Source organism: Melospiza melodia, chromosome 13 (genome assembly GCF_035770615.1).
Source record: "Melospiza melodia melodia isolate bMelMel2 chromosome 13, bMelMel2.pri, whole genome shotgun sequence".
Lineage (NCBI taxonomy): Eukaryota > Metazoa > Chordata > Aves > Passeriformes > Passerellidae > Melospiza > Melospiza melodia.
Window position 1 is genome coordinate 13,389,785 of NC_086206.1, and position 51,122 is coordinate 13,440,906.

Sequence of the window (51,122 nt, forward strand, 5' to 3'; positions counted from 1 at the left end):
GTTTTATCTTTATGTACAGTCAGCTCCCTAATTAATGCTTTAAATAGGGTAAACTTTACTGAGGCTCCTGGGTTCAGTTCAAAGGAAAAAAACCCCAACCAGTAATTTTATATCTAATTCTCACACAAATCACTGGAGTCTCTCTTTTTCTTGTAAATCTACTTTTTTCTTTTTGTTTTCAGGTGAGTTCAATAATCAGGGAAGGTGCCAGTTTGAGAGCACTGGGAGCTGGAGATGTCCTATCATCAGCTGAGAGCTTTCCTTTCCCAGAGGAACAGAAGAGAAATTCTTGTCAAGTTGTCTAGTTGTGCAGCCAGCTCAGGTGAGGAAGGAGCAATCTCCAGGGGTACATACCCAGTGGACTCCTTGAGATAATACCACCTCCATTTTCACTCAGCATCAGCAAGAGTCAATGCTGTTTTTCCCTAAATTGTTATCAGAGCTGGCTCAGCAATCTATCTGCCTGTCTAGGACCAAAAATCCAGCCAAGTCCTGCCTACTCCACTGAGAATAACACCACACAAGCTGAGCATCTACTCAAGTGTCTCCCTTTGCAGAGGTCAGTATGAGGAATTATTTGCCAAATGAAGTGATTAGGTTCTTGTCTCTTATTTATTTGCCTTATTAAGCATTGCAAAGATAAGGGAATTCAGCAGAAGAAGCTTCAGGAAACTTTCAGCATGAAGTTTTCCTCTTTGGTGCAGCACACTAGGACTCCTTTACCTGCACTTATGGGCTGGCATGGATAACACACTGGGGACAGCAACATCCCTGTGACAAAAACAGCTAAAAAATCTCTCAAATTGAACAAAGCATTTGAAAACTTACCAAGCAAACACTGTGAATCCTATGTGTATCAATATAAGGAATATAAGACAAATGCAGAAAGTCTAACATTTAGGGAAGAAGGGACAGAGGCAGAGAGACAAATGTCTGTAAGAGAAAACATCTAGGAATACCCAAGAGAAAGATTAGCTTAAGGGGTGCTTCAATTCTATTTAACATTAAATGAAAACTCCAAGATACATCTACCTCAGCACCTGCCTGAGAAGTCATGAAAAGGTATGTCTGGGTTTGTGTACACATGCATGCCCCCATGTGTGCATGCAAGCAAGTCAGCACCTCATCCACTCCCCAAGTACCTGAGCACTGGGAAATGAACAGTCCGGAACTGCTTTCCTTGCTTGAAGTCTCACTAAACCAGTGAATTCTCCTGAGGGATGTGCAGAGCTGGATTCCCAGGAGACTGAAGCTGATTGACAGAACCCTAAGGACTTTCACAGCCTGTGTTATCCAGCCTGCCACAGTGCCATTTACACGGCATGAGGCTGAGGTTGTATGGTGCCCAAAGGCCTTTGAGTACAGGATACCAGGATAACCCTGAAGACTGTCCCAGGTGGAGAAAGACAAACTCCATGTGACTTGTGTCCCACTTTTTGGCTGTCCTGCTTGCTGCAGAGACCATGCTGTCAGCTGGGCACAGACAGCATGTAGAAGGTGTTGGTGGGCATTCTTCCAGGAAGGGGGCACAAACTCAACCAGCACTAGGGCACCATGGCCTAGACAGCAAGCAAGAAAGCAAGGGAGAAAGCAAGCCAGAAAGCCAGAAAACAAGAAAGAAAGCAAGCAAGCAATCAAGCAAGAAGTTGTTGAATTGAGAACAGAAACACATGGCCATCTACTGCTGCATTCATATACATTTCTCAAAAGTAGTTCACACCTAGTACCACAGAAAGAAACTGGAAAATCAGAATGGCACTTTGCATGAAGAAGTTTTTAGCTAGTCCTTGAGAGGAGTTGTTTTCCTCACAAGCAGTGAACAGATGCTCCCCAACTGCTGTGTGCAGCAGTGCTACATGGCCAGGCCAGGAGATGGCAGATTTTTGTCAGACAACAGCAGGGAGCAGGTCAAACATGAGCAGGTTTTCAATTTCTGTATCAAAAATGTCTTTGTACACGTGTTATTTCAAGGTAAAACAGCAGCCTCAAAAGAATTAGACAAATGTTAAAAAGGGATCCTCCTTTTAGCCTCTGGTTCAGATTAGGAATTACTGACAGAAGAGTTTAAAAAAATGTCTGCAAATATTTCATATTCTTAGCATATGCTTTTGCCTATCACACATTTTATGATAAGAAGATAAGTTAGGGTACATTTTTACAAAAATGAAGAAGAGAGTAAACTGTCCCAAAGGCAGCTACAATAAGGCAGATATCTTAGTTCATTTTAGACTGTATATATACAATTTATATTAAAAACTATAAAGCTGCACACACTTTAAAAAAAAAGAGCTGTTTGTTTATGAGAGAAAAAAATTCCTGTTTTACACTATGGAAATATTTACTGGGTTTTCATGTATCACTAATATGATTCATTTGGATTGTATACAGAAGCTACACCTGCTCCAGAGCCACTTTTAGTTTCTAGACAGAATCAAGGTATAGGGTAAGCTTCTCAGGAAAAACACACACTGTCCTAGTGACCTGCAGAATTAAAGCTGTAGTTTCAACCAAGAAAAATAATGAGTAACAAGCTAATGCTACTTATTCCACCGATGTCCATCTTTAGCACCATATAAACCTTTTGGTGAAAGATTCCAGATACCAGTTTTGCTAAAGCTTGGTGGTATTTTATGTTAGCAGTCCAATTGATCAAGATTCAATTTACCATAGATTCATAGACAATAAAGAAATTATTATTCAAAAGAGATGCTAACTCTAGTTTAGCCAAATAATTAAATTTCTTTAATTCTTTGGCTAAAGTAGGGTTAATTTCTCACATGTTCTGAACAATAAAGGTTTTTCTGCACTGTGCTTCCATTTTGGTACTTGTGATGTTAAGCCCTTCAAATGGTGCTATAGCTAATCAGCCTTAGAAGAGTAGAAATTTTATAATTAATATTATAGTTTTTCATAAATGTACAAGTCACCAGAAGCACTAATCTAGATATGAATAGCATCATGTCTGCAAGGCCACAGTGTGAGTCACAGGATCAGGCCAGTGGTAAAAAAAAGTTCTAAAAATAAAAGCAGATACTATTATATAGTGATATAATAATATAATTTGTCAGACACAAATTAATCCTGCCCACCAAGTTGCACTGGTCAGGCCTCCCAGTAGTAGCATTTCCTGTTTGGGTACCTCAAGAAAGATGTGGATTTATTGGAGAAAAGCCAGAGGAAAGCTTTCAGAATGCTCAGAAATGTAGAAATGAGCACCTGGGAGGGAAAATCTGAAAACATGAGTCTGGTTGAAAGCATAAGAGAATTATAACACTACACAAGTGTACAAAAACTAGCTGCAGAGAGGAAAGGGACCAGTTCTTGCATCCACTGAGGGTGGATAGCATCTGCAATGAGAGAGATTCTTCTCAGATACAGAAAAAAATCATTTCAAGACATTACCAGAGAAGTGCTGGAATGGATCCGCTAGGGAAGTCATGAGCTTTTAAAAAGAGCTTATAAAATCATCTGCCAAGAGTGATGGAGGTAGAACTGATCTTTCTCCTCTGCAGTTCCCCCCAGCCTTACTTTCTGTGACAATTGTGCTGATCCAGTTCACTCACAGCTCTCAGCTTTTTCAGAAGACCATGCTGGTTTCAAGGACTGGCAACCACAGGGAAAGCCTGGAAACCAGCCAAGGGAAATCCTACACTCATCAAGCTTCCATTATAGGCAGGCTTCAGTTAGCCCAAATACGTCATTATGACTACTCCTTAAGCACCTGCAGTTGCAAAACACAAATAATTATTTTATAATAATAAAGCTTTGTGAATGCTGATGGTATCTTTGTGGAAGCAGAGACGTCAAAGTGGGAAAGGAACCATGAGATGTTTATAATTAGTTTCGTTACAGCGACATGAACAGTCTGGCAACATACAGACAACTGCTGTGCCAGGAAAGTACCAATATACTCATGTGAAGGAGAAATTGGAAAAGCACCATGGCAAAACGAAGTGTTTGAACCAATGTCACGCAAGAGGCCAGCGGCCTGAGCCCAGTGTGCACTGCACAGACAGACTGGCGGCTCAGCCCCACCACTGGAATGAAGGATTCCTGTGAGAACCAAATAAGCCTGCTTCCTAAATGTGGTCAGCGTGGAACTTCCTCTGGGGTGAGGCCAGCAGCCGGCGGGCAGGTGGTGCCGCAGGACGTTGTGGTACCGCACCGCACCGCCGGGCCTGCCCGGCCGCTCCTGGCGCATCCCTCAGGGCACATCCGCGGGAAGCGATCCCACGGGCATCCGGCAGCAGCGAAAGGCTGCAGCGGATCTGCGGACCTCACGTGCTCCAGAACCAGAATCACTGTACCAGCCTCAGCAGCGCTGAAAATGCACCTAGAATTGCACCTAAAACTGCCCTAGAAGCGACCTCTGCCGTGTGCCACGACCGCGCCGGCCCCTGTCCTCTCCCATCCCAGCTAATGGCCCGCGTTACTCCCAGTGCTTGCGGACATCGCCCTGCGATCGCACCCGGCCAACGCGGCTCAGCTGCGGAGCCTGCAGCGTGCATGGCGCGGAGCAGGGCACGGCAGGGCACGGCTGCGGGGACACGGACCCCGGCACGGGGCAGGGCACGGGTAGCACTGTGGGCACACGGACCCCGGCACGGGGCAGGGCACGGGCAGGGGCACGGGTAGCACTGTGGGCACACGGACCCCGGCACGGGCAGGGCACGCGTAGCGCTGTGGGCACTCGGACCCTGGCGCGAGGCAGGGCACGCGTAACGCTGCGGGCACATGGAACCCGACACCGCTACCGTCCGTCCTCGGCTGCGGCCCAGCAGCGGCAGCCCGCCCTCACCTGCCCGAGGCGGGGCTCCCGCGATGGGCTGGGCCGGCCGGAGCCTCTGGCCCCGGGCTCCGCCGCCGGCTCATGCGCAGCCGCCGGGGATGGCGATGGAGATGGCGCCGCGAGTGCTGCCGCTGCCCAGGCAGCAGTCCTTCAGCCCGCCCATCGTCCTCAACCCCTTCATGCACCCGGGCTCCCTCAGCACCGGCGACAAGCTGCGGGTAAGGCTGGGGGCGGGTGGGGAGGCCGCCGGGGCCGGGCCGCGCTGCCCGGGCTGGGATGCGCTTGGCAGCGCGGCGGGCACGGCACCCCCGGGCACGGCTCAGCCCGGGCGCGGCTCCGAACCAGCGCTCCGTGCCGTGGCCGGGCCTCCGCGGGACTGTCAGCGTTGAGGGCTGGGGGCACCGGCCGCTTTCGAGCCCCCTTGCCAGGGCAGAGCGCGGTGTGAGCGATCGAGGTTTGAAAGTGCCGCCGGCAGCCGGGGCTGCGGGGCCTGGCCTGCCCTGCCCTGCACCGCCCGTGCCCAGCGCCGCCCGTGCCCAGCGCCGCCCGTGCCCAGCACCGCGCCCGCCGCGGAGCGGAGCAGCCCCGGCTCTGGTCACATCCACTGCTCCCGGCTTGGCTGGGAACGGGCTGCTAGTGACAACATTTCCTTCCCTGTACGGCACAGTTTGCTTCCTGATCTAACCTAGACATACGCGGGGAAGTTATGTAAACGGTCAAAGATGCAATGGGTGATCAGCATAAAAAAGTCACTGTTTTTGAAATTAAGTTCTTCAGCCTTTCAGAGTCCTCAAGCTGCTTACTCAATGCATACACAGATGCTTACTGACTTCAAACTTAAAACTTTAAACACAAGATTCAAAACAAGCTTTTGGAAATATTTGTGCAATCATTGCTGATAACACATCATGCCTAGAGAAAACAGCGGTCCTGTTTCAATAATTAAGTACTACTCATCAGTCAGTCATGCCAGATGCCTCAGCTTTAGAGTTGAGATGTCAATTTCTCTCTGATATGAAAAGCTAAAACAGAAGAGAACTTTTTCAGTCATGCTGTTTCAGATGCTTAACTGACATTAGGCTGATCTTAAGCCTGGGATGGGGGCACTGAATCTCTTGGCTCCATATTGCAGGGTGTACAACAAGAAACAGTACCCCATATTCCACTGTGTCACTGACTGGTGTCACTGGGTGAATGGAATCAGGCCTCTGAGCTGAGTGCTATCCCAATATGACTTGTGTACAAGCACACACTAGACTTACAGGATACTCGTACAACTAAAAAAGCTTTGATTCTTGAAAACATTCTTTAAAAATCAGCTGATGAACTAAACATGAATATATGATTGAGGACAAGACATCAGTGTGTAGGTGAAATTACAGCATTTTCTGCTGATGTTTATAAATATCTGAAGCTGACATACAACTAAATATTTTGTGTTTCATATAGATCTTTGTCAAGTTACAAACAGTGTTTGCCCTGAAGATAGCTGGGTAGAGGAAATGTGAGAAAGCTGGAAAACAATTTCAAATCCTTTTATCCCCTATGTTTTACTAGCAGCCTGGAACACATTTCAAGTGCATCTGGATCAGTAGCTTTAGGTATGAACCCTGAAGAAACCAGTTTCTTAATGAGGTTCCATAAATTGACAGCTTTCTGTGCTGCCTGTCTTTTCTGGAGGGTGCACAGACTACTTTCAAAAGCTTGCATTTTTAAGTTACTCCATAAAGCAACTGGAAGGAAAAGCACCCATCTGGGTTAGGGCCTGGCACTGGCAAGCTGAGGAGCAAAACAGTCACAGAATTGTAAAGCAGAAAAACACACAAGAGAACCTTTTTTGTATTGTGTTTTGCTCCCTTCTGTTCTTTTCCCCCTTGGTCATAAGGACTGGAATACTTCCTACTGATTGCTTTGTCCTGTGAGCCTCTGCTCCTCTCTTGCTCAGCACTGCCAGTCAGACCTGCTGGGAATCAAGGCCTTAGCAGACACTGTTACTATAAACTTCAGAAAAGGGAAGTCTCCCTTCCTGTTCACATCAAGTGCAATGTTTCTCCATTCTTGCATGTTAAAGATAGTCTTGTTATGCCTCCCAATTCTGTACTATTCCTTTAACATACACCAATACAGATACACAATTTCAAAACCCTCTTTCTTTGGGAGTCCGCAGCAGATTTCCATGTGCTGGTGACCTTGCATGGGCTGTGTCCCTGATGAATGGAGGTTGAAATGAGACAGGGTAGCTGTTTGTGTTTCATGCAGTTTCAAATATAAAAACAGCCACACTGAAAAGTGAGTGAGAAGATTTTACAATTTCTTGCCAGTCCTTTTTAAAACTTTACAAGCCACCCTTTATTTGTCATTCTTTAGAATGTGCAAAGCAAGGATCAGTTTGGCTGTGCTAAACATCTTCATGTGCCAAATGATTTTAAACCAGTTGTCAAATATTTCTGTTTTCCATCCACTGACTGAAGTGCTTCAATTCCTCGTTGAGATTTTTACTGGGTTTTAGTTCTTTTACTCCTGATTGCTCCCTTGCTGTCCTAACTTCTGAACTGCAAATCTAAAGCAGAAATTCTAGTTAAGTCATTACTGGATTCCAGTATATTCAGAAGAGATGCTCAGTGGACTTCTGCAGTGGTGAACTACGTAATACCACAACCAGCATGCGAAAAGCAGTAATTTTGGAAGCAAGCAGCTGAGTTGCTTGGCAGAGCTGTGACATCCTCTGGATGCTCATGGAGCACTGCCTTGCCCTGTGTGTGGTGCTGGGGACAGTCCATCTGATCACAGCTTCAGATGTCAGAGTATTGCAGTGGGAGCTGGGCTTCACTCTGGCCCCCAGCCTGCTCTGCTGCTGTTTCTGAGATAACTTGACAGCAGCTACAGTTGAACAAAAATTTTATATGGAATTCTGTGGCTTTCGGATAGACCTGCTTTTCCACTTGTAAGGTTCCTACCATCAGTGGAGGTATAATCCCATGTATTGATCAAAGATCAATCAGCTGTGGGAGCAGGACCTGGACTGCCAGCACTGCTGCAGTGACAGGATGTGCAGTTATTGCAGACACAGTAAACAGAAAGTACATGGGTGATTCAGTATGTGGGAAAAGGTTCTTTGGATGACTCAGATTACTTCTATCTTGGTGATTACTGCACAGAAGCTGCAGTGGCTCTGATCCTACTGAGTAGTAACTACACTTTGTATTTTTCTCTGTATGTTTTTATCCTATGCTTTCCCTTTTCTAGTCTAGCTTGACCTTCCTCTTTTCTGTCCTTTTCTTACCCTGCTCTGCAGCTGATGGAGCAGAAACCAACTCTGCCTCATTACACAGTGACCTAGAAAGCCAATAGCTTGCATCAGCAAATCAGTACCACCTGTGCATCTGCCTAAACTAGACTAATGAATTTATTAAAGTTTTGAAGAAGGGATTGTTTTGCTTTTGCTATTGCATCCTTTATCTTTCGTTTTAGGTCAGTACATATGTATTCTTTTTTTCATTAAGAAAAACATTATTTTAAGTCAAACCACACTGACTTATGCTCATGCTGCCCATTTTGGTTAACTGAATGCAGCTGAAATGTTGAACTGGACTATAGATCATAGTAAAAGAGGATGCATATAGAGAAAAAAAACCCAAATCTAATTTTGGGAGACAAGCAAGGAGTCTTTGCGGGTTTATCTTCCTAGCTGACTTTTTCAGCTTTGCCACAACTGGCACCAGAGTGAGTGGGAGCAATAGATCTCTAGGGTCAAACCTGTCATGCTCATTTCTGTGATCCAGAGCAGTCCTTTGCCTGTTGTCCATAAAGTTATGGTTAAAATCCCATAGCTACCTACTTACACAGAAATGTTAAAGAAAAAAAAGGTGTAATCAGACCTAAATGTTCAGATCTCTCCTGGAAACACACTGTGTGGCAGTGCTTGCAGAACATAAACATCAACACAGTGTACCTGCTTATCGTGCTCATCTTAATTTACTCTGTGTATCCCCTGTCATGTTTGGACTGTTGCCACTGTGCCTGTGGTAACACAGAAGTGAGTCCTGAAGGCCCCAAATTCATCTTAATCCTCATCAGTGTCAGAGGGTTTAGAGCCAGATGGCAGAGCCTCTCCTGAACAGTGACAAGGGGAGGGTAAGAGGACGTTACATGAAAATGGAAGGGATTTGGTGAGAGGAAAATTAGAAACAACTGACTATCAAAAATTTGGATAAAGTACACACTAAGGTGCTTATTTTCAAATATACCACACTTGTTCCTTTTTAAAGAAAAGAGGTAAATTAAAATCCACTGTGATGTTAATAATCACAGCTCTAGGAGGTTACAAACTATTTTGTAAAGCTGTCTCACAAAAAGCCTTGCTTTTTCTGTACAGTAAGAGGCCATTGTTAGAGTTGACTAGAAAGGTTGATTTTGAGAGAGGAACACTGTTGTTCCACTGTAGATTTTCTTAAAAACCAGTAAAGCATGAAACATAGTAAGCTCACAAGAATAAGTTAAACTCTCTTAACTCTCCTTCAGTAACTTATCCCATGCACTTGAACTGGTGGAGCTGTCAGTGTGTGACACACTCTCAGATAAGTTTTGGGGGACTGGAAGAAACAGCCCAAATAAATTTTTAAAAATCACTATTACAGTTTTTTTGGGTGTGTTTTGTTTTGTGCATAGGTTTGCACACAAACTGGTCCTCATCAGTGAGTGGCAGCAGAGCTGGGTTAGTGCCAAAGGGAGTTGAACCCCTCACTGGTTTCCCAGCAGTGCTGGGTCTGAGCTGCTCACACAGCTCACCTGCCTCCCAGCCCCACCTTGCTCAATCTGCACTGTTGCACCATAAAACCAACCTTCAGGACACAGTTTCTAACCTAATGTGCTGGGGTAAAACAATTAAGAATTTCTTCCTGCCCTGTACCAAAGCTGCCTGTGGTACAACATGGTGCCAACACACCTGTTTCCCGGAGCTATGCATGAAAACAAGCAAGCTAAATATTCCTGTGGGAGGGCTGGACATGATGTTTGAGGATTATTTGCAGTCAGGGCATCTAAAACCTTGGTTTTGTTAAAGTCCCAGCTGGGGGAAATGACGTGTTGTGTGTGCACAGCTCCCTGGAGCAGCAGTGAGGACAACTTGCAGCAATATTGTGACTCAACACAGGATTTGTCATTTGAAAGGGCAAGACTGCAATTAGTCATCTTAAGGATCCCTCTTGACTTCTAGATAGGCAGCTAGTGATAGAAAAGCCTGGAGTGGAGATATGTGTCAACTGGGCAAACTCATCTGAGCTGGTTTGTGCTGCAGACCAGGACCAAATATAAACTGGAGCCAGCAAACTTAGTTTACCTTCTGTGTCTAGCTACATCCAAGCCAAAAACATAAATACTCAGATACTCCAGTTCTTCCTGAAATGGGAACTCAGAAGAGAAAATGAAACCATTAATTATTTCCCATAAGAGCACTGGAATAATTAAAGCTTTCCTTAAATCACAAAGCAATAGTGGTAGTACTTTAAAATCATTGTAAAGTAACTATACAGATAGCAGAGTCCTTTCTGTTGATACCATTTCTTAAGATTTTTCATCTCTTTTTTTCCAGACTGTTCTCCAGGGGGTTATTTTGCTTCCCCTCCGTCTCGTTTTCATCACATTCCTTTTACTGCTAGCTTGGCTGTCTGCATCAATTGCAACTTTCTGTCAGCCTGGAAGAGGAGTTCTGCCACTGCAAGGATGGAGAAGGTGAAAAACTGACCAATATTTGTGAAAACTAAGCTTTTTTTTTCCTAATAACACAAAGCCAGGGTCAAAAGCTATTTTTCCTTTCACTCCTCCTTTTGATTAAAGAGGATTCCTCAGTTTTACCCATTTATATGAAGCAAATTTTTAATAGGTGTATTTTACAAGAACAGGGGACCTTTTTAAATAGGTATATTTTCAGTTGTCTTGAGGCTAAAAAAATGTATAAAACATTTGTAGACTATCTGTAAGCCAGGACTTATTTCAGTAATAATCCTTACAGGAATATTTGAAAAAATAAATTCATTAAGCAAGTATTTTGTAAGGTGTCATAGGCTGAGCTCCTGTGTAGCCTTTGTCCTTTCTGCTAAGCTATGATTCTATTACAAAATTAGCTTTGACAGCTCCTCAGCTGCATTGCCCTTGAAGTGGTATTTCACAGCTGCTTCTGTGGGTTCTGGGTTTTAGTCCCTCACTTCTGACCTCAAAGTACTGAAGTTCCCTTCTAGCCACCATGCACTGCAGCTGCAGGAGGAGGAGGAGACACAGGAGGCGAATTCTAGACCAGAAGTTTAGGGGGAGTCCCATGAAAGGAATGTGTCCTCTCCAGTGGGAACATGTTCCAGTAAAGAAACATTGTTATTTAATCTTATTTAAAACTGACAGTAAAAAAACAGTATCAGTTACATCACTTCTTTTGGAAAGGACACTAAATCTGCTAATTACCCCACTCAAAATAGTTTTAAGGTACAATGCCATGAAATATGCCATGAGAAATAGTGTACCTGGGAAGAGGCTGTACCCTGCCTTATCTTCCATCAGGAAAGGTGATGTCCCCTTCCCCACTTCCCTTCAGCCCTGCATTCTGGTGATGTCCCCTTCCCCACTTCCCTTTAGCCCTGCATTCTGGTGATGTCCCCTTCCCCACTTCCCTTCAGCCCTGCATTCTGGTGATGTCCCCTTCCCCACTTCCCTTCAGCCCTGCATTCTGCGGGTGAGTAGCATTGCTGCCCTGTGTGGGGCCCCATTGCTGGTTAGAACTGGGAAATCCAGTTAGGGGCTTTTCTTTTGAAGTACAAAATAAAAGCTGACTGTAAGCTGGATGAGATTTTTGTGTTTCTGTTTCCAAGGAGGATGGTCCAGATCACCCTGTCCGGGGTGACTCGCGTGGCGTACTTCGTGATGGGGTTCCAGGTTAAAGTCAAAGGCAAGGTGGCAAGTCTGTCAGAAGCACCAATCTTTGTTGTAGCTCCTCATTCAAGCTTTTTTGATGGCATCGTTTGTGCCCTGACTGGAATGCCATCAATAGTGTCTAGAGCAGAGAATTTGTCAACTCCAGTATTTGGCTGTAAGTATTTATGAAAAAAACCTGAAAGTTACAAGTTAACAACTCGACATTGGGTCAAAAATTTTATCTCCTAAAGTGATTTAAGGGCAGACTTTTAAGCTCTGTCTTGCAAAGACACTGACAAATTGTTTTCCAGCAAAATTCCTATGACACATTATCTTTTTGAATGGGTAAGAATGCCTAGAAATTATTCTGTTTCTTTTCAGGTGTGAAATATGATGTCATTTTGAACTTCTTTTATACTGAAAGCATGTTTAGCAGCTGCTCAGACTGGAAACTTTCTCTTTCATTCTCCCAGTAGTAGCTCAAAAAATCTGTTTCACTTCTGTCTTTTAACAGTGTAGCCCACAAATCTGAGTGAAGGTTATTTCAAAACAGACCCAAACTACAGTAGTCTGGAAAATACCATATTGATAAGATTAAACTTGCAGGCAATGTTATGGATTTTTTTAATGGAAGCAAGACCAGGAAGGAATAAAAGACGAGTTACTCAAAAAGGAAATGCAGGGAATGGAAAAGATCAGATGAGTCATGCTTCTATTATTTTCTCCTCCTTCTGGCACAAAAAGAATCCCCATTTGCATTATTGCTAGAATCAGCTGTAGACTTTCTGCTGGCTATACAGTAACCCAAAACTAAACACAGCAGGCAATATAGCAAAGTGTTTTTGTAGAAAAGAAATGGACAGAGAATATATTGATTTTAGCTTAAAAGCAGAGGATTGGGACAGAGAAGATAATTCTTCGCCAGGTTTCTCATCACAAAGGTCCACATATTCTGATGTAGACTTCTGATTAAATGAGGATTTTTTTTTCTGTAATTTACATCAAAGCTATGCATGCTTTGTAACAGAAAAGGGAAGGCTAAAACTACATTTTGGGTGTAGTGTGCCTAAGTTAGGCCTGAGCGTGGCCCGTGAGCAGACCCAGTCAGGTTACTCTTTGGAATTGTGTGGAAATGCTTAGTGAAAAATAACAGCAATATTATTAGAATGTGTTTGGGTAAATTTTGCATGTTTATATCTACTGTAAAGCTCCTCAGCTGGGTATGTCTTCTGTGTCTTATTTCCCATTTTGCAGAAAGAGAATAACAATGCTCTTATCAATTTAGTCTGGAAGTTGTTTGTGTGGAGTCTGTCTCCTAGCATATAAATAACATGTTTTTACTATAAGGAAGCCTTGAACCCATGTGTTTTCTAAGCACTAGTATAAAGCATTTTTTTAATCTGTTTCACAGCCATTTTGAAATCCCTCCAGCCTGTAGTAGTTTCTCGTCAGGACCATAATTCACGGAAGAACACAGTGGCTGAGATAACCAGGCGGGCACAGTCGAGAGGCCTGTGGCCACAGGTAATAAACACACCACTAACTTCTCTTCTGTCCTGTGTTCTTGTTCCCTGTTCACTGTGCATCACAATGGCACAAATGACCAGCTGGATAGGATTCTTAAAGTGTACAGAAATGGAGTCAGCCCTCGGGTATATGACTGGGTTAAGAAGGGTGTCCAGAATATGATATGGTGTCCAGAAGGAGTTTTGTTGTGACAAATGGATCAGATAAATCCAACCAGTACCAATTGCTGTTGCAAATGCAAATGCTCTTGCCTTTCTCTTTTCCCTTTTCAAGTCTTAACATGCTGCCTTCAGTGTGAATTGCATTGGTATGGATCAGTATTCTGAAGCTGGACCACAGAGCTGTGCTCACACCAGGTAGAGGATGAGCAGTTGATGAGATGGATAACCCAGACTGTCCAAGATTAGTACAAACAGTACTTTAGCCCAAAACTTCAGAGTAATATGTAAGAGTAACTACGTGAAAGTTTCTCACATAGAGTATAGACAAGGTGGAAGAATTTTCCTTCACTTTTGTTCCACTGAGTAACTTTTGAGTAAAATTAAGAGGAAGTGAAGATAATAGACTTCAGTAGGAAGTATCTGTGACAGCTAGACCTGCTGTTTACTGCTCTGCTTCTGAACAGTCTCTAGAAACAGAGACCATTTAAGTAGGGGAGACCAACACTTGCCATTTTTTTTTTGTAATGGCATTATTTACACATTTCATACATTTTTACTTCATAAGTACCTTTCTAAAGGCTTTTTTAACATTTAAGGTACTTTGACTCATAAATGTATTTTTCTAGTACAATTGCTCTAAATAATTTTAGAGCCTCCATTATTTTTTTGAAATTTTTCAGTTAAACACACACATGACAATTTTTTTAATACTGGGCTTACAGTCTACCCTGCTGCTTATGATTTGCTAAACTGTTTTAGGTGAATGCCTTGGTAGACTTGATCTCTGCTGGAAGCAGCATGGGGAGGAAAGGGAAATGGGCTCCTGCATCAGTGCTGCACTTGGGATGAAACCTAGATATGTATTGTGGCATAAATAGATTATGAGTCAAGTAATCTGGGAATCTCCAAGACTAAGTCAGCAGTACAACTGAGGGTGTCACTGGGTGATTCCTAGTCCTGTGCCCTGGCCACACTTTCTGATTACAGGATGTGTCATGGAGGACTGGCTGGAACTTGCTGTGTGCAGCAGCCTCTGTCATACCCTTGAACAGTGTGTGTCCCTGGGTGTGACGTGCTGAGGCCTCTCTCACAGCTGGCCTTGATCTGTTCATTCAGACTGAAGTGGGAGCACACCTGATCCAGACCATTTTGTGCTGGGGTGTTTTTAGAATGCTGCTTATGATCCTGTAGTTTTATGTGAAATACAAAGCTTGTGTTCCAGAGGGGGCCAGATTCAGTGTGCCACACTGCAGTTCCCAGTGCACTTCATGTACTGTCTCAGACACCGACCCTGAAACCCTCTGGGTGCTGGTGTGTCTGAGTCACTGGGGTTCAGAGCTGCTGTGGTGTGTAGTGCTGTCAGAGCTCTGCCTCACAGCAAATGCCTTCTCTGCCTTTTGCTCTGCTGCTCAAGCTGTGTTCTCATCACAGCTGGCATCTCACTGATAGCATCTTCACTGTGAATGCCCAAGCACCTCATGTACTTCCTTTCAGCCCAAACTCCTCTATTTATACACCCAGCAACTCAATAAGAAACTGCTGTCTTAAGAGGGACAATTTATTATTACCAACACTAAAAGGACAAGTGAAACACTTAAAGCATTTTGTACCATGTTTTTGAACTGATAAAGGCCTTTCCCCAGAACTCCTTTCTTGGAGAGCATTGGTTTCCAAGTCAAGATGGACCAGGTTAATAATACTGTGAGCATCCTTTGTTAATATGCTTATTTCCTTTGGAAACAGTAGTGATATTCTTGTAATACAGTACAACAGAGCTTGCATAAGGTCAGCCTGTGCCCAACAGATGCTAAGGTATAATCCTTTTATGAAATATATGTGTGTGTGTGTATATTTTTCTTTCTCTTTAAATCCAAGATGCTGATTTTCCCAGAAGGCACCTGCACAAACCGATCCTGCCTGATCACATTTAAACAAGGTGAGAGATTTTATCCCGTTGTTGTTGAAAAAAAAACATGTGATACTAATTTGATAGTTGTAGTAAGGACTGAACTTGTGAAGATATATCATCGACAACAGCACTGTTGTAATCCCTTACATTATTAAAGTTTCAGAGGTACTAAACCCACTCTTTTATACTAGCCAGCTAACTTCTCTAGTTTGTGCTGTTGTGCAGGATTCAAAATGTCTGTGACATATATGAGTAGTTAGTTGGGGGATTTTTCTGGGTACAGTTTTCATCTAATATATTTACTGAGAAACTCAACTGTGATTGTTATGAGATGAATGTATGAATTTAGATGTTGTTCTTTTATCTCATCTAACAGGTGGGCTGTCTTACATTCCTGTAAATTTTGCCATGCAAGACTTAACAGCCAAGTTACAAAATGTCATTGCATAGCACTTAGCAAGCCTGGACAACAAGTTGTTTTTAACAGAGAAACATTTTTCATTGCACCACTGATCATTAGATTGTTGTGCTGCCCTTCAGTTAAGAAAGGAGAACAACATGACTTTAACTTTTTTACAGTGTCTTGGGTAGAAGTGTTAAAAACCATTACTCCCTGGGCAGATCCATATCACTTGTGATGATCAGACCACAGAGTGATTCAGGAAACGCTCAGAAGCCTTGTGAGCATCTCATCCTTTGAAATTATTGCCCATCAGTGGGGAAATAATGCACAGAAAATGAGTTTGAACAGCCCAGGGATCTTAGGCAGCTTTCTCCTTGAGATAGAGCCAAACCCTTTTCTGTCCCGACATCTTGCTGGTTGTGCTGCTGATTTAAAAACAAATAAAAAACTAAAAACCCAAGCTACAATACACATAAAACCCAAATCAAACAGCAAACAAAAAACTGAAGTAGAACACTTCTCATTTTCCTAGTGTTTTAAAAAATGTCTTCTTCCAGGTACTGTTGTCTGAAATAAATCTCTTAAAGCTCCCAATTGCTGTATTAAGCTTAGTTTAACAATTAATTCTGATTTGTGGCTGCAGGTGCCTTTATTCCACGAGTCCCTGTCCAACCAGTGTTACTCCGATATCCCAACAGGCTGGTGAGCAGAAACTCCTCTGTTACTAACTAATAATACAGAAGGCAAAAGTCTGACTTAAGTGGTACCTACAATAAATACTTTGCATTGTCACTGAAGAGTATATTGTGCTGAGCTTCAGCATTGCTAAAGCTAAGCTAAGCAGCCAGGCTTCCCAAGTGTCACCATGGTGTAGTTGCTATTCTGACTGTGAAAAATTACTGCAGGGCTTCTTAGCTAAAGGGGGGGGACAGGAAAGTGTTGTGGCGGAAGTTGGGAACTTCCTGCAGTGCCACAGAGCCTGTCCTTTGAAGTCTAAAATGGACAAACTTCCCTATTAGTCATCATTTTCTGGTTAACCTCAAGATAGCCTTACTGCAAAAGGACTTGTGATGTTTCTGAACAGAAGCAAAGCTGAGCCATGCAGTACATCCAACACCCCTCCTCAGGAGTGCAGCTTTGCAGATGTTCTTTTCAGGCAGCATTCCTTGTGCAGCTCCACTTCACTCTGCCTGTAAAGCTGGGACCTTTTCAACATTTTTTAAATTACCTGGTCATCCAACAAATCCAGGAAAGACCAAACTTTCACTTCCTAATGTTTTGTTAGGATTGAAAATATGGTTGTTATTGTTATTTGCAAAGACTCCTTTGTGTAATGCTTTTACAAATAAATGTCAAATATGAATCACCCAAGGGGATTGGTATCGCATTTCCCTGATAAGATTTAAGGATCTGCCAGTACACACTGTAAAAATAATGTATAAGAGGTAATAAACACAGAGAGAAGAGAAAAAAAATAAAAATAAAATATCAAAGAAAAAGAATGATAAATTATGCAGAAATGTCGTTAACTAAATGAGACATGTTTATGAGAATGCCTCTCTAAAGGGACTGGTAAGGCCCACTGACAAAGTCTTACCCATTTTTCTTTTCCCTGCTTCTGTTGTTTAGATCAGAGTGAATGATTTACAATATCTAACTAACTGTAAATGTTATTCCCAATTGTTTATAAAAGTCTGCCATGCTTATTTCCAAATTTTTAAGGCAAGGAATCCTATTTGCCCTAACACCTTTATTTATTTTCATATAGGCCTATAAAAACATCATCCACTTTTACTAAAATTGTGCCTGTTTTAAATTGTAACTTACTTGCTTGCTAACTTTCATCTGGTTTTGTCATACATTTCTGTGTTTTATTTTTTCCTTAGGATACTGTGACCTGGACATGGCAGGGCTATTCATTGTAAGTTTCTTAATCCTGCTGAAAATTGCATACAGAAAGTTTTCCCCTGTTGCTAAACATTCTGCCAAACAGATTTCACTAAGCCAAGACACATGTTCTTCTAGATCTGTTTTTATTAGGGGGAAATATCAGTAATGCTGTCATGCAGTAGATTTCATATCTGAATGGCTAAGAAACGGTTAGCAAAGGAAAGTATTATTTCCAGTTCCACCACTCTTTTTTTTTAGTTTTCTCCTGTTTTGCAAATTAATTAGAACAAAGGAAAGAAAAGTATTAAAGAACCTTCACAACTGCACTGAAAATATGTCTAGAAAATACTTTTCACTTTACAAACATTCATTAAAATGTGCATTTTCAGACTCCATATACCACATTTTCATATGGAATATGTAGTGTATCTAGGTACAGTAGTCCTGATTTACTGACTAACATTTGTAAGGCAGTTAATTGTGAAACACGTCTGGACTAGTGGAGCAGATCATAAGCACCTTTTAAGCTATCTTTATAAATATATATATATATATATATATATATATATATACACACACACACACTTTTTTATATATGTATAATCCTGACATCTGCACACTTAAACAATGGACACGATGGACATGAAAATTTCCATTTCAGTTTCCCAAGATTTTTTCCTGTTTCTACCATTGCTGATATCAGCTTACTGAGACTAATGAACATTGCAATTTCAGTACATACTATGGATTTCCTCCATGGAGGGTTTTTGCTGAAAGATTAAACTAGAGCTGTGTCTTCAGTTATGCTAGATGGAGTAGGAGCAGGCAAAGAAAGAACTAAATCAGAGATATTCCCATGGGAGGGAGGAGGCTGCCCATTCACAAAGAGTAGAGAAATGCTCTGAGCCTGGTGGCTGGATGGTGAAGGCTCAGATCAAAATCTGTGAGCAGGTGAAAGGAACTGCTTAGCAAAATCATGAGGAGAGAAGGGATGGATGGAGAAGAATGCATAGATTCTTAGCAAAACTAACTGGAACCAGGAGAAGAATATTCCCTGCACAAACTTGTAGATCACAACATGCAAAAGTGCCTCACTCTTTGTAAAACTTCCTGGATATTGTGGCCAGGACGGGACAGTACCGGTCTCCTCAGAAACCTCCTGACACAGCTCCTGCTTTCACTTACTGCTTATCTCTCACTTCTGTGCCTTGGAGGAATACCTGATGTTATGTGTTTGAAAATCAAGCATTAAGAGTGGACTTGTGCAGAAGATAGACAGGATCCCATAGGTTCTCTTGCCTTTTCCCTTTTCTTTTCTATTTTGCCCAAAACAAGAACAGAGAAACACTGCTTGAAAGTTTTCTATTAAAACATACCTGCTGTAAAGATCAAGTGTGCATTTCTGCTTAAAAATCACAGTGAAAAGAGCAAGTCAGAAGTAGAAGTGACTATGCTTATTCTCTTTAGCAGTTTCTCCCTCCCCCAAGTTTATCTGTTGATCCTAAAATTTCCGACGTTTCAAAAAAGCACTGATGGTCTTGACCCTAGTGGCACTTCATTAACACTTCTGTGTAAATGTTACTGTAATTTGAAAAGTGACTAGCAAATACTAACAAATCTAGTTCTGCATAATGAAGTTACTGGTCCTATTTTGCAGCTGAGAGAGTAAAAGATAACGTAAAGCTTCTTCTCAGAATCAAAGCTCTTAAAGTTTAAAATCCAGTGTCCATGGAGGACTTCCTTAAAGAGAGGGAGATGTTTTAGTGGCCAAAGAGCTGTGCAGAGTTGTTAATGTGCTTGAGAGCAGACAATAAGTTGCCTGCCCTGTGAGCAAGCAGCAGCTGTATACAGAAGCCCTATTAGAAAAAATGTGAAAAGTAACTTTTTGGGAAACTTCACTGCAAGGTACTTAAAAACCTTGCCTAATACTAACTTTGGTTTTTTGTGCTTTAAAATGTTTAATCTACTGACATGCAAATTCTTTTGTTTTAAATAAGTAAAATTTCTTTTTCTTCCTCTTTACCTGCAGTAAAGAGCTGTGCTTAATGACAATGTGTCAGATCTTCACAAGAATAGAAATTGAGGTAAGAATTGGAAATATTTTTGTATTAAGATTTAGCAACCAGGGAATTTCTGCTTTAATATAATTGCAGTCTTCACATTATTAGTTATTTTTAGTGAACAATAAACAAATGTCTCAGAAAGAAGAGCAAGTATCACAGTAAGGAATAGATTTGTTGTCCATATGTATGTATCATACTGATGAGTTTCTAAGACAACTGCAGAAATTACTTTATTTTTAGAGCATTATAAAATCACTGTTAATTATCACCACATGAATTCTACAGATATTAAAACTAAGAATTAACATACATTCTTTCAAACGTAACAGCTTCTTTTTCCCACCTCCCCATTTCTCTGATCCCTTTTAAGTAACCTTCTCTTCCTCACCATTTCCCCAGACTGGACTGTCATAGATTTCTACAACTAAGAGTTCATTCAAGTACTTGTGCTGAGCCTCATGTGAGGAACCAGTTCCCTTGATCATTAAATCCAGTGCACAGCACAGGGACAGGTGAATGACAACTGAAACAACATCCACACTTCTTCATGTGAGCACCCACACTCTAACTGCTCCCTGCCAAGGAGGCAGCTTTCAGAACACATTCCTTACCAGACCACAAAGGATTGTCAGTGTGGCCTAAGCTGGTTTAGGAACCTGAGAAAGGGGAGAAAATGACACATTTTGCTGTTTATTTGCAAAACACAGAATTTAGCAAGAGTCCAAAGCTTTATGGATACAAGCAGTGTTATTACTGCTAATAATTGGCAATCTAGTCTGTGTTGTGGAGCAATGAAATTCATTTTAAGGGAGCATCTTGTTACTGTATAGTGCATGAATTAGACACATGTTTGTAGAGGGTGTAATCAAGAGATAATTCACCTAATAATTTTGTTCAGTGTGATTTATATACATGGGAGCAAGGAACAATTAATGCAGCCCTTCCAAGAGAAGGAAGAGCATCATTTTCCCTACTTCAGAACAGAACTCAAACTTGTTTTTAAAAAAATAAATTTCATGTTCCAAGAGATGAAACTGAAACATGAAAAAATTTGCAGCTTTCACAGCAGCATGTATCCCCAAAATGAAACTAATTTCTTAGTGTCAGTGCAAAAGCCTTTCAGTTTCTACAAAGAGGAGGGACACATTTTCCTGTGGAAGGAGGGACTTCAGCTACTCATTTTAGAAATGGACATTTTTGTTGCTGTCCCATCATGTGTGTAAATAGCCTCCCCACTCCCACCAGTCTTGGAGTGCCTCTACTTGATGTGCAGGAGCAGTGATGGGCTCCAGGGCTGTGTGTCCATGTCCAGTCCTGCTCTAACACACTGGGATATTGCACAAGGAACTGAGCCTGGCAGGGAGTTTTAGGGCTGCAAAAAATACAGCAATTGGCAAATTCTGTAAGAATTTGAAGAATTCAGAGAAGAGAGACTAGGTCTCAGGCAGATCAGAAAAATATTTTTGCTGCTGAAAGAGGTGTGAAGAATTTTCTTACAGGACTGAATTTGGCTGGGAAGATGCACTTGCCACTCTCCAGCAGATAAGCAGCTGAGCTGTGAGATCATGCAGCCACTGCAGGAGGTCAAGAAACCAAATTCTTGATTCTCAACTGGCAAACAGGTTTTATGAATAATTGTAGGGGGGTTTTTTGGAGGGGATGAAGGTGGTGTTTAAGCTGCCAGGAATTTACCTCAGCCTCAAGTGAAGTCATGACCACTGTCAAAGCCGTGGCCGTGTTTGCGTAGATAAACCCAGAGTTATGACTTCATCCCACCCAGGGGTGTCAGAGATTCCTGCGTGCTCTGTGCCTGTGCTTTCTCAGTTTAAGATTTATGTGACTTCTCAAGGGGAGTTGTAATAACCAGGGACCGATTCCAGGCTTTGAACAAAGCTGGCAACTGCTTACAAAAGGAATGAAATCTCAAATATTCCTGTCAACAGCTGGACCTCTCCTTTCCTTACTGGGGAGACAACTTTTAATTATAAAATGAAAATTTTATGGTTATTTGACAGATAACCAATTCCATAAACTCACTGGTTTTAATCATAAAGAGAAAGCATTCCTTAAAAAAAAAAAAAAACTTTGAATATCTCTTCAAGACGAACTGTTTATATGGGACAGTTAGCACTGCAATAATGCATCACCAGCACCTGCAGTGTAACTCAAGCAACACACTGGTACATAATTAAAAACTTTCTTCCAATGAACCATGAGCAACACTTTATTTTGGAATCTTTGTATTCTAGGAATTAAGGGCAGGGTGCAGAGCAGCAGAACTCAGATAAGTGATAACCATAGCTGGAAAAGGCACAGTAAACAGCTGTGAGCAAACACTGTAGGCTGAAGTAGGAAGAGCTCCCCCACACACAGCACTTTGCTAACAGGTGCTGGTTCATGCCACAATAGATAATAGTTCATCTAGAGGCTATTTTGGTGAAAAGGTACTTCCAAGTTCTTACATAATAATACTGAATCCTCAATAGTAAACTTGTTTCCATTTAGATAGCTGGGGTGTTTCCTAGGTGTGGTCAGAGAGGGCTTGTTGGGTTTTTTACTTTCTGCTTGGAGTTCCAGTTAGTGTGCTACTTACAAGTCAGAACTATGATTCTTTAATGTTTTTGTCAAGGGGGAAAAATGTACAGAAAACTTATCAGTCACATGCTGACAGATACAAGGTATGAGATGGGACTGCAGTTTGTATTTAAAAACATTAAAACTCTCACACACGCTAGTCTAATATATATCACTTTAAAAGGATCTCTGAAAAGATGTGTTCAGTATTTCAAGCTCACATTCTTACCAGTACAGCATTTAATCTTCTCAGTATGTATTTATTATACTTTCCTTCTTTGGAGAGTTGATTGTATATCTTAAGCTTCTACCAATCCTTGAGAGTTTTGCAGTAAATTTCATTTTTGTGGGGAGGGCAGAAGAGCCTGAACAGTTTCTGAGGCGGCTGAGACCTCTAGTGCCCAGTCCTTTCATTGCATGGCTGATGTTTTTCTGTTCTCCCGCACTCAAAACAAAAGTAAGAAATTGCTCATGTTCCTAATGAAGTGTTAACTACTGAATTGATTGGATAACTCATCCCTTTCAGTTTCTGCCTGTTCATGTTCCTACTGAAGAAGAAAAGAGTGATCCAATTGTTTTTGCCAACAGAGTCCGACAAACCATGGCAAAGTAAGTAACTGATCATCAGTAAAACCTCTGAGAACTGTTCTTTTATATCCAGCAATTCTATATACAGCCTAACCATAATGTACAATTTAATCAAGTTTTGGGTATCATCCATAGGAATTGCTGTAGATTTTCACTAAGAGGTGTCAAAATCCTATGCTAAATTAGCCCAATTGTTTTTACATGGAACACAAAAAAGATATACATTGGAACATAGTATGTTCAATTCATAGAAAACTGGTATAAAATGATCTCTCCTTGCTTGGAAAGGACAAGTGGGTGGTGGTTTGTTCTCCAGCATTACTGGGCTGCATTTACAAGACTGTAAATCTTAAAAGCTCATGGTGCTGCTATAATGTAGTTTCACGGTGTGGTTTCACAGGTTCATGAAATGGTGTGTATTGCTTTGTCCTACTTGCAGCAGTGCAAGAATGAATTAACATTTGCTTTGCATATCAGAGAAGGGAAACTGCCTACAATAAGTTTCATATATAAGAAATTAATTAACTTTCATATATAAGAAATTAATTTTGCTTTTCCTTGATTTTATTTCAGTGCTTTGAATTTGCCAGTCACTGATCACACTTTTGAGGATTGCAGACTGATGATTTCAGCAGGACAGTTGACTTTACCCATGGAAGCTGGGCTGGTGGAGTTCACCAAAATTAGCAAGAAACTCAAGTAAGGGAAGTTTTACTGCTTGGTAGCATAAATACTAAAGTGCTGCAGGTGTTGATGGATATCTACCAAAGGTTAAATAACCAGACTACAGACTTGGCCATGTGTAACATACTGTATTTAAGAATACAACTTACATAAATTACAAGGAAATCAGAGATGAGGAAAATCCCAGTAAGGACTAATCCCGAGCAATTTTTGTTGCCAGAGAAAAGATTGTTTTCACCAAAGGGTGAGAAAAGCAGAGCATTACCTATTTGAAGAATGTAATGGTAATCTTGGTGGAAATTTAAATTGCTTTAGTGGTGAGGCACTGACAGCTTGTGGCAGGAAGTAAAAAGCTTTCTTTCCAGCCTGAAACTTCAGCTTACTGTTCTTAGTTTTACTGTGCAGCCATGTGTCACTAGTGATGTTAGTTTTTTCTGTCTGGATACAGTGGAATTTGAGGACTGAGCCATGTAACCATACTCCATCAAATAACCTGGCATGGCTGCGGTGAAATCTGAATGTGTCCAATAAATCTTGACTTATTATTAAGTGCTATGTATCCATTTATAGAATTCTATCTGGAATAGTTACATGGCAATCCCAATTATTCTTACTGAGGTGCAGTGGTGTTTTTTGCAGAGATCTGACAGTTCTGAGGCTCTAGCAATACTGGTTTTTGGGTAGAGAGCTTGCTAATAGAGCTGAGACCTGCTCCCTCTGTCATGGAAATACTTACCCTAGAGCATGATGCAGAAAAATACTGTTACACCTGAATTTATGGTAATGAAAAGCTCTCTGCTGGAGCAGCCTAGTAATTGGACAGACAGTTCTAGGTTTGGGAAGTTATTCTGTGGAAGTCTGATATACCCTAGCATAGAACTGCCTGCTTTTAGTATTAATAACCAGAGGGGAGCAGTCCTTAATTACTGATTTAAAGTCAAATATCTGGTCTGAAGTACAGCATTAGAAATGCTGTACACACATGCCCTGTTGGGCAGTTTTTCACTTTTGAACACTGTAATAACTCCTACTGAAATTCCATCTGTCCGAGAACTGCTGTATAGAAATACCTCCTCTCTCTCATGTTTGCATAGCCTAAAATGGAATCATGTCAGAGAGCAGCTGGATACTTTTGCTGCTATTGCAAGTGCTTCCAAAGGGGGAAGAATTGGAATTGAGGAGTTTGCTGAGTACTTGAAGCTGCCTATTTCAGATGTCCTCAAAGAGCTGTTTCTACTTTTTGACAGGGTGAGTAATTGGTTAACTGACTTGTTGACAATATTTTGTTAGACATCACATACCAAAACTATATTTATTATAATGCATTATGTCCAGCTTAGTAAATGCTTCTTGGTTAACAGTTTCTGTAAGCAAGGTAGGTGACTCCTACAGTTTTTTTCATAAGTTTCAGTGGAGAAAATATTCATTAGTTTCTGCCTTGTGAGATGGCAGCCATCCCTCAGACCAAGCTGCTGCACCAGTATCAGACAATAATCTTCATGCTGGTAACAGCTGAATATTTTGTTTGGCCATCTGCAGATTTTGATCTTATGTACATTTTGATAGCTTGGTTAGCTGTTGTAATTAATTAGATAATTTAAGGCAGAGTGAAGCTAACTGGAGTTTTCACTGGAGCACTGCAGTGTTCCTGCTGTGCTTGTGAATGGTGTTGTCAGACTGTACAGGGACCCCTCTTGCTTCTCTCATCAGTAAAGGGGGCTATGTGTTAACATGATCATTTAGGCTTTACCCCTAGTCAGTGCTAATCTCTCCAGTTTTCTTCTTCTCTCTGAGGATGACAGAAATGGCTGCATTTCTCTCTATACCAGAAGCATCAGTGACTAGAGCAGAGATAGAACTAATCTTACTTCTAGGCCTCCACTTGTGCTGCAGTGCACACAGCCTGTTGTCCTGCAGGTGCCTGTGGACTGGAGGTTTTTTGTTACCATAAGAGCTTTCCCAGCTCACCATCACTCTTCCTGATCAGTTGGCCTTAGCAGTACACCTGTCCTTGGGAGGCCATGGTATATGCTGATTAAAACTGTTTCAGGATTTTTGACATAAAAAGTTTTTACGAGCTCTAAAATAGGAAAGAGTCAAACATATTTCCTGAACTTCTGAAGTCCCTGAAGCTCTAGCAGAGCTAGGTACTCATCCTTTTGTCATTTCTGCCTCCCCATCTTGGACCATTGGCTCCTGAGCTATGTAGTCTAAGTCCTGATGCGCAGTATCTATATCAGAAATGTGCAGTGGCAACCAGAGTAATTAAGGGCAATCATACTCCTTCCACTTTCTTTATATGGTGCAACATCAATGACTAGAACTAGTAGAGTAATGCTCAATTCACTAAAATTTTGAGGGACTAAAAGATTGTGGAAACAAAGAAGTGCAAGGCTGCATTCGCCTTTAAGGAGATCAGCACAACTGAGGAACAGTCATGCTCATCTAACAGGGCTGGTTTCAAATTGCTTCAGGTATGAGCATAAGCATTCTGAGACATCTGCTTTGTGGGTTTCAACCTCATTATGTTTCTCTCTAAAATGGTTCCTTCCTCAAATCACATAAACATAACAATGCAAAGAAGAAAAGAAATAGGGGCGTATCTACACCTGACAGAAACCAGTGAGACGTAACTGGGAGCCAGAAACATGCACAGACATGGTGAGGTCTAAGCATGCAGATAAGCTGTGTTTTACCCACGCCCAAGTCAGACACAAAACAGCTTCAGAGAGCTACAGAACACTGGATCTCTGAGTAAGTCACTTCAGAAAATCTTCACAATGTTCCTTGCTAAAGCTTTGCTGAGTGGAGGAAGTGGAGGAAGTGGTAAGAGTCGTGGAGGAAACCTTGTACGTGGCCTTGGAGGGCTCCTGACAGGAGGTGGAGGTGCAGGGAATATTGGAGGACTTGTTGGAGGTCTCGTCAACCTTATAAGTGAAGCGGCAGCTCAGTATAACCCAGAGCCACCTCCACCTCCTCGCAATCATTTTACAAATGTGGAAGCTCAGGAGAGTGATGAGATCAGACAATTTCGTCGCCTGTTTGCCCAGCTGGCTGGAGATGATATGGAAGTGTGTGCCACCGAGCTAAGGGACATCCTGAACAAAGTCCTCTCCAGACACCAAGACCTGAAGGCGGATGGCTTCAGCTTGGACACCTGCCGCAGCATGGTCGCCGTCATGGACAGCGACACGAGCGGCAAGCTGGGCTTTGAGGAGTTCAAGTACCTGTGGAACAACGTCAAGAAGTGGCAAGGAGTGTACAAGCAGTACGACACTGATCAGTCAGGCACCGTTGGGAGAGCCCAGCTGCCCAGCGCCTTGAGGGCTGCGGGGTTCCAGCTGAACGAGCAGCTGTGCCGGGTGATCGTGCGCAGGTACGCCGCCGAGGACGGCAGCATGGACTTCAACAGCTTCATCAGCTGCCTGGTGCGCCTGGACAGCATGTTCAGGGCCTTCAAGTCCCTGGACCAGGATGGAAGTGGCCATGTCAGAGTGACCATTGAAGACTGGCTGCAGCTGACCATGTATTCGTGAAGGCAAAGAAGAGGCTTTGTGTGGAAGATCCACCTGGAGGGCTGCACTCCTCTGCTACACTGCTGTGGGCTTGCCTTTAGTCTTTCTAGGGCAGATGTAGCAGTAGATGGCTTAGCTTCAAGTGTAGTGATTCCTCTAGTGCATGCACTAGTCTGCTTTTCTGAGGGGTTTCTGTAGGTTGTTTGGGCAGTTGCAAAAGCTAAGAAAATTCTAAACTCTCAGGTTAGGGAATATATTAGAAAGATCAAAGCTTATTTACTGTTTCATGTAAAGTGGCTTGTACACTAGTATAACTATTACATAAAAAAGCTCCCAAGTTTGGTGTTGATGTTGCTGTTCTGGTTTGTCAGCAGTCACTAAGCTGGAATAAATGCTGTTTGCCTGAAGGCAGTCACTGGTAGAGTCTTGTGCAGTTATTTCTAACGAGGGGAACAACATTAGAGTTGCAATAACTGTAATGATCAGTGAACTTACATAACCATTCAATTTCCTTTCTACTTCTGCGTTTTCATGCTTGGCTGCTGAAGCAAAACCTCAGTTTTACTGTCAGTTATATCTGGTGGCCAGGACAAAATTGAAGACTTATATGAGGCTACTTCTGCAATGATCTCCTTCCTATAGTTCCATGAACTAGTCTTTTCTCTCTTTCCTTCAAACCTAAACATAGTTATAAAGCAAACAAAATACTACATTTATATTTAGAGAAACTTGAAATAATTATGCAGTCACATAGCAGAGAGAGAGCCAAAGTCAACCTTTGGCTGTCTGAGTGAAATTTCATCAGAGTGCAGCATCCCACTCAAGGCAGTTATGCAGTTCTGGCTAAGATGTCAACTGCTGAGTAAAAAAATAAAAGGAATAACATGAACTGTCAAAAGTGCATTTCTTTAAATTAAGAATTACATTGTTGATCAAAACAGCTCTTGCACAAGGCGGATTTCTTGGCAAGGCTCTGCTGCTTTAAACGAAAATCGTCTTGGGTGTGTGCGAGCTGGCTGGAATGTGAAAAGAGGAGTTAAATCGGCAGCCTGGCACTAGAGGCAGTCTCCAGATGTGAGAGAGAGCCTCTCTCAAATGCCCCTGCCCTTCCCCAGGGACACAGCAGTGACTCATTGAGAAATACCACACAATACCTGCAGGCCAATCTGCACATTAATGGGGTGCTGTGGTTTGGTTTGATTTGGTCTGTAAGTTTCCATAGGTTTGATTTCTAAATCTTGCACTTGGCAAATAGTGTTTTTCAAATTGTTGAGATATCCTCCCTGGTATACTTGCAGAAACCTTTTCACTTACAACTAACTTACAATTTGTGCCCAGACTTTTTTCCTCCTGCGCTTTGTCTAATAGCAAACAGAAAAATATTCATACTATCCCAGAGAAAAGAGGCCAGTTCCTTCCTAATGGCATTCAGCCTCCTCCCAGTTCTTCAGTGGAAAAGCACTCAGTTATCCATTGTGCCACGAAGTGCCATTTGGGGTCTGAGTAGTAGAAAAGTGAGCAGGAGGTAAAGTGTGATACCCTCCTCTAAAGTATTGATGCAGTAGTACTTTATACTGCATCTGCCTTGCAGTCCCTGTGCAAATCTAAATGGAGAATGCTTATGACAGTGCAACTTTCTTGTTTTCCAGAGTCTAAGATTTACTACGTTATATAAAAAAACCAACAACAAAACCCCAGTTACCACAGCATGCTATAGGGAAAATAGCAGCAGAAAGCTGGCTTCCTTAGAGAAAACAGGAGTCCTGAAGGTTACATTATGTTTTGATTCCTTTGTGTAGCATAACTACAAATACCCAAATTCTGATGTTCTACTTTACCATGTAGAGAACTGGAGCTTAGTTCACGCATTTTTTCCTTAAAATATTCTTGGGTATGTACATAGGCTGCAAACACAGTTAGATATGCATAGAAAGACAATTGCAAGTGCTTTTTGCAATGATGTTACACAAGCACCTAAAGTTTTCCTGTATTTTCAGTTTAACTTCCATTTCTTTTCCCAGGCAGCAACCCCATCATTTCTCCTTAACCAGAATGCCAGAGCATTTGGAAGTTAGCCAGCATCCCAGAGTTTAGTAGAACTAGTCACAACATGATCTTGCAAGGATAGTAACTTTATTTCCTACTAAAATGGCTGGAGTTCTGTCTATCAGATTGCACTCAGTTTTGATTACTGAGTTTTCACATTCTAACGAAAGTAATATGACCTTTATTTTGTCTTTTTTCTTCTCATATTTCCATGTGCAGCCACAGCTGTGTTAACTTTTCAGAAGTTGTTTGTAATTAAATTATTTTAAAGTTTACTTCCCAATTCTTTTACTGTGATACATTTTCTTAGCTTTGAAAATAAATTTTAAAAATATTCTAATCACATGAAACAATCCTTTGTTACAAATTCAGTCTGCAAAACTATCAAAAAATAATATTCTGTGGAACGTTGAACAGTTATTATCTGTACTGTTGCTTCAGTTGTTTTAAGACTTTATGTTTGTAATGTTACACTTTAAATTTAGATCTGTTACCTCTGAGAACTACGGTGTGAAGAAAATACTGAAAGTCAAACTCTGCACCCAAAGAGAGATTTGTAAATAAAACAACACGTATGGGATAAATTGTCCTTTTCTAATGATTAAAAACTGTCAAAAGTTATAACCCTTAGACACCCATGAAAGTAACTTAAAAGTTCATATCTGTTTCATAACACCCAAAATTTTCAAGCACTCTACAGCGCAGCCTTAGTATCTCCCCTGGCATATTTCACTGTTCAGCAGCAGAAAGCCAAGAGCAGAAAGGCTAAGGTTGGTATGCTCAAGTGGACATTAGAAGTTGGTAGGAGAGCCAGAAATAGAATCCTGGTCTGGCTCTTTGCTGCAAATTTACCCAGCTGACCACCCCTCACTCACTTGGCTGGAAAAGTTTTGTGTTGTTCTCATACATAGGGACTCCACTTCTTGAGAAAATGTTTTTCTTGTTGAAATGCAAAACATGTTATCCACAAAGGGAACTCTGCTTTACACTTCAGTTTGCTTTTAAAACATTTTTGATGAATGCCCTTATTGTGAATATTCAAAACAATGTCGTCTTGTCTACTTGTCATCTCTGTTATGCTGTCATAACCTGCTCAGTGTCCCACCATGTAAGTTTTGCAGGTGGCCTTTGCCCAGACAGATGTTTCCCAAAACACTCAAGAAACTTCCAGTGTGGTGACAGAAACACCACTGACATAAGCATAGATTTCATCAGGCATCTGCCATTCTCCCTGTCTGCAAATGTAATGCAGCTTACACAGAATTAATCACAAATCCCATCAAAGCAAGCTTCAAATGTTTTGTTGATGTAACTTTGTAGTTAGCACATTGAAATGTCTGTTCAGATCAAAACTGGAATTATTATAGAGGCTGTTCCAATGAATTCCTTGCCTTTCTGGCTTAAAAGGTAGGACAGTGCATTGGCTTCCAAATAGCATATAGGGCAGTGCACAGGTTTCAGAGGAAAGCTTAAGATAAACCAGGGAGATGTGGTTGTCCTTTCACTGACATATATTTTATTGCTGAAGGTTCAAACTCAAAACAACAGCCTCACTCTCAGCCTGTTGATTCTGCATTGTCTTGCATTGGTCTCTGAACTTCAGCCAGTGCCAGTGCTGCATGCACTGCTACAGATACCTCAAAAATGGATTCCAGTTATTCTTAGAGCCTTCCTGAAGGCCATGTACTAAAGACAAACTTTAAGTTGTTTTAAATCTTTTTTGTTTGTGTTTTGTTCATAGAAAGAAATCTATACCCAGTTTGTAGCTATTGAAAACGTGTATATTGCTACTCCAGCCTTAGTATTACAGAGTTAGTGAGCTCTTAGGTTTTTTTCCCAGGAAGAACAAAAACCCTCAAGTATTGTAAACTGTCTTAGTGTATGTGTTGTGTTTGATTCACAGAGGAGCTTTTAAAGTGATTTGCAGTATTAATTCTAACTGCTGCCATGCATGTTTGGTTACAGAATGGAGATGGCACCATTGACTTCAGAGAGTATGTGATTGGTTTGTCTATCCTTTGTAACCCAGCCAACACAGAGGAGACTATTCGGATGGCATTTCAGGTAAGTTCAATTTAGTGTAAATCTACAAACCTGACAAATCAACACTGACTGTAAGTCTGTTAGCTTTCAAATCATAAGTTTATAGCTTCAATCTGTTATGCAAATGTGAGTAATTCTCTTAAACCAATTGACATTTAGAGTGTGAAAGGGAGGGGAAGAATTCCAGGCACCATAGAGAAGAGTTTCAAAAGCCATCTAAAGGCACTAATGAATATGTAACTTGGCAGGCTAACTCCAAAAACGATTCAGCAGCACTTGTAGGTTTTTTTTGCCTGGGGTTTTTTTCTGCTGTGATTCTTCAATGTCACAATAGATGGAGTAATATCCTCTTGTGGGTCAAGCTTCACTAGAGTCATTGTTCTTAACAAAGAGGAGGAATAAAAAAAATCAAGGGCTGTTCAGGACTGGCACATTGAAAACTGGGCTGCATCTAAGAGCTGCTGGCTTGTCCTCTGGTGCCCTGCTAGTACAGGCAGTAAAGGAGCAGTAGCTCCTTTCACATCTCAGGTACATGCAGACAATACATGACCAGGCATGCTCATGTTGTGAATCCTTGGCTTTTTTTTTAGTAGCTCTGACACAGATCCAGTTGTTTTACCCATTAATCTGGTCTTATGAACAGTATTGAACAACATATTGAGATACCACTCATGTTCATTGTAAGCTGGATGCTTCCTAGTACTGATACATACTTGGGAAGTACCAGAGATTTTTTGGCAATCCATTATATCCGCTGGCTTCTTTTCAGATAAGCACTAGAGCTTTTCAAGGTGATTTGTTAATTTTTGTGGATGTTTTATCCATGAAAAAGCAAGCCTAACAGTTATTGTTGCTGTTCCATTGTGTTGTTTCCTAGACTATACTGTTCAGCATGTTAACAGGTGTGCTGATTATAAAATCAGTAATTTGGTTTAGTTTCCAGTTTCAGCACAAAACAACTCCTTTGGCTGGTAAAAGCCTGCTTCAGTCTAAAATGGAACTGTGGGTTCCTTTTGCTACTTGTTTTCTGTGCCACTAAATGTCTTTTCTTTCACAATGGCAAAGTTTGCCTGTAGCAAGTATTTAAGAATTACAGCCATCCATCCCTTGTATTTCTCCAAGGGTGATTCATAGCAGATGGTTACTGTCACTGCACTGGGCAGGATGGGATGATCAGTGTACATCAACTGCCTGCATTCCAGGAACCAAAACTCCTTGTTAATTACAATTAATTCCTTAGTGAGTGATCAATCACATAGACTAAAATTTAGGTATGTCAGAGCATAAACTATGATAGCAAGTTTAATCTGACAGCAGATGTGCTATAACCTAACAAAAATGGCGACTAAAACTGAAGATGTTCCAGTATAGACTGGCTGAATCCAGTAGACTCTTAGCATAGCTCATGGTGACAATAAACATACATCTTTGTTTATGTTTTATCAGTGACCCTGTGCTGTGAGGTTTGTTTGTTTGTGTGTTTAGGCAGAATGCTCTATTCCCAGCTATAGCGTGGGCATTGCTCTGCAAAGTGTCTGCTTAGTCTTATTCCAGACTCTTCAAATCCCAGGCATTGTTCACAGAGCTGCTGAGTGCTAGAAAGGCACAATAAGGGGCTAATGTGCACAGAGGGTTCATAGGCAAAGTGATGCCAAAGTATTTCTGCACATTTTGTCTCTTCCAGCTCTTTGACACAGATGAAGATGGCACTATAACAGAAGATGAGTTTGCTTCTATCATTCAGTCAGCACTGAGGCTGCCTGAGCTTGATGTTTCTGCGCTCTTTAAAGAAATAGATGTAGATGAAACTGGGAAGGTCTCCTATGGTAAGTTACATCCTTTTGTTAGAAAGAATTCTCTCCTAGTCATATTGACAGGGGGTTTCCTTTTTTGATTCCCTCAAATTCCTTGATGGTTCTCATACCTTGTTTCTGGGAAGAACTGTTGAAGCACAGACTTAGATACTTTGTGTCATATTCCTGTGTTTTCTTAGAGGGAACTCACTTGAGATCAGCTTCAGTAAAAGAAGTAGGCATTGAAATTTTCTTTGATTCTATTGCTGCATAATATCTATGTTTTTTAATGTTTTTCAGAGGAGTTCAAGAACTTTGCACTCAAGCATCCAGAATATGCTTCGTTGTTTACTACATACATAGATCTACAGAGACACCAGTTAGGTATGTTTGTGGAGCATAGAACTGAGCCACCAGCCCTGATCTCAGAAACAACACCACTTGCAAGAAATAAAGTATGTCCAGAAGGCAGTGAAGATAGCTCAACTACCTCTGACAAAAAGGATGACTGAGAAGAGTTAAAAAATTCAGCTCTTGAATTCTACAGAATTTTTTCCCCCAGCTGTTCATAAGCACAACTGATGTAGAGATGGAAGTTACAACTTTAAAAAAGTTTGGCTTTTTTTGTTTGTTTGTTTGTTTTCATATCAGAAGGAGTTATTCCTGTTTGATGTAAGGGAAAACCACTGTTTAGTCCTTAATGTCAGTATCACAGTACTGGGAATGTTGTTCAGTGTCTTCCAAATTCATGCTTCCACAGAAGTAACAGGTGTGCTTAGAGGGGTACGAGGCTCCAGCACTTCAGTGACCTCTCAGAACGGAGACTGAGGAGTCCGCTTGTCTCAAAACAAGTGGTATTTTTGGTGCTGCTCAATTCCTCTACATCCCCAACATCACTTAAGGGAAAAAAATTATGCTGGACTGTTATAATTTGCAATATCACTTAGCTATTCTCAGGTTTCTGAAACACACAAATGAGTAACAGGAAGCTGAGAATTTAAGATTTTGTTTTTTGGCTGTCCTTAGACTGCCCTTAACTACTTAGGGACCAGAAAGCCTAAGGTTCTAAACAAGACATGCTCGTTCATTGATGTTAACAAAAACCACTTTAGGCCTAAAGGCTGGTGGCAGATGGAAATGGCTGCACTTCTAACAACAGAAAACAAATTGGAATTCCAAGATAGCAGCTTAACAGTCTAGAGGAAAATGCAGACAGTAAGACCTAAGAATTAATCGACTATTTCAAAATAAATACCATGTTGTTTACAGTAACAACTGCTCAGGATCACATTGGGAGGAGCATTTCAAACTTCAGCATATTTTTTTATTCTCACAATTATCAACAGAGGAATGTGACCTTGTTCTGCAAAGCTCAAAAGGCAAATATGCTGTCCAACCATAGTTCTAGTACTTAGGATCTATCTAAAGCTGTCTCCTAAAAAACATATTTGCATTACTGTGCCATTACTCAGTGTTCTTGGGGCTTGGTTCAAAACCAAGCTCTTTCTAGTCAATTATTTGAATATATTTTGCCTCCGTCCTCTCTAGTGCACTGGAAATTGGGCCTTTACCTTTTACCATCCTTTATCTGAATGCACTTTATGCAGTATTTAAAATATATAGCTATTTAGGCAAATACTTCTCAATAAAAACTTAGAAGGGATGAAATGAGAAGATATTTTCAAATTATAACTGAGATGAGCAAAGCCTAGACTGTCTAGTACCAATAATAACCAACTTTCAGCAGGTTTTCATATATGAACTCTGCCTCTAAGTTATTGCTTGCAGTCTGGCCACAAGTTCATTGCCATGTTTTACTTTCTCTGTTTATAATTGTGCCTCTCCTGATGTTTCATGTGCTTAAAATAAATCTATATTTTTAAAAGATTTTACTTGAATATCTGAGTCTTTTTAGTACAGTGGGAAGAGTACTTTGTCTACCACAAGGGGCTGGGGGGAGTTTCCAGGAAATCATGCTTAAGACATCTTACCTTGGTAAACTCAGTGCAGCCTGAAATTGGCATTTTCAGTTCTTTGGATGGTGGTACGTTGCTTTATGGTAGGACTGGAAGAGCAGGACAGGACCAATACTCTTCCAAAGATTTACTTCTGGTGATTACCTTGACAAGAGGGATTAGGATATAAAGGTGTGCAAATCCATGGAGAGAGAGAGCGCCATTTTTGATTGAAAATATGGTATCACCATTTACATGTAAAATGAGTGACCTCAATCACAGCTGAGATATAACAATCATGGCTTTGAGTATTGTGAACATTAGGAGAGCATTTTCTCCCAGTTAGAGAAAGAGAAGCGGGAATACAGTTAACTGGAATTCATGTTAATTCTTAGCAAGGATGCTTTTACCTAGCATGTTAACCAATTTCTCAGCTTTTCAACCAGCACTAATTTCTTCAAAGATAACTTCTATTCCAACCAGTAAGGAAAAGATGTGTGGGCAAAGATGACAAAGGAAAGCACTTCAGGGTCTTGGGATGCAAAGGCTTCCCTGCACACACTCCTGCTGAATCCAGCCACATTCAGCACCAGGAGCTGTGCTGTCCAATAGCACAGCAGGTTTGGAGATTTTATAAAAATTGCAAGTCACACAAGCCCTTTGCACTTACAGCTAAAAATATTATGTATATAAATCTACCTATCCCTGTAGTTAGAGGAAAGGCCACAAATGGGTTTGGTATGTAGCAGTGATTCAACCATGCTCTGAAGAGAAATTAGCTAAACACTAGAGACGCTAACTCAATATACACACATCTGCTGGGCGTGCGGGAAGGGAATACATTAATTTCTAGGCATCATCGTGCCTCAGGGAGCTTTTAAAAGGACCAAACTAAAAGCAGTCTGCAATAAACAGGCATTACATTAAGTGGTAGAGCAGGAACTAAACAGAAGGGGAAGGTTAAAAATACTAAACAGAAAATGGCTCTCAATCAGGCATTGAGGGATGACACCTTTCTGCCTCTGATTTCCTGAGGTGTAAATTCATAAGTCTACAGGCTGCTTTAGGATCATTGTGAGTCCTGCACTGCAGAAAGGATATTTGGCCCCATGGCACCATAGAAAACATCATTTATTGAGTGAGGATCTCTCTGTCTTGCTTTGACATGGATTTGATGATAAGTTCTTCATGTATACAAAAATAAGACACTGTAAAGTGTGCAGAAACTCCAGCAATCTTAACACCAGCAAGAATCAAACAAGGACAAATCTATTACAAGAGGGAAACACAACTTATTCACAAGAACACAGGCTCATGGGATGCTGTTATTCATGAGGTTTGATAACTATGTACATTACGAATAAATTTCATTTACATTTTTAAATCTAGGCTCTTGTTTCTGAACACATGAAGGGCAATGGTGGGTCACATAGAAAAGTGAGCCTTCTTGTACACCCTGGAACAACAAAGACACAAATACTATATATTTAAGGAGCTGAATTAATTGAGTGTCCACTGGCCACACCAGAGGTTGATTTCTGAGACAAAGATCTTTCAATCCAAGAAAATTAAAACTGTTTGTACTTCCTTTGCTATATCAGTGTTACTGCCTAAATAAGTGGAAACAGAGATGACACATCCAGGTTTCATGTCAGGTTATACCTATATGAGATCTGGCACTAAATGCCAAAATGACATAATTCCTGGCTGGTTGCTGTCCATCAGAACTATGAGGAGTAGTAACACTTGGATGGAAAGCATCTGAAAATGGCTCTCCTCACAGTCAATAACTGGGCAGCACCAATCAGGCACCAAACCATCTGTGACTGCTGCTCCTGAACTCTTGTGCTCATCTGCATCAGAACAAGTGAGGTGCCAAATCACATTCCACAATATTCCTGTGTTACATCCACTTCCTCTTCAGCTTGCTCCATGGGGATGCAGAGGAGGCAAAGTTCCGTAATTCCTGAATGGTTTACAGGGGAAACTGCACAGCAGCTGTGTGCTCTGCCCATTCTTCCCTTCTCAAGACCCCAGCAGAACCAAGAGCCCCAGGAGTCCAGCCCAGGGCTGTGTTGTGTGACAGCTCTACTGACCATTCATGGAAGAGCTGCACAGGGTAAGGGCTGCTTGGCCATATCTGCCATCTCCCTTGCAATTCCATCTAAAACAAAGTATTCCCTGTGTATCACAAGTTTGAGAACCATTTCTCAAGACTTTGCTTCTCTGGTGGTCAGCCCAGTAGGGCCCTGTTCCCGGGTAATTCCTCAGGCACCATGCCAGTGCAAATAAATACACCATTCTGCCTGAGCAGGCTCCTCTTGCAGAGGTGCCAAGAGCTACTCAGAGCCTGTGGTTGTGAAAAATCAGGGCCTGAATCTTAGAAACTAAATGTAAAAAATGTCCCTACATATACAAACACACCCACACTGGACAGTGCTGTGAACTGTTTGACCACAGCCTTCAGCCAGGAATGCAGCCTGAGATTTCATGCTGAGAATTACACAATTTTCACTTTGGGAATGCCACAGGAGACATTCTAAGGAAAGGCTTGGGAGGTTGGTAGCTACACTCTGTGATTTGCTGGAAGGTTGGACTCTGGTCAGTGCCCTTAGGCTTACCTTTTCCCCTTCTGTTTCTTGAAACAGCCTACCTTTCTGTCTGTTTTCTCCCTCCACATTTCCACCTCAAACATAGCTACCGCCATAAAAAGTTATATTCCAAAATGATTAAAGTTAAATTTTAATATTAAAACATAGAAATTACCAAATCTGGTAGGATTCAGGGGCACATGCAGTATTCAAGTAGCTACTTTTACTGGTCTGCAGTAAGAGCAAACTTGTCAAAGGTTGCAAGGGATTTTAATGACATTGAATTAATTAATTTTAAATCTTTGCTCAATGAAATAACATTTATTGGACTGACTAGCAGTAGGGAGACGTTTGTCAGCAGTGCTTAAGTTTGCAGACTCTCTGTTACTATACATAGCCAGAGAGGCAGAAAGTAAACATCTTATAGGATTAGCAGCTATGTTCATAGCTGAGATGAAATTTGAACATTTCATTAGTATAAGATTAATTCTGACATTTCATAAAGCCAAAATGCAAACAATAAAATGTGTCTGATATAAATACAGTATGCAGCACTCACTCAGATAAAGTTCAAGAAGCACAGCAGGTTTAGTGCCATGACAAAGGAAATACAGCAGGGTCATTTAAGGACCCAACTTCTGCTAAGCACTTCAGTGAATGCTTAATCCTGTAGGTATCAGCCAGGTGCTTTGTACTCACCAAATGCAGAAAACAATTCTAATAATCAGAAAACAGGAAAACTTTCCATGGCTAGTTATTGTAAGGATGCTGAGAACTGCATCACCATCATCAAGGAACACAATACCACAACTGATTAAATTTTATTTATCATGCCATTCTCTTAGTTTCTGTAACAACTACATCTTGACTGGTGAGACTTCAGAGACACATGACAATGTTATAATAGAAAATATTTCATTACCTTGGCTGAGCACTACTTTTAAAGCCCCTTCTTGCTGCAACAGGTTGAAAGTAAATATATGCCTCTCCTCTATTCTCATTTCATTATTTTTCTTGGTTTTCATGCTATTACATGCTTTACCATGCTGATAATAAATAAATATTAACTTTTTTCATCTGTTAAATTTTATTACAATTTTTATTCTAGGAAATAGTCAGTTGAAAATTTTTGTTTCAAGACTGAAAATTATATGTTAAAAAGAGTTCAAGCAAGGCTCACCTCTAAAGCTGCAGCTGCCATGTGCATTGCTTTGCTCTATACTGGGCACAGGTAAGAGCATTCACCTGAAGGAGTGAGCATTCCCTAGGTTAAACTTGCCTTTAAAGGCCTCCACAAAGGAACAGTGCACAGCCTTGCCCATCTAATCCATTGCTCAATAATTTCTGCTATTAGGAAAGTTTTTCTTCTGGTCTAGCCTGAATACTTTTGCAGCTGAAGATTTGTGTTCACCTTGCTCAAGGAGAATTGATAAATTTCTATTTTTCTGCTGAGTAACTGTTTATAACTGCACATACCTATATCCAGATCTTATCATCATGCCTGTTTCACTCTTGCCTCTCCCATCCTTTCTTAAGTCAAAATGCAAAATCTCTTTCCTTTTTTCTTCACAGGTTGCACTTTCTAAACTACTGATTATTTTCATTTAGGTTCTCCAGAGAGAGAAGCTCTCAGCTTCAGCTCCAGACCTACCATTCCTCAGTAGACAAGAAGACTTTCTGTAGTTTGTAGTCAATGTCAGTGCAAAGCTTGGCTTTTTAAAAACTGCACAGCATTGCCCACTGTAGAGCTCTCTCTCATTTAATGAACTGCTACCCCCTTTCTCTCTTCCTACAGCTGCTCATTCCTGCCTACTGCAGTATCTTAGTTTTATCCTTATGGAATTTAAAAGACAGGTTTATCAATAACATTTTGATCAGCTCAAATTATTGTTAAAAAGACCTTTCCTATTTTAAAAAGTCCCTTTATTTCCCTTTTGTTAAGGACATAATCTTCCTAAAACTTCACTAAGCATCTGACAGTGCACTGGAAGCAAAGCTTCTACAGATTAGAGAGACATGATGAAAGCTTAGAGGATATAATTGTTCAAAAGGAATAATTTCCTTTCCAAAGGTAAACATCAGCCTTGCAGACAAAGATAAGGCCAAGTGCACAATTAGATACACAAGTCTGTGTTGCTGCTCATATCTCCTGATATCAAAGATTGCAAGAAAATTCAAAGTGTTTTCTTAAAACGTAAAAAAGAAATGAACAGGAAAAAGTGTAGGAGACTAGAAGGAGTCATAGCAGAGCTGCAGCAGCTTTAAAAAAGCTGTTTCCCTCAATGCAGGAAGTCTTTGAAACAGGAGATAACCAGCCATGAGCTACAGCAGCCATTCAAAGCAGAAATAATTTCAAATGTTTACATTTTGTCCACTGGCCTTTCAAATGAAAGCATGCCAAATTCCATAATATTATTTAATCATGTCCTTAACAGCCCATCTCTTGTAAGCAGAGAAGAATATTGTCAATATACACAGTGGGGATGGAAACAGTGTCATTGTCACCTGCGTGGTTTAAGTTCAGGTTTGAACTATTATTAACTCAAAGCTGCACTAAACCTAAAACAACCTTTGAAATAAACACAGGCTGGAGCCATTCTTTCTACCTTTGGTATTACCAAACTTAAGGCAAAAGTCTATGCTTTATGTAGTGCAAAATTCTCTTTTAGTAGAAAAGATACTTGAGGGACCAAAGAGAACCAGGCCTTTGGGCAACAAGTACTGGGAGACACCTTTGACAATACTCTTCATTATTATTCATTTTATTAAAATAGACTTTGCAGCTTAAGCAGAAGAAACAGCCATTGAAGTATTGTATAAAGCACATAACAGTTTCCACCTTTCCTGGCTATTTAACAGTTTATAAATAGACAAAGCAAAGAGAAAGCAACTATCCTGCCAAAAGTTGCAAAGGAGAATAGCAAACATAGAAACCCAAGAGTTCTGACTCGTTAATTACCTATGGGTACTCATGGTGTTCCAAACCCTGTAGTCCAATTTGACATTTTTGGTTTTAACACTCACACTATTTTTTTCAGAAGGTGAATTCAGCATCAGACAATGAAAAGCACAGATAAAACAGATTTGACAGTTATGGCATTATGATGCATTTAGACTCTTTTAGCATCTTTTAATCTATCAAAATACTTGTACCTCTCACCTACAGCTCTCTCTGACTTGCTTGCTGTCTCTAGGCATTTTTGTGATACCAAGCCTGATTCTTCCCACCATGACTCGGGGCACACCAAGGTGCAAGGGCAAGAGATCTCAGCTCTCTTGTGCAGTCATGGGGGTGCAGCAGCAAGCTCTGGCCCAGCAGCCAGGTCAGTGTCTGACCTTCTGGTGGAGCCTGTCTGTCTCCATTTACTCTTCTTCCAGCCTAATGTGAACAATTTCACAGCAGACACAAAACCACTCCCCTCCATCTAATCTCTTCAGTATTTTCCCTAGTGGAGTCCATCTAGCTTACATCAAAGAGCTGCTCTCGTTAAGCCATTGTTTTATAAATCTGCTAATATTTTTACTATCCATAATACAGAAGACACTGCTGATAGAAATATGTCAACAGGAAGACAAACAGGCAGCATTTGACATGCTATTAGTCTAAGTCTGGGTGGATAAATAAATCATGGGTCACATATTCACAAGGGGGAAAGCACTGTTTATTTCCACTGGATTTATTACGCACACATCTCCCATACAGCCCGGTGACAAAACACACCCCCACACAAAAGGATGCCACAATGTACCCAAGACAGGACTGTTGATGCAACCAGGACAAAGTATTCTCTCCTTAGGAAGGGCTTCAGTCTCTTGGGAGTATATCACACTGGTCACATGAAATAAAGACAGCTGGAAGTGTCCTTCAGCTATATCACTGTATATGGCAGGGTCATTCATCAAGGCTGAATCATTCCTAAACACTGGATGTTGCCCTGGAAGTTATTTGCTCTATAAGTGCAATAACTATTAAGTATTTCACCCCTTTCTTTAGAATATTGCAAATTCCCAAACTATTGTTAGATGACAAATATCTGCTAATCCAGTCCGATTCTGAATCAGGCCTACCCAAAAGTGTATCCCACCATCTCCTAAATGAGAAAATACAAAACAATTTAATGATGTTGTTAGCCATCTACCTACACTTCACCTCACCATGCTCTCCATAATAAATTATACTGATACTGCAAAACTGAACCCAATTTATTTTGGTGACACTTCCTAATTTAGAACAGCAGTAAAGAAACCACCTTGGCAATTGCTTCAGATGCAACCTTAGCTATAAAAAAAGCCAGGATTATAAGGTTAGCATCTCTTCTCTCTTAAAAAGGGCACTTTGCAATCAGGTCATCCAAAATCTAAGGAATAAAACACTTACAGATGTGGAGCCTTCAGTTAAAAGAACTTCATAGCTGTAGTCTTTACTGGTGTAATAGACCATCAAAAGAAAATATTTATTTTGGCTTAGAAGTTTGTCATTACACAAGTGCCTGTAACCCACCAGTGCCATCCAGTTTCAGACAGTGGGAAATAATTTTAAAAATTCAAGAGCTCTTTATTTTTTCAGAAGCAGCCACTGCAGAGGAAATGTCTCAGGTAAAAATTTACCTTGATCTCTAGGTAAATGCTGTATGGAAGCATTCAGAGACAGAAGATCATTTTGTTTAAAGGGCAAAGGTGCCCCTGTGCCTAATGTGCCATGTTCCAAAAGCCACCTTCAGCTCAGAGGACCAAGTATCAATAAAATACATTTTCAGTCTGTTTCTTCAGAAAACACAGCCCAGGCCACAAAGATGGTGTGATAGAAGAGAAGAAAATCCCTATTAAATCCATTTTAATTGTGAAAATAAGCTCTCTGGAGGACCACAGGACTGGTAAGAAAGCACAAAGAAGGTGAATTCAGCATGCTCCTCACTGCTTTCTTAGGGCAAACAAAGACTGAGGAGAAGCCAGGCATCCTCCTTGGTCCTGGTGGAAGAACAACTCTCATCCTGGTAATCAGAGAACCAGAAGCACAGCAGAGCAGCACAGCAGAGCAGCACAATACAGACCTGCTGGCTCACAGGAGTAAGGCAGGGAGTTTCCAGGCAGCCCTGCAGTGGGGACAGTGGAAGGGGTCTGCACCCAGTGCCACCAACCCTGAGCACCTTCTGTGCTGAGAGCCTCAGCTGTGCTCATCTCATTTGTGTGGCACAGTCCCACTCTGAGCTGGATTTTGCTGCTGACACTCAGGGCTGGCTCACAGGGCAGCTCTGGGTGTGTTGGCTCTTTTCCATCAATGGCAACTTCTCTTCAATCCTTTCCTTATTCAGGCCTGGGTGAGGGAGCACTGCCACTGTGCCAAATTTTGCTGTGAGCTCCTCTTGCTTCTACCCTAACTAGTCAATGTTCATCACCACACTCATCTTTGGGCTCTCGTTAATTGATAAATGGCTCAAAAGGGCTGCTGATTCCTGAATCCACTCATCAAAAGAGAACATCTCATGTAGAATTTTAATGGAACCCATCAGCCCTGGGTCACACCACAGCTCGAGCCTTACTCACCAGTCTTGCCACACAGCTGCAATCACACATTTGTTTCCCTACTCTTTGAATGAATAAAAATATTTTTAAAGATCCCACACCATCAAAAAAAAGAGGAAATACAAATCACTAACTTAAACCACAGTCTTCCAGGAAATATTAATGCTCTTCCAGCAATATTAATGTTAAAAACATGGTTTTTTAGTTGCATAATTATTTCACTCAATGTCTGACCACCAGCAATCAGAGGCTTTCTCAGAAGCAGGTGAAATGAGATCTCCTCACTACAGGGAAAGGTATCCCTCGTTTATTTGTTTTAGATATCATTAAACAACCTTGAAACTCAACTGCATCCCTCTAGGGAAAAGTTAAAGGTGATTTTTTAATACATATTACAGTCAAATACTCACCATTACATCAAATGTGTGGGTTTTTCCTACTAAACTCTAAATAAAATCATGCATTAATTATGTTATCAGGATCCTTCCCTTACAGCAATTCAATAAAGATAACACAGAAAATTTTAACAAATTCAGCAAATTTCAAGGAAGAGTCAAAGGATGGCTACTTCATTCCTGCAAAAGGAACCAATTAAAAAACCAGCACTAAAAGGAATTTTGAATGTATTGCTCTTGAATGAGACAATGTTTGAAGAAGGAAATGAATTTGTTTATGAGACACATTGTTGGCTTTGCTGAGTTTTACTACCACAGTTTTCCTCCAAGAGGAAATACATTATTAAACAAGAAAGAAGAAAGACCATCAATCCCAGTAAAGCAGCCTAGTGCTAATGTCAGCAGTGACATGGCAAGGTTCTATCAGAGTTTTATATGGCATTCTTAATTATAAATCCTCCAGAGCTTCCAAAATCCAATTTACATCCAAATTTCTTCCAAAAGGTTGGGATTTTGCTGTGAGCTTATTACATGCTCTTATATGATTATTTTTTTTAACTTGAATTCTTTAGGGTTTGGACTAGCCTTTATTTTGGGCATTTTACAGAGCCTGGAACAACAGGAGCCAAACCCCATCAAAATACAAATAATAATTTATTCAGCACAGAAACCTGACCTTTTCATGTACATTTTTGGAAGCTGCAGGTACACATTATCAGGTAGATCTGCCAAGAAACAGAACCCAGAAAATAGGTACTACAAACTGTATACCAGAATCAGAAAATTACATTGTATGATAATGAACCAGCACAGTTAAGGAAGCATCAGTACTGCTTTAGTGGTTCCTAAAAGTAAAAAAACTGAATTAATGTGCCATCAGAGCTGTGCTGTTAGACCACAGAAACACAGCACAAAGCTTCCAGCACTTCTCTGTTCCTGCACTCAGACTTGTTCCAGTAAGGAGACAGTGCCCTGCTGCTGCCTCTGCAGCTCTGACCCATTTTCTCCTTCTCCCTGTAGGGTCTGCAACAAAGTTTTGCTGAGATCAACACAGAAAGGGAAGAAAGAATGAGGATAAGAGAAAATAAGGAAAAGTATAAGATAAATAATGTGAGAGTCACTGGTGGTCAGTGTTAATTATTAATTGATTGAGAAAGAGAATACTGCAGTGCTGTCACTGCATTAAACCCAGTTTGTGCCTCCTTACAGACACAGATCAAGAGCTGCAGGGATGAAGCCCATAGGAAAGGGGAATGTTGAAGACAACTGCAGCAATTCTGCACCAAAAAAAAAGCAGACAACCTAGTCACTGACCTAGATGTTGTAAAAGATGGGTAGCTTTGCTTTCAGTAGCCCTCTCCTTGATGAAGTTATTGACCACACCAACTTCCTTTGGTTCTATCTTATTTTTTCTCTTCTAGTCTTGCTAAATAAGCATATACTGACATAATAACTATGCAAACAGTATTCCTTCAATGTAGAGTTTTCCTTCCAATTGTGACCTAGGGTCTCCTAGAGCACAGCCCTGATGAAGGAAAAAAAAGATGTAGGAAGAAGCTTCCCACTCTCAAACAACTCATCCTCCCAGCCTCAAACTCCACCATGATTTCCTCCCTACTTGTTAAGTTATTGGAAGGGCTCCTGTGCTAACTGGAGCTCAGAGTCCAGAATACACTCACCAATTCCTTCTTCCAGCCTAAATAAACAGCCTAACTAGTTCCTTCTTCCAGACTAAAACTTCTTCCAGCTCTTAGCTGCCAGCACACAGTCCTAACCAAGCAGTACCTACCCTTATCTTCTTTTTTTCTTTTTTTTTTTTTTACTCTGATAAAGAAAAACAAGACAAGAAAACAGGAGAAGCCACATTTCTCAACTTCCTCTGAAAGTTTTGGGTCTGGCTCCATCACTTGCATCAGACTGCCTCAGCTCAGAGCCCTTCCTTCTGCAGTGTGTGTGGAAGCTCAAGGCTGATCCTTGGCCAAACTAATATTAAACAACAGCCTGCCATTAATCTAAAAGCTTCCTTGAAGAATTAGTGAGTGAGGATGTACAACTTACTGTTCTGTGATAATTTTGGTTCTTGACCACAAGGAATTATGCACTTGGACACCAAGAGATTGCAGCATGAAATCTTCAGAAAGTGAGAGATATTTTTCTTTGTTGAGGATACATCTGAATATTCCATTTTTCCTTCAGAATATGTCTCACAAAGAATATCTCATGGTGATTAATCTTCTGGTATCACTATTTCAGCACATAAACAAAAACTTAAGGTTTAGCTGGCCAAAGCAAGATCATATTTCTAATTACATAATTTTATGTTTAGACATTTCTATGGTTATGTTTGCTGAGATGCAAGAAAATTACTTTGATTAAGAGCAGCTTGAAAACTAAGTAATCACAGCAAGGAATGATGACTTCATGCTTACCTGCTGGTTACCTCTCAGCTCATTTGTTTGAAAGGAAGTAAGAAACAACTAATTCTTCTAATGTATGTCTAGCTTCAGAATTTTCATTCCCCTTTCTTTTGCATCAAAGATTCCTCCCTGCAGAGGACAAGACACAACCAGACCAATTTCTTACTAGTTTCAGCAGATCTGCATGGAATTAATGGGTCACAAAAGTTTTAGTTCCTGGAAGTGGCAGAGACAGAAGATGTCTGGTGTGCAAGAGGGTGGCTGTGAGAGGAACGTCAGGCAGAGATACGTTATAATAATAACAATATATATAATAATATAATAATATAATAATAATCACTTCTTCTATTAATTTGTGCCACAGCAAAAGCTCAACTAAAACATTATCTTAACAACATTTCCTAAACTTTGATAGCTTGGCTGTGCACCCAGAACTGACCTGTAGCTATTCACAGGTCTCAAATATATGCTTTAAATCAGCATATTTGCTGCACCATTAAGGAAGTTTGACCTTCCTCATTTTCAAAGCTGCTGTCTCTAATTTCTGCGGGAAACCACTGAGCTGTGGCCCTTTCGGAGCTCGGCACAGTCAGGCTGGAAGCAGGGCCCAGGCCCGGCCGCTGAGGGCGGCTCGGCCGCAGGAGCCGCTCGGGCCCCGCGGTCTCGCTGCCGCTGCCCGGCCCGGATTGCTCGGGCTGAGGGAGCTCATCCAGCAGATGGAGCTTCAGGGCAGCCCAAAGGCCGCTCGGTGTCCGCCGCTCCTGCCGCCGATCGCCGAGCGCTGCTCCCACCTGCAGCCCCGCAGGAGCCGGGCGAGGCCTCCTGCCTCGGAGCCCAGCGCGATTTTCCCTTTGAGCTGCCCAGCAAAGCCGGTCTGGACAAAGCCGAGCCCTCCCCAGGGCTCCGGGGGCTCCTGCTCTGGGGGACACGGGGAACACACCCGGCTCAAGCTGCCCCTGCCCGGCTCCAGGAGCCTGCGAGTGCCCGGCCAATTTCATATATCCACACCCAAAGCACTGGCCATGCAAGTTTGAGCTCACTTTGCTACAGGTGCACCTAAAGCAATCATTCAATTTTTTTTTTAAATATATCTTTTCATTCTTTGCAAAATATGGTAAGTTCCTAATGAAACTATTTGTGCTTAGTCTGGAAATGGAATTAGGATTTAAGTGAGTAACAACAGGGAGATCCTGCCTTTACTACCCTGCAGTATTTCCAGCTACATTACGTACAAGTTTATTTGAAGTTGCTTGCACCTTGTAAAGTTTTCCTCTGACTTTACAAAAAACTTTTAACTACAAAAGTATGTTGTTCTTCATTTTACAGCTGCCTCCTCCTCCTCCAGTGCCTCTGCTTTTGCCAATGTTCAGGCACTGGGTGTCTCCAGAAGGAATTCATTGTCTCCTACATTACTGGGCAACATTTTGGGCTTGCCCGCTTATTTGAAGACACACGCGCACACACACACTGCACTCCAAAAACCTCATCTGCTCTGTGAAATGTGGTTTTTACAATGCAGCCTTCCCTTTGAATCCTTGAGCTGAGCAGCAGACATACAGGTACATGTGAGAGCCCTGTGGGTTACCTGTGGTTTTCAGTGACAAATGGCTGTAGATGCACAAATTAACACAGAGGTAGCTAATTAAAAATGTCTGCTTCTCACATAGAAAATGCAACCCCTCCTTCACATCCCTCAACACTCCCCAGGGCTCTGCTGATTTGGAAATTCATAGCCACTGTACCTAGAGAAATCAGGTGTCCATAGTCCCTACCGTATTTAGGACATAAAAGTTAACTTGTTTTACTTAGAGTTGCTTTTTTCAAAGTCCACCTTCCTTCAATTCAGCTTCTTGCTTCTAACCTTTCAGCTTATCAGCATTGATTTATTTAATATAAAGTAGTGAGGTTACCTTAGATCAATTATACCTTTTTTTCTGTGCAATTTCCAATGCTTAATACATCTGTTACTGCTCAGCCGCAGGGACAACTTGTCCAGCTGGATCCTAAATTATTTCAATCCTTAATTCAATTGTATTTTTGCCACAGCCCAGCCAATGAGCATAATTCTTTTATGGCTAAGAAGCCTCTTTAGAAATAATCCAATAGCCCATATTAAAATATAGGTCATTGTGAAAACTGCCAAGTGCCTGACTTGTCATAACTTTGAGGATAGGCTCTGAGTCTCCTTTGGCATTGCTGATTCTTTCAGTGCTTGGAGGCTTAATTTTAAAACAATCAGCTCAACAAAAACAATTTACTTAGAACTGTCCAAACTACTCAATGTTAGTAAAACTAAATTGCTACTTGGTGCTACACTTGGATAAATGCTACAACTAAGGGCAACTGGAGGTTTCCAAGTACTAAATCAGTTCACAACTTGATGTGCCTGTTGCTATAGAACTGCAAAGGTTTTGGACAGTAAAGGCAGGTAAAACCCTCTCAAACCTATACATGAGGTGAAGACACCTGTAAGATGAATGTGTAAACTTTCATAAGGCAAAACATACAAAAGTTCTTAAGCTTTGGGGAGAAACTATTTTTTGCTCTTCAACTAATAGCCATTATGAGACTTGCATCCTTTCAAAAGTTTCTATTTTTAGAGATTCATTTTCTACTAAAAGAAATAAATAATTGGTCTTTTCCCATGTTTTAGAGGAGACTACTTTTAATTAGCTACTGGATTTTTGTGTTTCTGTTTCAAAGACATGGACTCACAGTATCAGAAGCTTAAGGAAATTAGTTGCCTTAGGACCACTGAGAGCCACAATGATCTTTCTCATAAGCTCACTGCTTCTAGGTAGATTAGGTGACTCTAACTTTTTTCTGTCCTTGTGGATGTCCAGCACCCAGCACAACAGATTTCTGATTTGGATACAGCCATAGTGTAAACCTTGGGCAAATGTAGTGTGAACCTCTGCTTGCACACATTCTCTTAGTGAAAAAGCAACTTTATTTAGCATAATTTGATTGTTTCTGAGTACTCTTAGAAAATGAGAATTCTCAAAAATTAGAAACAGGACTTAGATAAGTGAGGCTTTTATTTCCACATCTCATTTTCAACATATTCTCACTGGCCACAGAGGGTTCTGGTTCTGTACCAAAAGGAAGAAATTTTATCCCAAATATTTGGCTCAGTAGAAAGCACCAACCATTAATAATTTAAATGTTTTCACTCTTTGTTTGGACTTTACTTTTCACTTTTCAGTGAAATCAGCTGCTTTGCATTTGGAAAAAATTCATCCAATTGTGCCTTCAGATATAGGAGCATGATCCCTCAAACTGAATGAGGCTACATAAAGATTGGTTTTGAATGTTCAATGATCAGTGTAGTACACAATAAACTTAAAATACAGTAGCCTGTATTAAGGTATTTGTTGTTAGTTAAGCAAGATACCAAGCTCAATCTCAGTCTTTTTTTTCAGCCTGCACAATTGGACATATTTTATTTGCTGTACAAGCAGCGATATCAGCAAGAGACTGGCAGCAAAAGAAAGGACAGGTCCTCCCAGCAAGAAAGAACAGATTGCTTCTGGCTTTTTGTTTAGTCTTTTCAACAGGAGGAAAATAATACCCAGCACCTGGCCATCAGCAGTGCAGTTAAAAATCACCTTAGGATGATATGAAATTCAGCAAATTTTTATTGTCACTGGATATTTTGGGTCATCTCCCAGTCTAGCTTTGGACATCAAGCAAGGTGTCTTGTTCAGGGTCTGCAGATGACAGAAATGATGAAGTATCTTACAAAAACCTTAATTTAAGCAGATGCAAATAATGCTCTGACCACATGGAGCTCCCAAATTAAAACATTTTTCACGAATTCTACCCACAGGTGTATAAGCACAGAAAACTCCTACACGCAAAACCAGCTTCCCAAAGGAAGACAGATTAATCTGATACCTTTTTCTCATAACTGCCTTTTATAAAAGCAAGGAAAATGAGGTAGATATTAATCTATCACGACTTTACAAAAGTAGCTGTTACAATGACATTTGTAATTGTTAGTTTGAGCAGAAGACATGGAGATAAATAGAATTGTTAAGACAGGAAAGGAACTGACTAAAGAGGATATAATACTATGTTGTGCTGTAAGGATAATTACAGGCTCGGAGTGAGATTACCCATCTTGAAAGATCTGTTAGTGGGAATGATTTTATTAAATATTTGCATTAATAATATGCACCCAAAAGTTTGTGTTTGCTAATGAAATTTGGAGATGAAGAAGTTGGCAGGCAACATTTAATCAGTGAAGAATGGGACTCACACAGGGAAAAAAAAAGGAAACCTAGCATAACAGAGATTAGAGGGAAGCAAACACAATAAAATTATAAACCTGGTCTTTTAGAATTAGAGAAGTAACAGAGAAGAATGACTTGGGTGTTTATAGCCTGTCTGTGGACAGACATTTGGTACAGATGTGAAAAAGGCAAGTGAGATCTCCTTCTCATTAGAATCTTGGCTGATAGTCCTGGGAATTATTACTATTTCACTAAAGCTTGGTAAGACTTCATCTAAAATCTAGGCCATTTTTGCTCAAGAAAGGTTTAGTCCAACCAGAAGAGAGAAAGATTACATGGATACATAACCTGGTGAACCCAGAGGAAGGATTACAGCAGAGCCAACTGTGCTGGTTCTCCTACTGTTCAAAGCAGAGATGAGGCCAGTGGGTGCTCTGGCTCCCTTTGGACCCTGCACCCTTTGGACCCTGCACCCTGATAAGGGAGGAGTGCACCCCATGCACAGTCAGACTGAAACTGGGAGTGCCCCCAGTTCCACCCCACTTAGGTGCAGCTTTGCAAATCACCCTCATGAAGATATCTCTGAGGCAGAATGAGCCTGGTGCTAAAGCAGCACCAGGAGCTGGTGATCCAAAACAAGTAGCAAGAAGGAATATGCTGAAGCTGAAACTTAACCACTGTGTGAAATGTTCCAAAGGAGATTTAAATCTTGAAAAGATACTAAGGGCTAGTAAACTGGAAAGAGGTCAAAGGAAAGTGAAAACATTATGCCTATTGAGAAGGGCAGTGGTGTCATTATGAGGGGTAAAACTCCTGGACTCCAATGTCATCCTCTCCACACACACATATTCTATACATTAGAAAATTATAAAGATGCCATGGGACAGCTTGCTTGGGTGACACTGATGCTCTTGTCATCTGGTGCCAGGTCATCTGATCCCAGGTAAAAGGTGCTTTGAAGGTGTGTATTCATGACAATCTCAAGCAATTTGATAAGGAAGTTACAAAAGCTACTATTATGAGAAACAGGGAGAAGCCTTGTCTTCCCCTAGATCCTGTTCATTCTTTCATGGACAGAATACTAAATACTGTGAAGTGTTTCTGTAATATTTATTTTCAGT

The 51,122-nt window shown here is 41.0% G+C and overlaps 2 protein-coding genes across 2 annotated transcripts; both read left to right on the forward strand.

Moving 5' to 3' along the window:
* Positions 1 to 4,866: 4,866 nt before the first annotated feature.
* LPCAT2 (lysophosphatidylcholine acyltransferase 2) lies at positions 4,867 to 34,772 on the forward strand. The gene is made up of 14 exons (XM_063167794.1): positions 4,867 to 5,007; positions 10,380 to 10,519; positions 11,647 to 11,864; positions 13,101 to 13,213; positions 15,253 to 15,313; positions 16,333 to 16,391; positions 17,576 to 17,610; positions 19,609 to 19,663; positions 22,743 to 22,825; positions 23,378 to 23,503; positions 24,583 to 24,736; positions 31,015 to 31,113; positions 32,777 to 32,918; positions 33,186 to 34,772. Exons 1-14 carry the CDS (start codon positions 4,888 to 4,890, stop codon positions 33,395 to 33,397), a joined length of 1,617 nt encoding a protein of 538 aa, XP_063023864.1. The 5' UTR covers positions 4,867 to 4,887; the 3' UTR covers positions 33,398 to 34,772.
* CAPNS2 (calpain small subunit 2) lies at positions 26,141 to 27,418 on the forward strand. Its single transcript, XM_063167795.1, has one exon. It carries the CDS (start codon positions 26,269 to 26,271, stop codon positions 27,022 to 27,024), a length of 756 nt encoding a protein of 251 aa, XP_063023865.1. The 5' UTR covers positions 26,141 to 26,268; the 3' UTR covers positions 27,025 to 27,418.
* Positions 34,773 to 51,122: the final 16,350 nt, after the last annotated feature.

What these genes read in the sequence shown, in the direction of transcription:
- LPCAT2 (XM_063167794.1), top strand. Translation starts at nt 4,888, where the DNA reads ATGGCGATGGAGATGGCGCCGCGAGTGCTGCCGCTGCCCAGGCAGCAG. An exon ending in ACATGGCAGGGCTATTCATT is followed by an intron (nt 17,611 to 19,608) that starts GTAAGTTTCTTA and finishes CTTTACCTGCAG; the next exon opens with TAAAGAGCTGTGCTTAATGA. An exon ending in TCACAAGAATAGAAATTGAG is followed by an intron (nt 19,664 to 22,742) that starts GTAAGAATTGGA and finishes CATCCCTTTCAG; the next exon opens with TTTCTGCCTGTTCATGTTCC.
- CAPNS2 (XM_063167795.1), top strand. Translation starts at nt 26,269, where the DNA reads ATGTTCCTTGCTAAAGCTTTGCTGAGTGGAGGAAGTGGAGGAAGTGGT.